Source organism: Cimex lectularius, unplaced genomic scaffold (genome assembly GCF_000648675.2).
Source record: "Cimex lectularius strain Harlan isolate CLEC.00 unplaced genomic scaffold, Clec_2.1 scaffold17, whole genome shotgun sequence".
NCBI classification, from domain to species: domain Eukaryota; kingdom Metazoa; phylum Arthropoda; class Insecta; order Hemiptera; family Cimicidae; genus Cimex; species Cimex lectularius.
The window spans coordinates 440,836-512,924 of NW_019392640.1; the positions used below are offsets into that span (position 1 = coordinate 440,836).

Below are 72,089 nucleotides of genomic sequence, written 5' to 3' on the forward strand. Positions count from 1 at the left end.
CACGATCTTCGGCTAGATACGCCGCTGCTCTACCACTTGAGCTATCGGGACCTCGATCCACTCGGACATCAACTTCCCATCTCAACCCCACCTTTTGAATTTTCCTTCCCTTGAATTTTTGCCATTTTTCACTCTAAATAACACTGATCCATCTTCCTCCCGAAAGTTCGCCGACCAAACAATTTGATGTCCGCTAACATTCCCATGAAACATTTGTTTTCAACTGTCCGGAGGGGGACTATCCCATCAATTATAAATTTTATTAATGAGCCATTAAACTTTTCACATTTTTTTTGGTAGTTGAAGTGGTCATTTTTAACTCTTTATGCAGAATTAGAAGTAGCTTTTATGTTCCCCTACAATTCTACTCTTCTTATTGTTGGCATATTCTTGTATGCAATCACGATTTCCATATCAGGTTCTGTAAATGGGACATGTTCCATAGCCCTTGATTTCTACATTTTCAGGGAGGCAAAGCATACAAGTGCCGATAGATAGCAGCATATTTCAATTTAAAGAACTTACCATGTAAAATGGTAATCTTCACGTTCAATTTGTACAGCTTTCCCCTTCTTCTTTGGATAAGATCATCACTGCTTACACGGTATGGACACTGAGATAGACATAGTGACTTATTTCTTCAACTGAATGGGATAAACACTGCAGGTTCCAACAAACCAAAGCATTGTGTAATTGTAAACAAAAAGGAAAGGGACTCCTGACGAAAACGAGTCCTGAGTAATCACTCATTTTTGAGAGTGATGAGTGATAATTGAAAATATGATTTGTGACTAATGAGTGATGAGTAATGATTAAATGTTCACTCATGGTTAATACACGAATAAGTCTTACTCTAGTAAGTGCCAACACTCTTAAGTTTAATTCCAAATCATCTTCAAGTGGAACCAACCTCAAGTAGCATAGGCGCTCCGATCAGCTGGTAAGGTAGCGTCAGTATTCTTAGATATAAACTCTTGAAGCACATTGGCTTGTTACAAAGTTTGCATTTATTGGCAAATAAAAACAAACGTGAGTTAATTTTTTTAAAATCAGATAATACATTTTTCTGCATTTGATTCCGAGCTGTTTTTGATATCAGCGTACCATTATTTCAAATGAAATTCGTTTATTATTTAACATTGGTATATATTAGGTGTATTCATTTTGTAAAGTTTACGTGTTAGAATCGAAAAACGCCAAACAGCAAAGGAAGGGTCCAATGGTTGGTACATCGACGTGCAGAAACTGCATATTTGCTTTTGTCGAATTTTCTACATTATCCTGTTTATCAAAGGCGAAATTCCATTGACGGCAATTATTTTCCTTTTTCCTCAAATAAGCCGGAAAGGGCGACCATTGCTTCTCATGCGTGGCACGGGGTCCGAGGGTGGCGTTTCAGAGCATCTGTCGTCGCCAGGATTGGTGGAGGGTGGCACCCGACCAATGGAAGACCCCTTCTGCTAAATTGGCCGCATGCACGCGCCATCGGGCTTGCCTAATACGAGGATGTATCCATTGTCATCGTCCTTCGGAAAGCTATGAGAAGGTCGGGCTCGGAATTGCGGTTTCCCGGAAATATCCACCCCTTTGTCATTGTGCAAACGGCGCAAATGGCGTTTGAGGTCGAACTAGATTAACCAATCTATGTGCTATCCAGGGTGACGGGTGAAAAATTATTCTCACTTAGTCGAAATTGAGTTATTAAACATTCAGATGCTTTATAAGAGATAGATAATAATATTTGAAAGTTAGTTATTCTACAGAAATAACAGAGAGGACCAAAGAAACTGATGGCACATGGAATACGGCAAAGTAACTAAACTAAACAAATTCTTGCTTTTATACAAACCTCCAAGCGTTTATGGTAGTTAATGATTTTGAGACTCTTTGGCCACCTAATCAACCAAGGAGCGGGAAAATATCTTTACAACTATTATAGATCTATTTTATCAAAATCCCCGTTTTTATAATTTACATTTTTACATTATTATAATTTGTTAGTGGTTGGTTGTCCAGTCACCAAGCTGATTTTTCAAACAAACCAAGTATCATTATATATATATATATATTGATATTTTGGTTATGTCAGTCCTTTTTAACTATTAAAGTACAGTTCTTCATGTCCCGAAAACCGTACCAACAGATTCAACTACCCCCAAATACATAAAATGACAGCACTAAAGTAAATGACGGACAGATTATAAATATTAATACTATCCACGGAGAAATACAAAACGGATTGTAGAGAGATTTCCACCTGTGGTCTCCGGGGTGATGTACCAGCAATTTGATAATGATACTTTACAGATCATATTGATCTGCATATCCCCGTAGGGTTGATGAAAACTGATGAAAGAAGAGAGAGAGAGAGAGAGAGAGAGAGAGAGAGAGAGAGAGAGANACGCGTGAACAACCACGCGAGAAAAGGAAGACCAAAATGATTGCTCATTACAAAATTTCATGTTAACCATCAACAAACAACTTTGCGAAATCTCAGAATATGATTTTCTAAAATGAGCATAAGTTTGCCTTAAACTACTAGACAAACCGACGAATGCGACGCGACATTCGTAATAAAAAGTCACGGATAGAAAGGAGCTACTAAAAGCTAGATACGTTTACACCTATAATAAAAATCATAATAGAAAAGTTTTAATGCACAAGGTGGTGGTGTTATTTATCAGAAGACATGAATACTCTGGCAAGATAGGAAGATAAATGTAAAAATGGTACCTGGAGATGATATGTCCAGCGAATGATGAGTTGAGAGTAGTCAGAACTTACAAACAGCCGTTATACCAACTCAAAGCATAAAACAAGCATCTGTTAAAAAAGGAAGAAAAATAAAAGACGTGCTTCAAAATTAATTGGTTTATTACTATTACGTGAGTCAAACGCTTTAGACCAGATTCAAATATCCTAGGTACAACCAGCAAAGCAAGCCATTTTTGTGATTCATGTACCTTGGTCAAAACGTTCTTAATTTGACGTAGTGTTTTACCATTTGTTCATGTTAAGTCCAAAATTAGCAAAACAATTCGCAACAATCTTAACTATTTTAAACCCTATCTCAATCTATAACCATTCATTGTTATATTACAATACATATTACCAAAGTTGAGCGCAAAACTACATACTAGTAATAAGATTAACGAAAAAATATTCCAGTATTTATACGATTCAGTCCAAAATAATCGAGAAAAAATTTGAATGTCTTCAAGTTGTTTAAAAATTCAACAAATGGTCGGGTTTAGTCTGAAGAACGATATGCCAGAGGCTTAACTAATGATCCACGGTCTGTTAATGCATGACTGTTTTGGCCAATTATTTCCAAAATAAAAAGGGCTCCTGTTCAATTAGATACAGTCCAAATGGTATTGACGGATAATAAGATGTTCTGTTTTTACATTTATCTTATTGTCTATATATGACAGCTGTATCTCCTTCAAATCAATGGTCTGCTATGTAGTATGAAAATATGAAACAATTAAATTCCGCTAATTGGGTAAATACACAATTTAATTTAAAGACATTTCGCTGTATGCGTTGACCATAAATTTATTATTAAAAAGAATTTTCAATTTTATAATAAGAGCTTGACGTTTCTTCTGCTTTTTTATGTCCACGATAAAGCGAGCAAACTCTCCAATTTCGTTTTCCGTTAGCCCTTTTGTGGCATTTTTCGTTGAGGAAAAAAGCTGTGTTGACTACTATTATAAAAACTGGGACAAAGGATGTCGGTTTTCCGTTGGAGATTGGTACAAAAGGGCTGGCTGCATAGGTGTTGAGGAAGTGGAAGGGCTCGTGCTCCGTCAAACACCGAAGGGTTAACCGAAGGGCCACACGTGGCGGACACACGCCTTTTCTGACCCACTTCCACCATCCTCGGTACACGTATCAATTATAAATATCTAAATCCACGTTTCCAGCCCGGCAAAAGGAACCCTTTTCTACCCTTATTTACGAGAAACCAGAAGCGTGCCCATTCTTACAACACACGCGTCTGCTTGGGTGGTGTTTTCTTCGGTGGTTTCTTAACCACAGAATAATTTATTAAATTATCAATAATCCATTTTTTGTCGAAAGAATATTGTAATATTTCAAGCAATTATTTAACCAAAATAATTCCATTCTGTTTACTAATGGAATACCAACAAACTTTATTTAGTTGTCTTTAAATTGGTCCTTTTCTCCTATTTTCCGCTTCTAAATAAGCCAACTGTAGCTTGAAGATACCTTGACTTTAGCAGAACATTATTTTCTTCTTCTGAAGTTCTTCTATTTCCAGGCAAAACCGAACCCTTGCGATTTGTTCGATCCTCGATATCTTTATTGTTTATGGTTGGACAACGTTACTTATTAAAGGTGGCGGTGTTGGTTGTTCTATGAGTAGATATACCAATTCATGTTGAACTGATCAATTTATTTTTGTCTCCTTTGCATAAATTCAATTGATCACAACTTTCAATCATGTCAACTTCAGCATGAAAGGCTATGGCTCATCTGCAGAATACTGCCCATCTTCTAGTTCCTTCGATATACCTACACATCGTACCTTCTTTGATGAAAGTTATTTTTCCTTATTTCCCACTCTCTTATTTTCTCACTGGTCCTTAGCGGAGTCCGAAATGTTGGAAAATTTTATTCATGTCGTTCCTTGGAACCGTGTGTATTGGCTGTGTTCTCATAATGGAGGTTCTTTCTCCCCTGTTATCTTTTAGTCTTCCCATGCATTATATGCGTATCCTCTGGTCTCGCAGTGGGACTTAAGACTACTAGGCATCGAGTTCATAAGGGATTGTATTTTGTCTTGTGAAAAAGAATTCTATTCTTCAACAAGAGCGATATGAAGCTGTCCAACACTGGAGAAGGCGAACGATAACAAACCTTTCTCCGTAACACGTCCCATAATCGTTCGTTAGGAATCATATCAAGAGAACAGTGCTGGCCAATTTACTGTGGTAATCCCTACATCCTCCATAGACGACAACTCGAGCTATATGCATTCGCGTATTGTATACTAAAATTATACTAAAACTGACTGACTTTGGTGGCTGTGACTCACGCATGGCACATGAAGGAAAGCCTTCTCCACGTTTTCTCCCGACACGGACACGGTCATCTAACTGTCACAAACCAAACCGGCACTCGTCTGTGAAGAGAACTCCCCCCCCCACAATTGTTAAAGTGTCCAAGAAAGATGCTGATTTACGAATAGTCGCCTTTCTACTCGATGTCTCTCCAATAGTAGAAAACCTGATATGAGACGTCTAGAAAATAGACTACATTCTTGGGGTATAAGAAAGAAAAGTGCTAAGAAAAATATTCAGCCCGAAGTGTGTAAACGGTGAATGGAAAGTACGCAAGGATGATGAAAAAAAGTAATATTTGGCGAGCCAGATAAAGTTTCCCAAATAAAGAAGGGAAGATTGAGATGGTCGGGTCACGTGATGAGGATGCCTTAAGATAGGCTTCCGAGGAAACTCCTCTATGGGCTCAAGAATACGAGGACGCCCTCAGCTTAGGGGGTTGGAGGATCTACGGCAGACGGGTGTAAGGAGTTGGCGCTTCAAGGCCGAAGACCGAACGAATGTGGAACCTTATTGAGGAGGTCCAGGTCCTTCTCTAAGGGCGATCGCACCGATTAATAAGTAAATAAGAGACCAGACTATTCTCACGAAACCTTCTGATGTCTGTTTTATAGCTCACCTTTACATTACGGTTTGTAGTTAAATGAGGTTCCCGTAGTGCGGTAAGGGCAATAAAACTATCGTCTCTAGACGTCGTACATCGCGGTTGACCATCTCTTCGATCTCGACTTCCGTTGGCCCCAAACCGCTGCAGACCATCGTGAATGGCTGAGCGCGGCACACCCAGGACTTGGAATACATAACGCTTCGTCCGTCGTGGACCAAAGCATCTGCCCGAGCTAGATCTTCTCGATTTAAAACCATGCTTTTAAGAAAAAAATTAATTATTAATTTTTTACTCAAATTTATTTTTATAAAAAAAAAACATTTAAGAAACCGATTAACTAACTCGACAAGTTCGTTCTGGAAAGGATAAACTGAACTGCGTTTCCTTATTTTTTATATAAAGAGTGTAAAAGCATTAGTATAAAGTTTTAAAAAAAGTTATTAATGTTGTGTTTAAGTTTTTAGCCAATTTTTAATCTTTATACCTACTTATTATAAAAAATTAACTAATAAATACAAGTATTTGGGTTTGTGTCGTTGAAGGTATATAGTAAATGGAGTTTACTCGATGTTAAAAAGTATCTGTATCTGGAGAATCTAGTTTTAGCCTCGAAGACTACGACATTAAGTTAGAAATAAAGAAAGAAATTCATCTATTTATAATGCGTTTTTTCCACTTCCAACAAATCCGTACCATGTTTTAAATATTTTTGCTGGAACTTATTCTTAGAACGTAAACCGCACGATTATAGAAGATATACATCAGTTATAAAATGCAATCACTCATTCAGATTGCCCGGAAGGGTGCGTTTCAGTAAGTTTCTATTTGCTTTAGCTGTCTGCAGAGTGCAAATGAACCAACACTTATCTGATGTTTGGTCTTTGTTCTGTCTGCTCTTGACGTTTGTTTCTGTCCCAGCTATCATTGTAATAGTATTTATAAATTGGCAGATTATCACTACTGGTCAAACAGCTATTAAACCAGTCACGTCCATCTGTCCTGCTCCAAATATAGCAAGAAAATCATAACAATCAGAATAGAATGATAGAGTAGAGTGGAAAGTAATGAAATATCTGAAATTCCTTTATACCCCTTAAATTTTCAGAAAATTCTACATGAAATTAAAAATAATTATAATAAATAACAACTTTATTATAGTTCGTTACCACCATATTTTTTAAATTTAATTTTGAAAATACTCCACTACTGGCGCTTTGACTCTAGAACTACTCACAAGCGATCTATTGAGAAATTGACAAACCAACACCTAAAGAAATAAAAACTGAAAACTATAAGCAATAACATTCAAATTCTCTTCTAACTATTGAATTATTAATTTTTTTAAATTATGCCATATTATTTTTAGTGCAATATGCATATAGTGTACATGGCGGAAATAAAAAACAAGAAAATATTAGGTAAACCAATATAACATTAACAATATTTTCATTTTCAGCTTTTCTGCTATTTTCCTCTGCCTCGCTTGTTAAATCAGTTCTTGAATAACTTTTCAAATAATAGTTCCATAAAATAATTATTTTCAAATATTTTGGAAAAAATAGCAGAAGAGATGTCCTACTGTTGAGCTTAATTAATCACTGACAAGCTGTGTTACCCTGTGGTGTTACGATGGCAATAATTATCAGCTGGTGCGATCTGGTTTATTGGCTTATAGAAGAAATACACATAGTAAGCGATACAGTGTCAAATTACATATCACACCACTTGTATTACATGAAGATCGCTCCAGTGGGCACCCCGCCCTAAATTCCCTCATGACCTAGGACCCACCTGAGTATAAGGTTATTTGCAAGTGTTTTTGAGGTAGTCAGGCAATTCCAGACTGTTTTTAATTGATCTCCTAGTCTTTAAGAGTCTTTAGAGCTGCTTAGTGATCTGATACTATTTGTTGCAACCTTGAGATTTGTTATTTACTCCAAGCGCATATGTTTCTGTAGCTGAAAGATGGTTGTGGTTGAGCCAAGGGCCATGGTGGTCATAGTTAAGCCACTATCTACATCCATTGCAAATTTGTTTACAGTTAAACATTAATTTTTATGAACAATTTAATTGTTTTGGTTTTATTTGTAGTACATTGAATTGGGTTTGTGTTTGATGTGGTGATTCACTGGACAATTACACAAAAAGTGATGCAATGTATTTTAAAATTTGGAACCAAGGACACTGGTGGCTGAAACAACTATGGCGAAGAAACGGAAATCCTAGTTTCAAAACTTACTAGCCCTGATTTTGCACTTAAGCAATTCCAAATGGGCTTTAATCAAAACCACCGGAACACAATAGATTTGGAAATAAAAATGATAATAGTTAATTTTTTACTTTAAAAATTCTAAACATGAATGACTAAATTGATGACAAAAATCATGAGAAACAGAACGGCAGGCTTGAATAAAAACCATACATTCCTCTACAATTGACAAATTTATAATAGAACAGTATTTACAAAATAGACATAAAAAAAAGTGTTATTTTTTAATAACATGTCCAAGGTCATATTTTCCTCTTACACACCGAATTTTAACACCGGGGACATCCTGAAGCCTGCCAACTTTGACAAGGACAATATTGTGTTCCTGAAGGTTGTGCCCGATCCCTGGGATATAGGCGACCATCTCTTTGCCGTTGCTGAGGCGAACAAGGACGCACTTACGATTCGCCGAGTTTGGTTTTTTTGGCTTCTTTATCAATGTCTTGAGGACGACGCCCTTGGCGAACGGTTTCCCATCCAAGGGGTTTTTGTTAGGCCGGTTTTTAAAGTGAGGTCCTGTTTTGTGCATTTGCAGAAGTGTCGCCATCTGTCGGTTAAGAGCTAGAATACCAAAGTTTTTGAAGAAAGTGTGCAAATTTCCAAATATAAAATGAGACATTCTGACTACCTCAAAACACTATTGCAGATGACATTTCAATTAAATTATGAATTTGGATTTACTCGCTGTAATAGTGCGTAATAGCGCAAGTACTGGTAACTGGTCAGGCCCCATGTTCTGACATCAACAGTGGATATAAAGCGAATTCTACCCAAAATTGAGACCCTTCAATCAAACTCTTGTCCATTTTAAATAGTTTTTAACATCAAAGAATTGTTTTTAAATAATTTTATTAAAGGTTAGTTATGTTATAAAACTTTTATTTATAGGTTATAACACAATAAAATGTCATCCCCATTGAAAAATTTTTACAACATAACTGCACCCCAAGGAGCAAAACTGAAAAGGTCCACAAATACAACTTTTTGGGATTGCAATTTTAAAATAACTGTGTAGTTTAGTGACTTTTTCCTTTCTCTTCTCATATCTTATGAGAATGTTTTTTTTTTTTTTCTTGACTTTACCAATTAATTACAACTGAAGACACTGGAATATGAATTTATCTCATTTTTTCATTTTTACAAAATTGTATTTACCAGCTTTGGCCCAACGATACTGACATAATAAGAATACTCAAGATAATAATTTAAGTTGTTGGTTTTGGACCTCATTAGAGGGCCAATGGTGAAATATCAACGCAACTCTGTGCACAGGAGTTGATAAAGATGAACATGAAAGGTGCATGGAAATGGCATACTTTTAAACAGGCACGCAGTTATAAAGGCACTAAGTGTGTTTGCTTTTAGCTCCAAACTAGTTTGGGAATACCTAAATTGCTAATGGCCCTAGAAAAACACCACAAAGTTGTCTTGAGGTGGGTTAAAAAAAGTCTAATTCAAGCGAAGGTTTATCCCCTGCAGACCTTAAGAAGAAATCTCACAATTTAACAAGATAAACCTTAAATGTTGTGTAAACTGATGCACTTACCGCTCGAAATCTGTATCACTGCAAAACCAGTTGGAGAATGAAACTTTTCTTTTCAAGTATTTAACCTTAACACTTCATTTCTATAATGTAATGGGAATTAATTTCTATAAAGTATAAAGTTCCCAATAAATAAATGCTTTTGCTAATAATTTAAATTATCGCATTCACTGATATTTCATTTTACATGACCCACTTACTCAGGTAGAAAGAAAGGGTGGAAGCTTTATCATTTACGATCAATATTGGTTACCTATCGTGGCTGTTTTGGTCTGTCGGATGGCGAATCAAAATGATCGAAAAAAATGAAAGCTTACAATCGCCCACACACCAAAGAAAATAATCTCATAAGTTTTGCTACTCGAGTATTTTGTTAAAGATCTTAAAGAATAGGGTGGAAAGTGTACAAAAAACATCTGAATGATTTTCATCTTGTCTTCTGCAAGAAAGGTGTTTTGAGCTGAGCCCGAATGGTACGATTTTGGCTAAATTTTATGTATTTACCTTGAAAAGGGCTAAAAGATGGGATGAGGGCTGATACCGATGAGAACAACTGCCGGCAAATGAAGTTCATCTCCGTTCTACTGGGGATTTTCAAAAGAAAAATAAGAAAGTGATTTCAAAAAGAACACACCAACAGATTTACTTACAAATAACCCGAGAGAGATAAACCACAAGATTAAAAGCAGAATTAAGCAAGATTCCTACGATTTTATTTTATTATTAATTTATTATTGATAAAAGGTAACAGAAGAGAAGGTTATACCTCGGAATATCACGACGGTACTGGAAATTGACGGAATTTCATAAAAACTTACTAATCGTGAAAATATTTAATACATGCATTACAAAACAAGCAAAAAAAATTAAATGCCGTCTTACCTTTTTATTGTAAGCTTCGAGTAATAAAAGCTCGTGAAATGAGAACGAACCCTCTGGCGATTGGGGCAGACTTTTTTGAACTACCGCCCTCTGTCTTTATGCTCATCATTGGTGATATAGATTATTAAATTTTCAAAACAACATTAATTAAATTAATTAAAAAACCAGATCGAAAGAAAAAATCTTAAATAATAAAATATCCTCTGTTTTTTCGGAGAAGTGACATAACTCAAAAAAAAATTTACGGGAGAGACAGATGGAAATTCACATTTTTTGACTTATGCATTAAGTACACGCCATTAAAAACAAAATAATATATACGCCAATAAAAAATAGTCATGATTCATCAATATTGTCTTTCGTACTAAAGTATAAATGTTTAATGCGATAGCACAAATATATGTGCTATTAAATTCATTAATTTCGTGGTCCGCTTGACCAATTAATATATTATAATTAATTATGGTTTTTATCTCAACTAAAAACCTTCATTAATTATAATATATGTGCTATGCAGCACAGGAGATTTCAATCGCTGGAAAAATTAAATTCATTCTTTCTTAAAAAAATTTACTCCTTGTCAAAAAAATACACCTTACTATTCAATTCAATGCACTCTGGTATGCTAAGAATGAGCTTAATTTCAGGTGTCTAAAAATTCGTGTGCACCTCGGAAATCGAACAATGTCATACAACAGTACTTCAATGCAAATTTTGACATTTTAAACGTAACTCCAATATCGTGAAATTTTCGGTAACATTATTCACTCTTGCCACAGTTTTGAACCGTCCAAAACAAAAATCACATGTTTTAAGTAAATTTAAGATTTAAAAAATCTTGGCAAAATGATTGCTTAGCAAAGACAAGGCGTCCAAGAGCAATAGGGGGCTTTCGTTGCTAAATGCCTTTTCCACGAAGGGTCGGGTGGTGAAGCCGGCAGCAACTCGAACAGAGGGGTCAAGCTAGAGGCAACGAAAATGTGCACAATTAAGAGCTTGAAGCAGCTGAACGAACTCTTGGTCGAAGCCGGTTCTAACTTCGTGCTCATCGACTTCTACGCCAACTGGTGCGGCCCGTGTAAAGTGATCGCTCCCAAGGTGGAACAGTTAATCCAGCAGCTCAGTAACCTGACCCTCGTCAAAGTGAACGTGGACGAGAGTGAGGAGATAGTCGAAGCGTTCGAAGTCGGCGCCCTACCTACCTTCGTGATGATCAGGGCGAAGAAGAGGCTGGAGACTTTCGTCGGCAGCGACTTCGACAAGCTCAAGGAGATGGTTTTGACAGTCGTAAAGAGGAAATCCACGGCTAATGCCGGCCGTGTAGTTCCGGGCCCTCCAATGTCGCCCCAACCGATGTGTGTTGACAACAAACAACAAATCCGGAGAATGGCTCATGGTTCGGAAGCCCTTCCTCCCGGCCAAGTAATCAACCAACCCTCGGCGACGAGGCTCAATCAGCAGCTCTCCGGAACGAGGATCGATCAGCAGCACTCTGGCATGAGGATTCATCAGCAGCCCTCCGGCACGAGGATCAATCAGCAGCCCTCCGGCACGAGGATCAATCAGCAGAATTCCGGCACGAGGATCCATCAGCAGCTCTCTGGCGGGAGGATCCATCAACAGTACTCCGGCACGAGGATCCAACAACAGAACTCCGGCACGAGGATCCATCAACAGCACTCCGGCGGGAGGATCAATCAACAGCACTCCGGCACGAGGATCCAACAACAGCACTCCGGCACGAGGATGGCTAACACTCATCGTGTTAGACCCGTTTCGTCCCAAGTGTTACCCGTGGAACCTCCGAAAGTCCGGACCCCTTTCCCGGGACCAAACACAAACAAAAAGAGAACTTAAAAATCTTCCATTTTGAAAAAGTACATTCTCGTCGGCGCGAATGCTGGACCAAAAAATAGATTGTACGAGAAAATATAAACATAAAACTTCTCATACAATAAAGTTGCTTCCTGTCTTTGAATATAATAGCTTTAGTTATAACGAAATATTATATATTTAAGTAAGACTGGTAAATTTGAGGCATTTTACCCGTGTTTTATATTAAATCCATGTTTTTGACGACAATGAAATGTGATCAGGGATGCCAAACCAAGCAAAGAACCATGAACCCAATAAAGGGATTAGAAATTGGTAGTCGTAATAGTCGTATTATTTATGTACATATTTAAAATGGGAGGTAGATCAAAATCTATTATATTATTAATGCATTTATCTCCATGTTCAATTTTACATTTTTTAATTTCAAATTTCTCAAACCAATTTAGTTATCTCCCTTTATTGAAACTATTAACACGTATTTAAATTTGAATTGAAATTACAGTTTGTTTCTTTTAGATGGTCCTTAAGTTCCAAAAATTTGCTCGATTTAGGCAAGTGTTCTTTTACTCTTGTTTTATTTCTTTACCGCTTTGTCCTATATATTTAATATCACAATCATTACAATTGAGTTGGTAAACCCCGCTTTTTGCCAAGTTGTCTACTTTGTCTTTAGGTTTTAAGAGGATGTTTTTAAGTGAGCCCGTACTTCTAAAAGCTATTCTAAAACCTTCTTGTTTAAAAATTTTACTTTTTCCGATAATTCACCAATGTATGGCAAACAACGGAAACCTAGTGATTCATTTATGGTGGGGTGGCTGAGTCCTATTGTTGATTCTTTTAAAGTTAATTTTTTTATTCTTTTAACTAGCAACCTATCAATAAATATTTCTAGATAACCATTCTTTTTGCTAAGGTTTTAATAGTTTCTAATTCTTTTTTACAGTTAGCAGGTGTTAATAGAAGTTTTAACATACGGTCTATGAGCCAAATGAAACCAGCAGCCTTTTGGGACCATGGGTGGGAAGAATCTGTTGGTATCATAGTGTCTGTAGTTGTGGGTTTTCTATATATGACTATTTCTATTAGATTGTTTATTATGGACAGTTTTAGGTCTAAAAAGTTAACAACCATCTTTGTTTATTTCCTTTATTTATATTACGGGTAGAGAATTAATTAATTGGAGGAATTCTTTGAGATCCTCTAATGTTCCCGACCATATGCATAAAATATTGTCTATATAGCGTTTCAAAAAATGAACAGATTTAATTAATTTGTTCTTTGATATGAAAAGATTTTTTTCAAAATTATCTATGAATATTTCGGCACAAAGTGGGGATAATGGAGATCCCCCTTTCATTTCATAAAATTTATTATTGAATTTACAATAATTAGATAGTAGGCATATATTTAAGACGTCTATTATATCATTTTTTTACAAATTCGTTAATAGAATTCTTGGTAAGTTTTTGCTTTATGAGTTTAGTACATTCTTGCCAAATGCCAAAAAAACCATTTTAAATAATGAATTACATAAATTGTACTCAAAGAGGTACAAAACGTTTTTATCAATACATTGTACACATTAGGCTTGCCTCATTATTGTCTCCAGTAGACTGGGACGAATTCGATTATGATATGCAATCAAAAGTTAAATTTATCATTGACAAAAAACAAAGTATATTAGATTAAAAAAATTAAAAACAAAGTACGGTACACTTAAAAATAAAAATACTCATAAATACCCAAAAACTCCAGTTAAATTTTACCCAAGGGTTATAAACTTAACAAACATTGTACTAAATAATGAAGAAAACAATTTATTAAACAAAGGCATAAAATTTGTACCTAAAACAAGAATTGGATACAAAAAAAAAAAAATACTATCCCTTGGTTCATCGGTAGATTGTTGTAACATAAATACAAATATAAAATATAAATGTGCTGAAATAATTAAACAAAACTTGGTAAATCTAAACGTCAAAAAATTAAATATCCTACGTACAATTGGGTCTATTGATAAAAAGTTAAAAAGTAACAACAACGTTATTTTAAAAGCCAATAAAGGAAATAGTATAGTTCAGGGGTGGCCAAGCTCCTTGATAGTCCGAGCCATTTTTCAAAATTTGAAATTTTTCGCGAACCGCAATTAAATACGTATTTAAGGCATTAAAAATTTTTTTTACAGAAATTATATTTACTGAAAACATAAATAAACGTACAAAATATGTGTATTGAATTTAAAAGTTAAACACATTTATTTTACTTCACTTGATAATTCTTTAAAATTTGGTGAATAATTGGTGACAGCACTTCTCAGTAATTCTTTGAGATGCTGGTTAGTTAATACTGATCGGTGTTTGGATTTCACGAATTTTAAAGTGGAATAAAATGATTCACATAAGTAAGTTGTTCCGAATATTGAAATAATTCGACAAGCAACCTTTCAGGATACTTCGATTCTGGTACAAATTTCCAAAATTCAGTAATCGACGTCGACTTTCCATATTTTAATTGTAGAGCTTGATCTTCTTGCATCTCTATTAATTCTAATTCTCCAGATGCTTTTTGGGTCATAATTATATTGGAAATGGAAAACTCACCTTGAATTATGTTAATTTCAAATGGATTCAGAAAAAAATCAAGAGACGATTTAAAATATTTCAAGTCTTGAAATGTATTTTGGAATTCCGTCAATATTCCTTCTAGCTTTTTTATATACTCGTTGAGTTTTTCTTGTTTAATATTGGAACAAATTTTTTTTAATTCGAAGAAAATTACAAAATGTTTTATTTTTAATGTCCTTTTGAAAAAGTTGTAATTTAGTTTGAAAACTAAATATACACTGTGAGAGGTCAGATATTATTTTATCTTTCCCCTGTAATTGTAAATTCAGTGTTTGCAAATGTTCCATGACATCAGTCAAAATAAAAAAGAAATTCTCCTCCCACTCATTACTAAAACTTCTATTTTCTTGCTCGTATTTTCTTTTTTTATTTTCGTTCTCTGTCGTCATATTTTTAAAAGAACTGGAAATGAATAAAGAAATTTAGAAAATACAAGTTTTGTGTTATTAAAACAATAACAACACGTGTTACATACTACGAAACAAATGTAGTTAACTTACCAAAAATTCCAGATTACAAATTATATCCGTAGCAAGAGTGATACAAATTGTTTCCTCCAGAGCACAATGTCAACTGTCCGTGGCAATGAAAGTTTACAAATTCAAAATCGGTCTGGAGTCGGTCGATTACGGACGATTCCGCCTCTGTTTATGTTCGTTCGCGCAGTTTTCGATGAGTCATATCGTTCTTAACAAGGAACGATAATAATTTTTAAAAATATAATAGCACAAAAATGAAAAGGAACTCGGGTACATTTATCGCGAGCCACAAATAATCCTTCAAAGAGTCGCAGGTTGCCCCCCCCCCTGGTATAGTTATCATTGAACATCAAAATTACGTTTCTAAAGTTGAGGATTTCCTAAATAATAACGAGTGTAAAGAAATACAAAAAGATTCCACCTTAAAATTAAAAAATAGAGTTCAAACAGCCATAAAAAATAGTGATTTTTTATTCTCAGATTACCAATATGCAGTTAAAAAACTAATACCAATGAACCCAAAGCCCCCAATGTTATACGGTACAGTCAAAATTCACAAGGATAACAAACCTGTAAGACCAGTAGTGTCCTTTTATAATTCCCCATGCCATAAACTTGCAAGTACAATTGACAAAATAATTAAAAATCACACCAATTTCTTGTAGTGTGATTTTTGTACATTTGGTATTAACAATTCTTTAGAACTAATAAAAGAATTAAATAACATCAATATTCCCAACAACTGTGTTTTAGTGTCATTTGACGTTACTAATTTATTCACAAATATACCCGTTCAAAAATGCACTAAACTCATAAAGCAAAAACTTACCGAGAATTCCATTAACGAAAATAATAAATTTTACGAAATGAAAGAGTTACCAATGGGGGTCTCCATTATTGCCACTTTGTGCCAAACTATCTTATTTAAAAAAGGATTGAACACCGCACTCACTCCGTCATTCATCATTTGTAGAAGCAAGGGTTCCACATTGACCTTCTGGCTTGAACTGTTCCTATTTCCTTCATACAATTGACACATTACTTCTCTTAAGAAATATTAGGTCATTGGTGCAATGCTTTTCCTTCGGCCTTTTCATAGGCTATTTCTTTATTGAATGGTTGCTTCACATTCAAAATTAATATGGGTGGCAGTCCTCTTTGTATAACCTATAATAAATACATCAAATATACCCATGTTGTGTAGGTTTTCTCAGATACCAGTGACTAGATATAGTCCTATCACTCCACTGAGTTTTACCCTCTCCAACTGTTGCCAGTGTTAGTCAGGATCTTTTGTCACAAGTTTTCTACCCGACATTCCTTTGAGTCATGGTGCCCAAAATATCATCAGGTTGTTTCATTTCTTGTTTCTCCAGGCTATGGACCTTTTGGATGCATTCATTGTCTATTTTGAGAAGTTACCTTTTCACATGCTAATGGTTTATCAGATCTTATGGACTTTTTTGTCAGTGTAACCTCTCTCCCCCATTGAGTGTGCCAATTTTAGCCAGGATTCATGTCCTTTTCTCATTTTGTTTTGTGTGAATCTACCTGAAGTGTTCTAGGCATATATACGGACAGATTCTCCTCTGTCCTGTTTGTCTGCTTTTTCTAGAACTCATGTGACTTGGCACCCAAGATATTGTCAGGTCTTTTCAAATTTTCTATGACACAAGTATTGATGGCTTGTATTTCAGCTTGAAGATGGGTCTTACTACTGATGTGTATAGCCAATATGCCATTTTTGGTTTTATTCCACCAAGATGTACCAAGGATTCTCTTGTGGCCATTAATGATAATTTACTTTTGGTTATGATGTGTTGTAGGTGAGGGTTCAAGGTTAATTTCTTGTCAATGATTATTCCTAGGTATTTAACCTCAAGTTTTCTTAATGTGCTAACTTGTCTTTGTTACCTCAGGTTGTCAAAGTATTAAAAGAACAAGAAAAAATATATAAACACATAACACTTCAACGCTTCGACGAACCCCTACACAAAGTTGTGGTGAAAACCTGGCAGACAAGGCCTCATTCAGCTTAATAAATTACTTTCACTTTCTAAATACCATACTCAATACTCTTTGTGGTGGGGTATACTTCATAGTAGAACAGTGATGAGTGCCCACTGCCACACATAGGTCAGCTGGGATGTTTTTTATCTTTGTATAACTGGCCGATGTGGTTTCTTAACCAAAGGCAAGTGACTACACATAAACATAGCATGAATAACCTCTAACTATGTGTTCTCTCTTAAGTAGGGTCACTTTCCTTCTCAATCTAACCTCTTAGATCAATCTTTATGTGCCGTAATTGGCAGAAGCCTTTATTCACTGATTTCGTTATAGGTGTTTGTTCTTCTTTGAAGGTTTAAAACAAATACAGATATACAAAAACAAACTTTATTTGAATAAAAACATTTTCCTTTTTTTTTAATGTTAAGTTAATTTATATTTTACTGTGGCCCCACAGCTTACTATTATAATACATATCATTATTTAGAGTTAATTCAACTACTTCGTGCTGGTTGTTTTCTTCTTTTCCATATTCTGGAACGACAAACAAAGGTGGTGGTGCTCTGATTTTTCTTCCGAACCTCCCGTCTTTTCTCTGCCAAAGGCCAGACCTGGGCCTGTTACCGAGTTCACGATTCTTCTGGGCACTCCCGATCGGTGTTTTTTGATGGTCCACATTAGAAAGCCGACCTTGATGAGAATGTTTTAAGTTTTAGCGTATTATTTTTTAAAACTATTGGTACTTACCAACAGTCGCCATGCATTCTTCTTTTAATGAGACCTCTAACTTGGACGGGAGACGAATTACAACCCTTTTATCTACCTTTCTCAATATCGTTGCAAACGATCCGGCCGAATGAACGTAAAAGCCACCTCTTCCAGGATGCATCTCAATGTTATGCACGATTGTTCCGAGCTGAAGTGCGCCCAAGGGATAGGCATCACCTTCATTTGCAAAAACTGCAAACAAAAAAATCTTTTTCAATGAATTAATTGAAAAGTAAATGTTTCATGAATTACCTGGGATTCTTGGTATGAACTGGGATGTCTTGATCAAATCGCCAGGTTTCATGTTTTCAGTGGCGAGGATGTACCTCGTTTTTTTACCTCCAGCAATCAAAGCAATGCGAGCAGTTCGGCAGTAGTCAATCATTATCTCCACAACTTTCTCTACGAGTGGTGGACCATCATCCTTGGGGCCGACTCGTTTCCAGTCTATCCAGTGGTATTTCCGTTTTATACCACCACCAATACCTTTGACAACTAGTCGCCCTAAGCAGTCACAATGAGAGCATTAAAATTTGAAAGTTTGAATGTCATAAAGACTCATAAAGAATGTACCGGGTCGTATATTAAATCCGTAGCACTTTCTATTGATAAATTCAATGAAAATTGTAGGTACTTGTAAACAAATTTAATCAAGAATATATGAACCACTTTGTTCCACTACCTGTTGCTATCTTCCATGTGATTTTTTAACTCTGTACTCTCAGAACATCTCAGGCTTTTGAGTAATGAACTCTTTGATATGTTTGGTGTAGTCCTCAAGTGAAGTAAAGTTTTTTACATTAATAGAGTTTTGCAGAGCACGGAAAAGTGAAAAAATAAAGGGGCAAATATGCCTTGGGTAGTAAAGAGATATGGGGCAAGCGCTATACTGGTGAAAAACATCCCTTTGAGATTAGCAATTGCCGTTTGTTTTCTAGAGTCTATTTAACCATAGTTTAAATTTACTCAGTAATTATTATTTTTCTGTCAATTTTCAGAGTAACTTATTTTCGTTTTAACTCCTTTGGGTTTTGTTTTATATAAGTTCGTTGTTACTGCGTTGATCACCATGACAAAGTTTATTTTTGTGTGAAAAAGTTAATAATTTTCTCTTTAATTTATGTATTATTTTAAGGGGACACTCCTGCTCCAGAATAAATTATTTGTTCTTCTTCTTTTTTGTTGGCAACTGCCTGTATATCCCAATGTGGCAAATACGAGTCGGACATCATAACCACTTTGCCCCTTTACATAGATCTGTGAAAAAGCAAATAATTTCTGCTTGCATAAAGTTTTCCAGATCAAGTTATTTACAGCAAAGCGAAAAGACTGGACAACCCTGATCTACTCCGCAGATAACGTAGACTTACAAAACACTCCTCCAAACATTAACAAATGTCATATACCCCTAATAAAAATTACATTTAATTATTGTTACCTGAAACTGGATCCCTTCCGCCCAAGTTGGTGACATTTAGGGGCTCTATCGTATATTCATCCGGGTACTGTACATTCCTACGGAACCTGCCGGCTCGAGGACCCACATTGCTCGGCAGGTCGACTTCCTTGGTCTTCTGCCTAAAAGGTGGAGAGATGGTCGCAGCTTGCACCTGCAGAAGGCAACCTCGCAGAAGGCTTCCCCTCGCAAAGGAAAACAACAAAGACATTTTTCCTTGAATCGTATTTACATTCGCTTTAACAGTTCTCGTTAGGGACAATCAGCTAAGCAAATTATTCGGATAAATACAAAATTAAAAATAACGAACGTGTTTAGGGGATGGTTATATTAGTGCTATAACCTTATTAGATTACTGATTAGGATTACATCTAGGAATAGGGATGTAGATAAACGAGGTGGCCACTAGGCCTTCTTTATCTCGACCTGAGTAAATCTATTGAAAATGAATAAATGAAAAGAATAACTTTATTTACAAAAAGAAAATACATTTATATACTTAAGAAAGTATAACCGAAATTAAAATAAAAGCAGTTCTTATACAGCATTGATTATTAAACTGTATGCTGTAGGTGGTGGTCCACTGAGAATCTAGTAGAACATAGTATGCACATACAAAGATAATAACAAAAATTAAATGAACAAAATTGAATTAGATTAAAACTGTTAGGACTTCTCAATATAAAATTAAAAATTAAACTGCTCCACGAGCTCTCTGCGATACTCCAGTTCACTCTTTGCACAGCCGACCAGGTCTGAGCAATCAGGGGAATTAAGTTTTGAGATCAAATGCGGTCTCAAAACTCTAATAGTTCCCAAAAAGAGAAATTGAAACTCCAAGAGAATTGGACACTCAGCTAAAAAATGGAAGAGGTCTTCCCTCATGTAGGAGTTACACAGTGTGCAGTGCTCAACCGAACCAAATCTCAGAGGGGAGAAATTAATATAGATAAGTTTGCACCTAAGTTTGAAGAACCAGAATTGATAGAGAATAGCCTTTGAATGTTGAAAAATGCCTTTGAATGATCACGTTCTTTGTAGAGCAGAAATCTATTAAGTATTAGATCAAAAAGCCAGTCTGGTACAATGTTCAAAATGACTAGAACGAATGGATGATTCAAAAGCCGAGAGAGAATCAGTCTTCATGATTGTTAAAGCAAAACAAATAGTTAATATTAAGAACTTGGCCTAGAGATTTGAGTGCCTTAAACCACAACAAATGAGCGTCAATTATTTCAACTGTCATAATTTTGGGGAGCCTGTAGTCAGGGTGAGAGTGTCATGCTTAGATATGAAAGGTGGAGTTTCAGGTACTCAACAAACAGCAGTTTCAACTTGAAAGACTAAGGTTTCCTTAATGTGTTTGTATCCTCATATTTTGGACAGAAGACAATTGAACCAGTTCTGTTATTTGTTTTGGATCTATCTGTACACCATATCTTTATATCTGATTTCCTCCTCAATTCCCCCCCCCTGTAGCTGTGTGTGTGTGTGTGTGTGGTCCCCATCTAATTTGACTGATTTTGGAGCCTAACCAAGCCTTTCTTCACTCCTTGCATAAATATTTTCAATGGAAGAATGTTGGGCTATGTGTTTTCATTGCACCTTTGATACGTAGGTTTGTCAGTCTTTGAACGTTGCCTAATGTTTGGATAGAATTTTTTTTCTTCTGAGCTCTGATCCCCCAGATTAGGATGCTTTGGGTCTCGTTACTATCATAAATAGCAAATCTTTGATTTTAGTCCCCAAGAAGATATTTGGTGTATTTGGAAATGATGTCAGGTTGGCCTGGAGTTCATATTTATGTACTTGTATAGATTGGATACCAACAAAGGTAGACAAAACCAGTAAAGTGATCAAATGTCGTTCAGTTCAACATATTTTCAGCACATGTTATGACATACTGAACATGCTGCAGTTTTGGTGTGGCTATCCCATGTTACTTTTTGATCTAGCCATAACTTAAGCACCAGTCTATATGTTTTATATATCTATTTGAATAAATTATTTGTTTTTCTGATCAATCTTCTGTAGCGTGAAGTTATACTGGAAATCCTTTGAAAACGTGTTTGAAGATATTCCTGTGTTAATTATCTGAAGTGTTTCTCTAAAATGTGACTCTAAGTAACGTTCCACTCAGTATTGTTTATATAATTTAATTATTGTTAATTATTAATTGAATGTCTGTTTATTCGCGGTTAGAATAACATCGATTTTAGTACTTCAATCGATCAATTTCGCAGTTGACAGCGTCAAGCACGCTTCGTGTAACCTACTAGCACGTGGTTAGTCTGTTCCTGACTCCTGCGGTCAGAACTAAGTTTTTCCCGACGATTCCTAGGTCGCCAAAATGGGGAAAAAGTCCAAAATCGGAAAACAGAGGAAGGACAAGTTCTACCAGTTGGCGAAGGAGACAGGTGAGGAAATTGATGTGATCGTCTTATTAGAGAAGAGGGCCGTCGACTGTTTTTCTTCCCTTTTCCAGGGTTTCGTTCCCGTGCGTCTTTCAAGCTGATCCAGCTCAACAGGAAGTTCGAATTTCTTCAGAAGTCCAGAGTCCTGCTGGACCTCTGCGCCGCTCCTGGAGGATGGATGCAGGTCGCCAAGCAGAACATGCCAGTTTCTAGTATCGTCATAGGTGAGTTTAAAGATTTTTTCGAATTACCTGAATAAATGCAAGACGAAGAAGTGAACATAACCAGACACAATGCAACATGACGTGACCCAACTTCACACGACTCCTCAAGCACACGCCATGCGACAAACACAGCGAATATCACAGTGGGAATAAGGATCAAGTTTTTGAGACACCAATTTGGTACATAAATAAAAGATAATTTTAAAACAATTGAAAGAACTTTCGTTTATGTCACAAAGAATATTAGTCATTACTAGGGCTGTGATTTATATGCAATAAAAACAGACAAATATGCACATATATATGTAAATATATTTGGTAAAAACTGCAATTTAATACAGAAAATATGCGAAAACTGCCATGAGAAAAAAATAAGGAAACATTAAATTAAAGCACATAATTGGAAAGAGAAACAGTGGCAAGAGGAACATCACATTGCTAATATTAAAAAAGAAAAACGCATTAAAAAAAGTTAAATTTAAAAAATCCTTCGTCTCAGCCATCGAGACCCAGATCGGTCCATTTTCGATGAAGTCTCTGATTTTATGGGGTGTTTCATTGTATATAAGATCCAGGTGAGATTTACTGAGGGTACTTTCGTGGGGAACGGTTTTCCCTGTGTATTTCTCAAAAAAACCTTGCATTCAGGGTGGCTTAGTTTATGGACGGGTATGTCAGCTCTAACTAAAGAACGACATAAATCGGTGTCGAAACCGGACTTTTCGGTCAGCTCTTGTGGCTGCTTGTGTCACAAAGGTTTGTTGAAACTTAGACTTCCTACCTTTGTTTTCCTTGTTTTTTGCTGTCTTTATGTGCTGTCCTACCAAACAACGTGTAGCTGTTGATACAGGTTTATCACAACAAACACAGTATAAAACATCTGCATAGTCCTTTAAAAGTTTCACTTGAAAACTCACTCATATTCTTTTGAACAAGATCTTTCGTCTTTGCTGTGATTTTCGGCATTTTAGGAGTCTTCAGTTCACAACCCACAAATGTGGGCCATACTCAGAGGAGTGTAGGACTACTAACCGGTCATTGGCATCTGAGAAAACATCTACACAACATGGTCATATACAACGATGATCCCATCTGCAGATTATGTAATGAGGAGGAGGAAACAGCCACCCATATCATCTTCGAATGTGAAGCAACAGCTCAATGGAGATTTAACCTAACATATGGAAAAAACTTAGGGAGTCAAATTACAGCAGCGACAGTCAATGACCTGATACTTCAAGGAGAAGGATTGAGTCTATCGCACTGAACTAAGGAACTAGGAAGGTACAATAAGCCAAAAGGCTGCAGTCCCTGGGTAGCACAAACCCCGCTTCCTAGTATCCAATTTACCATATCATACAACACACAAATAATGTTTCACGATGGAAAACGCATGAGAGACTTGGTAAAACTGAGAATTATGATGGTAGGGAAAGAAGAGAACTGAGGTTGTAATATTTCTATGAATCCAATTATACTATTCCAAGAGAACTTTTACAGTGGTACAAACACTATTCCTTTCTTTATTTATACCAAGAGAAGCTAAGGCGGCCGAAAGTGGTGGAGCAGCAACTGAACAAACACAAATTCGTTCATTATGTGGAAATGGAAAAATGGGAGACAATAGCTCTTTTTCGGAGAATTTTTCTTTTTGCCTGCTCTGAAACATTAAAATTTGACATGCCAAATACCGATATGCCGGATATGTAAAAAAAATATGCAGTTATAACCCACTTATGCAAAAATATGCATTTATGGCAATATATGCGCAAATATTCAAAATAAATATAGCTTAAATTGATTTCAAATGCTTCAAAACATATACAGTTTGTTAAAACTGGATATTTTAGTTAACCAGGAAAAATATGCAAATGCATATATTTCACAGCCCTAGTCATTACAAAATGGGTGATTTTTGGAACATACTAAAGAAAACACTTATAGCCAAGGGTTAACACAGCTATTTATTTTTTTTTATTAAGCTGTTTCAGCGAATGAAATACGTCCATAAATTGTATTGTCTAACTTGACAACACTGAACACCTCAAGGCATCTTCTTGCAGAGATGATTCAGGATGTTAAGGGAAACCTCCATCCAAAAGACCGAATGCCAATGGATGAGAGACTTCAACTGAAAGACTGAGAGGAGATCCTTGTATTGAATCCCAAGAAGAATACCTCATCTTGTTACGCACAGTTACTCTATTTAAGACATTACTCAAAGAAGAAGAAAAAAAAAAAAAAACGGGAAAACATGCTTTCACTTTTTATAAACTTACAAGCGGACCCGATAAAACAGGAATATCCACCACTGAAGGTGAAGAAGCAGTGCGCCTGATAAATCAAAACAGCGAAGATAGACAGACCAAACAATAAAGCCGGAGATTGTTAATTGTTAATTGTTCAGAAATCGTGAGATGCGGTCTGGTGTGATGTAGGTTTCATAAAAACATTTAGCTTTCCTTTTCCTATTTATCCCTGTCTAAATAATCCTGTAAGTATAATCTGGCCAAACCATTACCAACGTTTTTTCCCTTCGTCGGCTCTTTTCACCTTAAAGAAGCCAACGCCTTATACAAAAATGTCTTTTCTATACCGACATCCTTCCCCACCCCTTCAAAATCCAACATATATAAACATAAAACAGCAACATCTCACTGGCACTTTCAACACGATACGCAAGAATGGCACAATTACACAGAAGACAAACACTTTGAGTGAGTAGAAATACTTTAATTGAATAAAAAAAAAATATATATTTTGCATTGTATAAATTCACTTTTTTCCACATCCTACATGTATTTGTTAAATTAAAACAATGTTTGTAAATCCCAGGCCTTGAAGATGATCTCAATAAAGATCGAAACGTTGGCACGATAAAGAAAATGTTCTTCTGAAACCTACATCACACCAGTCTGCATCTCACGATTTCTGAATAATTATCGATTAACAGTCACTAATCACCATACATTGTTAATTATTGTATTAGTAGTTATTTTTAAACTGTTGGAAATAGTAAATATTTGGTTTTATTTTCATCATTATATGCTTATTCTTCTTGACTGTGACATATATTGACTGCCCAGTAAACTGCATCTTTGATTACATTAATTTTTTCCTTATACTTTTGTAAGCAGACGACGGCGTGGTGGCCAAATTATCTCTCGATATTCGCTTGCTTTTCTCTAAGCGACAAGAGATTAGTTGGCGTAAGCGCATCACTACTTATTCTTGTGTAGGGGAAGGTAAGGTTCCAGAATTCAATAAACCAGAGAGCATATTCAGTAACATTTATTGTACGCAATTCCTTCTCTTAACCGTACCCAAACCTCAGAATCTTAATCAATCTGCAAGTCAGCCACAACTCTAAATCTGGGATGAGTCTATCAACAAAGGGACTTACTCCAAACGACAGCCACGATTAGTGTCCACAGCATCTTTTCTCTTGACCGTTGACTTGGCTCAATGGGTCGCAAAGGCTGGTCCTCGCTGGCTCTGGCTGGCTGAGTCCTCTTGTTGAATCCCAGACGGAGTGTGGCTGCTTCTCTTCCGGACCCACTCCTGGAGTCGACCGTCCTTGGTCTTGACGGCCTGGGAGTATGTCTCTGGTTTAATCTGCCTGGAGTGAGTCTTTGATTTTGACTGACTTTTGATTTCCCAGTCATCCCTTTTATAGCGGGTCTCTCCGGAGTAGGAGTGGAAGAAAGGAAACTCAAAAGTCGGGGGTGGGCCAGCGAAGACGGGTGTCGAGCACAGGGTTGATGTGTCCCCCGTGGCTACGGATTTTTGACCAGGTGACAACCCTTCAGCATTAAATAACTAGACGATAGTTATTTATCGGTTGTCCAGCTATTGCTACTTTATGTTCTCCAGGTTCGTGGGTCCAGCCTGGGTCTGCCACACACTTCGACGTTCTTATCTATCTGTTTACCTGGTTAACCATTTCCAAGCTCTGACAGGTGGTCACCCCTTCAGAGTTGCAACCTTTGTTCCCGTTCATCGTTTACCCTATTATGCTCTTATTTTAACAACTAAAACTTGTCGCTAAGACGGGGACCGGCTTACACTTTATATATATTTATATTTATTCCTTAATTTTCTTTATAACTAATAATGAATGATAATAATAATTACCAGACCTGGAATGAAAAGTTTACTGTTTTTACACAACATGAAATATTTTTTTTTTTTTTAGGAGTTGATCTTTTTCCAATAAAACCCATTCCTGGGTGTGTTTCTTTGATCGGTGACATAACAACTGACAAATGTCGTCATGACATTGCGAAGGAGCTGCAGACATGGAAAGCCGATGTCGTACTAAATGACGGTGCTCCGAATGTCGGTATGTATTAAACAAATAGAAATAAATTTTTCCAATAGTTCAAACATTTTTTTAAATCTTTAAAGGTCAGAATTGGCTTTATGACGCATATCAGCAAGCCTGTTTGACACTTGGTGCTTTGAAATTGGCCACGCATTTTTTGAAAGAGGGCGGCTGGTTTGTTACTAAAGTTTTCCGCTCGAAGGACTACAACCCTCTCCTCTGGGTTTTCAAGCAGCTTTTTAAAAAAGTTCGTACTTATTTTTCTTTTAGTATATTTTTGGTTTTACTGTATGATAATGTTTAATGTTATAGGTGCATGCCACAAAGCCTCAAGCATCTCGTAATGAATCGGCTGAAATTTTCGTCGTCTGCCAACACTACCTGGCGCCTGCGAAGCTTGACGAGCGCTTCCTCAATGCGAAATACGTTTTCAAAGAACTGGAGCTGGAACCGAGAAATAAATTTAATATTTTACATCCGGAGAAGCAGAAGAAAGCGAAAGCAGAAGGCTACTCCGAACTCCGAGGAATTTACCACACAGTTAAAGCGACCGAATTCATTAAGAGTGAAGATCATGTCGAACATCTGCAGTATGCTTCTTGTGTATGTTTTTTTATTTCTTTTAAAGAACTTTGCTTTTCTTAAAGTGGCACACTTAATCTGAAAGCTTGTTATTTTCAGGTTATTTTTGATGACCCTGAGATTCAAAACGATCCAGAAACAACTAATGAGATCAAAGAGTGTTGTAAGGACATCAAAGTGCTTGGAAGGAAAGACCTGAGGTCAATTCTGAACTGGGCAAAATCGATGAAGAAAAAATACTACCCGGAAGAGAAAAAACCGGAGGTGTTAGTGAAGGACGATGAAAATGAGGGCAAGAGTGAAATTGTGCTGTCTGAAGATGAACAAGAATTGAAAGACATTGACGACAAAATTAACGAACTTGAGGTAATTAAGTAAAAATTCTTCACTGCTAATAAGTTCAATTTTATAATATTAAGACAATTAGTAATATGCAAGAAATATTTACTAGAAAATGAAATTAGTTCTTGTGATATTAATGTAAGTTTTTAATATTTTTTTTTTTTTATCAGACCGAAGAGGCTCGGGAGTTGAGGAGGAAGAAAAAACGGGCAAACAAGGAACGCAGCAAACTACAGGAGAAGCTGAACCTAAAGATGATTGTGAAAGGAGATGATGGCCCTGTTGAGGAAGACACTATGGAACCACTTTTCAGCCTGGAACAGATTCAAACCAAAAAAGTCTGTCATTTTCTTAATATTCAATAAAATATAAAAAATGTTAGGAACTAAACAATTGCCTTTTCTAGGCGCTGGATATGGTGTCAGACCAACAGCCGAATGTCAAAGCGAACAGCGATTCTGAATATGATTCGGACGATGGTGTTGGCGCGTACCGCTCTAGCTACATCCCTTACGACAGTGAAAAGTCACATTTGGACAAATCTGGCAAATTTTATACAGAAGAATCTGATAAAAGTGATGAAGAAGACGAGAGTGATTACGACAGTGGCGAAGGCTTAGGTTAGTCCGTTGATTTATTCCATGGTTATGCTCAGTTTATTTTATCCGCTTCCTTGAATTTCAGGATTTGAAGAAGGCGATGAAAATGATAAAAACGCAAAAAAGAAAAAAGTACGATTTTCACTTGATGATAAGGATGAAGAAAGCAGTGATGATGATAAAGAAAGCAATCCTTTACTCACTGATCTAGATCCGAGAGATAGGGAGACCAAGAGGCTTCAAAAAGCACAACTTTGGTTCCAGAAGGTAATTATCCAAAATTGTCCATTTTGAAATTTGCTAATTTAACATTAACAGAAAATTCTCTTCCATTTTTGTGTCTTAAGGATATTTTTAAAGGACTCGAGAAGGGTGAAGATGAGGAATTTGAACTGGAGCAGATGGCAGAGTCTATAATTAAAAAGGGAGGAAATATTATTGGAAAAGACGTTAAACAGGAAAATGGAAAAGAAACAGAAGAGAAAAGCGAGGACGAATACTCCAATTCAGATTCTGAAGACGCGATGAGCGAAGATGATTCTGGTTTGGATCTTGAAAGTAGCCAGCCTCCAAGAAAGAAAACAAAAGTGCTTAAAGATGACGAATTTGAAGTTGTACCAAAAGGTATTCAGTGAATTTTAGTTATATTTATAAATATATACAACAAATAAAAAATTGTAGGTAAAAAAAATAAAAAGAAGGAAAAGCTCTCAGAACGAGAATTGGCTTTGGGATCGATGATGGTGGTGTCGAAGAAGGCCAAGAGGGACTTGATAGATGGAGGGTGGAACAGATACGCTTTCAATGATGAAAATCTCCCTGACTGGTTTGTCGAAGACGAAAAGAAATTCATGAAGAAGGAACTGCCCGTTCCGAAAGAACTGGAGGAAGAGTATCGTAAGAAATTCCAAGAGATCAACTCTCGTCCAATCAAAAAGGTAATCGAGGCCAAGGCAAGGAAGAAAAAGAGGGCTCTCAAGAAGATGGAACGTGCCAAGAAGAAGCTTGAAGGGCTCATGGAAAACCCAGACGTCTCAGAACGAGAAAAAGCCCGCCAGATAAAAAGGTAAATATGATTTATTTTTATTTAACCAATTTATTTTATTTTATTTTTTTTAAAGGTTATACAAAAAAGCAAAGGAGCCGAAGAAGGAAACAACATACGTAGTCGCGAAGAAACATACTTCAGCCAAACGTATGAGGAGGCCACCCGGAGTTAAAGGCAACTACAAAGTAGTCGATCCAAGGTTGAAAAAAGACACCAGGGCGAAACTCGCCTCAGCGAAAAAAGGGATGAAAGGGGCCAAAGGGAAAAAAGGAAAAGGCAGATAATTGTAAATGTAAGTTTCAAAATATCTCTCGCTTCTTAAATGTGATGTTGAGGCCAGTCTTACAATTTTTGTCATCTCAATAGAGATTAACCCATTCAACCCAGGACTGAAATCAATGACCGTCACCCAGCTGGATTTTTTTTTTTTCATGAAACTGTATAGATTGATTGCTTTTATGTTCTAATTAATAGCAAATAATGTTTTTGACTCATTTAGACCGCGACTCCACACTGGGAGTCAAATTGTCCATTCGTGTGATCGGTGAAACATTCAATTTACTGAATTTACCCACATTTATGAGTAGTTGAGTTTTTACTTGTATGGAAGTGACAAGATTTGACAAGTAGAGTGCATTTTTTCATTAGTTAAGAAAACAACAGACTTGGCTGAAATAAATTCTAAAACTCTGAAATACACAAAAGCTCACAAACTAGATATGCCCTCATGGCTTAGACTGAGAACTTATTTACTTCTCCCCCTATGGATAGAAATACTTTTTTTTAAGAACTGATTTTTCATGAAAATTATTTTAAAACATATTAAATTTGTGCTTTTTCAGATCTTCCAGGCTGATCAATTCGATGAAATTTTAACTGTGTACATAATTATTAATTTTACATATTTATGTAAATACATTAATTTTATAACAAAAAAACTCTCATGATTTTTTCTATTTCCCCTTCCCTGATAATTTAATATAAACAAAAATCTAGTCTATAAACCATGGTTGTCTGGGCCAAAGCGAACTCACCTTGACACTTGGAGGGGAAAAAAATACTTATTAACTTGTCAAGTATTTTCTATTACATTGTTTCATCTTAAATAAACAAGATACTATTGCATTATTTCTTTGAAAAAAAAAAGTATATATATAAATTATTGATAATTATTCGAAATCTTCCTTTTTAAAAACGATAACCTCAAAAGACGAATAAGAGTACTTCCATCACTTCCTGATACACTCCACGATCTTGAAAGGACTCTTCGTGATGAATCGGGCAGTGACATTTCCAGACCGGTAGAAAGTAGTCTTTTTTAGACAAAGACTGAATTATTAAACGTTAAAAAACGTGGAACTTTGATTAATGTATAAAAATATATACAAATCAAGTTATATTATAAGTGGGAGGAATTTTTTGCCGTCAGAGTATATATTTTTTTCCTTTTTTAACTGACATCAGCTTCACAAAATTCAATATGACTGTATTTTCTATAACATTCATGGTAAGTGATCACTGATCAGTTTTCGTCCTATCGTTAAAATGTTTTTTTTTTTACGGTGTATATACAACTTCAACGATGCTACGTTTTCTGGGAATTCTATACATCCTAATCTATAATCAAAAGTTAATACAATTGAAGCTTTTAATCTTGTAATGAAATTTTAAGTAGGAAAAAATACTTTAATACCAACTATGTTTTTAATAATGTGCATTTACCCACTAATTTACTCACTCAACACAATTACTAGGCAGTTGTAAATTCTAATTTACTTGGCCACTGACTAATTCACTCATTCAATAGCTAAACTACTAATTTTCTTACTCATACACTAGCCAATCAACTCACTCATTCACTTTGACACTGACTAACTCCCTCATTCAATAACTAAACTACAAACGTTCTTACTTATACACTAGCCAATCAACTAACTCACTTGGACACTGACTAACTCAATCACTCACTGGCCAACTAAAATTCACTCAGTCCTTGACTAACTCATTTATTCACTGGACAATTTATTCATTTAATCATTTGATATTTATTATTATGTTAAACTTTATATTTTGTGTTGCTTTTTTAAAAATACAAATAGTCCCAGATTTTTAAGATAAAAATTGTAATGTTTCAGGCAATAAATTGGGATATACTATAAAATTTTAATTTCTTTGTGTCCATATTTTTCTTGAAAAGTGATTATTTTTCTTATGTTTGAAATATAAAAATTAAAGAAATGGAAGACTTTATAATCTTAGCAAATCTTACAGTCAAATAAATAATAGGAAATGCTTTATGTGAGTGACTGTCAGGTCTAAATAAATAGTAATTTTTGGTACTGCAGTTTGCAGTTTATATATATATTATGCGCACGGTAGGAAGGGCTTGATAATTGGTTTAAAACAGTTGAAAGAAAATTACAGCCTTTGATCCCGTTAGAAAATTGTCAGGTTTCTGTTTGATCATCTTAAATGGAAACCATTGTGTTTCAACTGAAGGGCTAAATTAGAGTGCTGAACGTTAACAGCCTTGGAGTAACTCGATCCGATTATCAGTTGGACTATTTTTGCAGATGCCCTTGGATGAAACATAAACTGCCTTTGTCAGTACAACTACAATCAAGTTAAAATATACAGTCGCATAACCAATTTTGTCGTTGGACAGTTAATGCAATAGTTACAGTAGTTAAGTATCTGGAAATATTTTATGTTAATTTTTAAATTTGAATTTGTCTTAAAGGTTAAAAAAAATTATAGTTACTGTTTTAACTATGGAAAGCAATGACAATACATATTTAAAAAAAGCTAAAAAAAATTAGGTAAGATTATAAAATCTTCCATTTCTTAAATTTTTATATTTTAAACATACAAAAAATAATCACTTTTCAAGAAAGTCTTAAAGAAATTAACTGCTTATTTTTTAACAAGATAAAATAAAATTTATTTCGCTATATAAACTATTTTCATTGTTAAAAACAATATTTTTGTTATTATAACACTACAAAGTTAATTATAAAACCTCCATCTTGTCCGGCCTTTTGAATTGGAACAAACTGTTCATTAAGATGTAATTTTTATCTTAAAAATCTGGGACTATTTTTAGTTTTAAAAAAAGCAACACAAAATATGAAGTTTAACATAGTAGTATTGATCAAATGATTAAATGAATAAGTTGCTCAGTGAATAAATGAGTTAGTCAGTGACTGAGTGAATTTTAGTTGGCTAGTGATTGAGTTAGTCAGTGACCAAGTGAGTTAGTTGATTGGCTAGTGTATTAGTAAGAAAGTTTGTGGTTTAGTTATTGAATGAGGGAGTTAGTCAGTGTCAAAGTGAATAAGTGACTTGATTGGCTAGTGTATGAGTAAGAAAGTTAGTAGTTTAGTTATTGAATGAGTGAATTAGTCAGTGACCAAGTAAATTGGTTGGTATTAACGTATTTTTTCTTACTTAAAAACACATTTCAAGATTAAAAGCGTCAATTGTATTAAGTTTTAATTATAGATTGGATGTATATAATTCCCAGAAAACGTAGTATCGTTAAAGTTGTATATACACCGTAAAAAAAATATTTTAACGGTTGGACGAAAACTGATCAGTGATCACTAACCATGAATGTTATAGAAAATACAGTCATATTGAATTTTGTGAAGCTGTCAGTTAAAAAAGGAAAAATATATACTCTGACGGCAAAAAATTTCTCCCACTTATAATATAACTTGATTTGTATATATTTTTATATATTAATCAAAGTTCCACGTTTTTTAACGTTTGATAATTCAGTCTTGGTCTAAAAAAGACTAGTTTCTACCGGTCTGGAAATGTCTTTGCCCGATTCATCATGAAGAGTCGTTTCAAGATCGTGGAGCGTACGAGGAAGTGATGGAAGTACTCTTATTCGTCTTTTGAGGTTATCCCATAAATGTTCGATGGAGTTCAAGTCTGGAGAACGGCGGCTAGGCTAAGACCATCTTATGCTGTTGAAGGTTTGTTTTGACTATACGAGCGACATGTGGATAAGCATTATCGTGCATTAGATTGTCGCTGATTTCATCGAGGATAGGCAACGCATGATGTTCCAAAATTTCATCCACATAGCGAGTGGCCGTCGAAGATCGTGCTGGAGATCGTAGAGCCAATCTACACTCATCTGTAAAACGGAGAGCAGAGCAATCGTCCAAAGACCAATGGCTGTGTTTTCGAGCAATTGAGAGCTGTGCACCAATTGCGGTGTGTTCTAGTCAATTCTGGTCGTCTTACGCCCCGACGGAAAAGCCATCCGTCCATACTGCTTTAATCTTTTTCGAGCAGTGCGTTTAGAAGTTTGGACACTTCAAACTTCCTGGAGCTGATTAATCGCTTAAACAACAGTTGGTAGTTCTGCTTCTATGGTAACAACCAGTTGCTAGAAAACGTCTAACGGCGTCTCCCAGTGTTTTGCAGGGAACTCCGATGACAATAGCCACACACCCGATGGAACGCCCATCATCACGCGCAACATCCTCAGCACTAAGTGGCATTTTTAAGTATAAAAATTACAATTAAGAAAACAAAGATAAAATCTAAACTGTTTATTGCTTCACAATTCCAATGAGATTGTCAAGCATTTTAAATTCCGTAAAAAGTAAACATTGAAAAATCCTTTATCCTTGTTTTGGATTATGGATTAAGTGTGCTTGTCTCTAATTAATTAAAATATGGCATAAACAAATATTTATTGGTAAAAATAATGAGACAAATTAAGGGCAAATTTTCTGTTATCGAGAAAATGAAAAAAAAAAAAAAAAAATCAATTGGGTGGAATTTTTTGCCTGTCAGTGTATATATTTATATGTATTTATAATGCTGAGTGTTGCTTATCATATCGTCTGGGAAGGTCAAGGGAAACGTTCGAAGGCCTTGTAGCTGTGCTGGGAGTCACGTCGGCAAAATAATCCGAAGCTGTTATCGATAAAAAGTGGCCCTCGACTGTTTCCCAGAAGGGGTCAATTTGACACTGAAACCCTAAACTAAACCGCTTTGGATACAAGGTCAAAAATGACCACGGCGGAAGACGAGACCGGCGACACGTGGGAACGGCCGTTTACGTCTATGTTCTCTCTTAAGGCGGGCCTTTACAAAAATAACAAAATTACACTCCTAGATAATTAATTAAAATAATGGAGATGTTGCAGGAGTGAGGATTGACAGGAGTTGATTAAATGTCAAAGCAAGTATCCTTTAGCCGGGACATCTTGGCAAGAGAAAAATAAATAAAACGAAAATAAATTTCTGCTTCAAATCCTAAATTTATATGAAAACAAATACACATCGATCTAAACTTTTTATGTTGGAGAGCTTATAGCTAAATTGTGTTGTTGGTGAAACATTAATTGAGTTAGATAGTGAGAGAATCAGTTATTAAGTGAGTATGTGCATGAGTGATTGAGTGACTGAGTGAATGAATTAGTTGTACGTGAGTGAAAACATAGGTTGAGTTAGTTAGTAAGTTGGTCAGTGATTTGGTAAGTTAGCTAATTACTTGCTTCTGTAAGTGAGTTAATGGGTGAGTGTTCGTGCAGGAGTGCGTGTGTATGGTTGTGGGTTGGCAGTAGACGATTGAATGTATGAGTACGTTGGTTAGTCAGTGACCAAGTGAATGAGTGAATTAATTAGTTGGTTACTTATTAAATGTGAGTTAGTGAGTGAACAAATGAGTGAGTTAATCAGCGACCCAGGGAGTGCGTGATTTGATTAGTTGATTGGATGGGGTTTGAGTGAGTTAGAGGGTGAGGGTTTGTGTGAGTGTTAGTTAGTCGGTTTGTCAGTGAGTTAGTTAGGTAGTTGATTGGTTGGTGCATGAGCGAGTTAGTTATTTAGTGGTTGAATAAGTGAGTTAGAAGGTGAAGGTGTTTTCCGTCATACAAGTAACCATGACAAGAGGTAGTTTATTTTTATTATATTTACACGTGAGGGTGTGTGTGAGGGTAAGATAGTTAGTCGATGACCAAGTGAGTGAGTTAGTTAGTTGTTGTTAGTAGTTAGTTGATAGGTTGGTGCGTGAGCGAGGTAGTTAGTCATTGAATGAGTGAGTTTGTCAAGGATAGGTGATTTAGTTAATTTATTAGTGCGTGATTGTTGGTAGTCACTGAACAAGTGAGTAAGTCAGTGATCAAGGGAGTGCGTAAGTTGGTAGAATTGGATTTGAATGAGTTAGTTAAAGGGTGAGGGTATGCTGAGGGTTAATTAATTTGTTTGTCATAAACCAAATGAGTGAGTTAGGTAGTTGATTAGTTGGTGCATGAGCGAGTTAGTTATTTCGGCATTGAGTGAGTTAGTAAGTTACTAAATGAGTTTTTAATTCATTGGCGAGTGAGTGTGTAAGTGACCGAGTGATTGACTAAGTAATGATGGACTTCTTTTGACTTGTCATCTTACAATTTATCGGCTTTAAACTTTTTTCTATCAAAACATCTTAATGCATATTTGATTACCTTAATTTTATTTCTATTTTTACCAAATGATGAACTTCTTCTAATAAGTGTTGATCTTTTGTTGATTTTCCACTTACTGCTAACCCTAAGATAAAAGTTTCTTGTACATTCCTCCTAAATAATGTGGATGTTAGATAATTTTTTTTGAAAAATAGTGAATTACTTAATATAATTTTTCTTGGACAAATGGATGTGACAAACCAACATTCTTGTCATCATGAGGATTACTCCACCGGCCTGATCCAAATCTAGCCTTAATTTTTATTTTTATTTGTTGAAACAAGCTACATAGAAATAAAATGGACAACAAAACAATCTCGTCATCCGTTGATTGAATTGCAGTTTATAATAAACGTAGATGGACTCAAGTATCATATTCTGCGACGCAACTATTTTCAAGGGCGCTGAAATGCGCAGCGCCACCTCGTCCGATCAACAAATTTCGGGCGAGGCTGGTGGGAATTTATTTTACAGTTTTCCTGCTAAAGCTTTTCGAAGATGGTTTCCGCAGGGGAAAGAAAAAAGGTTCCAGGGTCGATTCTCTTTGACTACAGTGTGAAATACAATTTGACTTTTATGCCTTTAAAATTAATTAAAGAATATCCGAAAAACTGGAACTTCTGTATATAAAAGAGCCTTTTACAGCAGGATATTTCGAGTCTAAGCTAAATACTTTAATTCCCATCAGAGAAAATTTTTTCTTGAAAAGCAAACCAAAGGAATCCGATCAAATATTCGGAATGTTAATGTCGAATGATAGATTAATTTCCATTTCACGCAAACAAAAAGCGACCCTGTGTGAACGAAATAATTAACTAATTCATATACAATCAATAATGATAAATTTACATTAAATTAGAGTGAAATGAATTATTATAATAATTTATTTAACTATCAAATACAGTTCAGAGAAAAAGAGAGAGAGTGAGAGAGAGAGTGAGTGAGTGAGTGAGTGAGTGAGTGNTTGGGAGAGAGAGGGGGAGAGAGAGGGTGAGAGGGAGGAGAGGGTGGGAGAGAAGGAGTGAGAGGGGGTGAGAGAGAGAGAGAGGGGGTGAGAGAGAGGGAGGAGAGAGAGAGAGGGAGAGAGAGAGAAAGAGAGAAAGAGAGGAGAGAGAGAGGGAGGAGAGGGTGTGAGAGAGTGGGAGAGAGGGAGCGGGAAAGAGGGAGCGGGAGAGAGAGAGAGAGAGAGAGAGAGAGAGAGAGAGAGAGAAAATAATACAGTTTACATTGTAGAAAGAAGAATTGTATTTATAATTTTTACAAATCGAACTGAACTTTTCCCGTACTAAATTAGTCTTTTACCAAATCACATTCTAGAATGTACAAACCTAATTCAAGATTTTGTCTACCTATTTGTCTATTTTGTCTATTTTTTGCACTCTCTTAATTTCAAATCGAGTGTTTTCAGCTCAGAGTAATCTTTAAAAAATTGAATTTTAGAAAATTTCAATTTAATCTAAAAAAAATCAATATGTATGGAAAAGTACAGTTTGATGAAAAAAAGCTCACTTGGGTCTGGAAATAGTTCTATTTGATTACAAAAGTGTTCAAACAGATCTGGGGGGGGGGAAACAATTTGGCCTTATAAAAATTCAATTTGATATGGAAAAATTTCAATTCTTAGTGGAAAATGTTTGAGTTCGAGAAGTTAGATTTTATAATAAAATTTAATTTGACTTGAAAAAATTTGGTTTGAACAAACTCTATTTGGTCTTGAAAAAATTAAATTTGATGTGAACAAATTTCAATTTAACCTAAAAAAAATCAATTTTATCTCGAAAAGAAACGTTTGATGGAAAAACTCAGTGTGATCTAGAAACAGTTCATTTGATTAGAAAAGTGTGCAATTTGACCTGAAAAATTCAATTTGGTCTCAAAAATGCAATTTGATGTGGAAAAGCTTAAAAAAGTGTTGTTTGATATGCAGAATTTCGATTTGATCATTAAAACGTAACTTGTAAACAGTTCGATTAGACTTTGAAAAAACTCAATTTTATATGCAAAAAGGTCAATTTAATTTGAAAGTTCAATTTAATCTTACAAAGTATTTTTTATTTGGGAAAAAATGCAATTTTAATTAGAAAAAGTTCAATTGGATTTGTAAAATATTCCAGTTGACTTGGAAAAAGCTCAACTTAAAATGTAAAAATTTCTAATTTCTATTAAATTTTGATCTTTAAAAATATTTTTTTATTTTGAAAAACAAAAATTTGATTTGAAAAAGTTCAATTTCGTTTGGAAAAACTGAATTTAATTTGGAAAACGTTCAATTTGATCTTTAAAGATATGTTTTTATTGGTAAAAAAGTTGGCCTAGAAAAAGTTCCATTAACTCTCGATAGTGTTAAATTTGAATAAAAAATGTATTTTAACTAAGAAAAATTTCAATTTGTTATAGAAAACGTTCAGTATTGATAGAGTTCAATATGATCTAAACAAATTTATTTTTTATTTTTGGAAAAAGGAACGTAGATTTCATCGGTATTGATTAGATTGGTGCAGAAAAATTTATTTGCTCTAAAAGAAAAATTCGTTTTGATTTGGAAAAATACATGCAAGTATAATGGAGAAAATTTAATTTGGCTGAGAAAAAAATTCAATTTGTTTTTGAAAACTAAATAGATCTTGAAATATTCGGTTGTTTGGAGAAAGTTCGATTTGAAATTGAAAACAAACAAGAAAAAATTCAATTTAATTGGAAATAATACAATTTGATTAGAAAAACGTACAATTCAATTTAACTATAAAAATTCAATTTTACTTGGAACAGTTAAATTAAGTCCATCAAGAGTACAATGGACGTGGAAAAATTAAATTTTATTCAGCTTGTTATTACAATAGATTTTTATGTTACAAAAATGTAAAGAAAATTTCAATAATAAAAATATAAAAAATTATTTATACTATAAATACTATACTTTATTACAAATCTATTGCCTCTATCAGTACGCTCTGAACAGAAAAGCTAAGGTCAAGTTGACGTCTGATTATTTGTTTGTTTTATAAATCTATGAGAAAATAAAGAATCCTTTTTCGTTGATATAAAATAATAAATTTTAGATTGTTTAGTTTTTTCTCAATTTCTCTCAAGTGCTCTTTATCACTGGTCTTTAGAGAACCATGTTTCTTAATTTTGATAAATGCCATTATATGAGCTTTTACCGGACTAAAACTAAATACATCTTTACTTACCTTATACTAAGTGCTCTTCTTTTTGAAACTACTTTTCAAGACCTCGGCGTTATTTCTGACTACAAATTAAATTTTATAGTCCACAAAGATCATATAAAATACTCTAGTTTAAAAATGCTGGGTTTCTTATCCCGTTACTCTTCTGATGTCAACTCATACGCCAAAATAGGAGTAACTGTTACTGACTATAAACAATTTGAACAGTACTTTAATTTACTTCCCCTAGAGACACTTAGTCGCTCTGATTTAAATACTCTTTTCAAAATAATTAACTACCAAATTAACTTTTCTGTACCGAGCTACTTGACCAGGCATAATAGACTTTTCCATATTTCCTCCCATTGTACTAACTATAGTAAACGTACTCATATTGACAGAATGATGCGTTCAGCCAATAACATTCCAAATCTTGCAGTTTTTATTTCTTTTTCTTCATTCAACAGACAAGTGTGCAGACTTGTTAAATCTTGAATTATTATGTATATTTTAAGTTAAATTATGTTTCATTATTTCTATACCAAGCAGGTTTCATCAGAATAAGATCATATAATAAGATCGTATAAATTATTTAACTTGCATTTCTGTACGTTTATGTGGTATATGCATACAAACTGACAGACAAAAAATCCCACCCGATTGATTTTTTTAATTTTCTCAAAAAAGAAAATTCCGCCCTTAATTAGTCTCATTGTTTTTAGCAATAAATATTTGTTTAAATGAGGTTTTAAATTGGGAATATTAATTAGAGGAAAACACACTTAATCCTTAATCTAAAAGAAAGATAAAGGATTTTCCAATATTTACATTTTACGGAATTTAAAATTTTTATAGTCTCATTTCAATACTGAAGGGATTAAATTGTTTAGTTTTCTTCTTTGCTTTCTTAATTTCAATATGTAAACTTAAAAATGTCACTTAGTGCTGAGGAAGTTGCGCGTGGTGTGGCACTTATTGATAATGGACGTTCCATCAGGTGTGCGGCTATTGCCATCGGAGCCTACCAATAGAAGGCCCGGTTCTGTGCGCGCACTATGGTAACAGAACCGCAGAATGACCGTTTTTTGACTTTGAGAATTTTGCGAAACCGGCAACTTACCGTTGTTCAAGCGGTTCATCAGCTCCAGGAAGTTCGAGGTGTCGAACTTTCTGAATGCACTGCTTGAAGAAGATTAAATCAGTACTGACTGATGTCTTTTCGCCCCATGAGAGGACCAAAATTGACCAGAATACACAGGGTTGCACGGCTCGTGAACACAGCCATTGGTCTTTGACGATTGGTCGGCTGCAAGTTTTACAGATGAGTGTAGATTTGTCCTACGATCTTCAGATGGGCGTGAAAGAATGTGGAAAAGACGAAATGAAAGGTCCGAAGTCTGTAATTTTTCCCAGAGCCAACCTTTTTAACGTAGCTCAATATGGTGTGGGCGGGGATTTCAATGAAGAGTCGCACAGAGTTGGTTGTTGTTCGGGCAGGGTCTTTGACGGCCACTCGCTATGTGGATGAAATTCTAATGCACGATGATGCTTGTCCACATGAAGCTCGTATAGTCTAAACGTACCTTCAACAGTATAACAACAGGGTCTTAGCCTAGCCAGCCCGTTTTCCAGACTTGAACCCCATCGAACATTTATGGGATTCAAAAGACGAATATCAGTACTTCCATCACTTCCTCGTCGGCTCCACGACTCTTTGAAAGGACTCTTCGTGAAGAATGGGCTAACCTCCAGCAAAGAAACATTTCCAGACTGGTAGAAAGTATGCCGAATGCTCTTCGAATCTTAGTTAAGGCCAGAGAAGGAAATATACGATATTGAAATATTAATTAAAAATGTAATAAACAAATTTTATCTGTACGTCTGTTTTTATTTTTTATTTGTTTTTTATTTTCCTTAGTAATTTACATTTTTTAATTACTTTTTTTGACAAAGGCGCAATTATTGAACGTTAAAAACGTGAAACGTTTATTAACATTCACTAGTTTTCATGGCCCACTGGAGTAATTAATATATTTCAATTAATTGAGGTTTTTAGTTGAGATAAAAAGTCAGTGTCACGAGCGGGATTCGAACCCACGATCTTCAGCGAGGAGCAGAGCGACTAATGGGAAGTTAGTGTCCGAGTGGATCGAGGACACGATAGCTCAAGTGGTAGAGCAGTGGTGCATCTAGCCGAAGATCGTGGGTTCGAATCCCGCTCGTGAGGTCCCGCTCGTGAGGGGCGTCGGTGGCCGCAACGGTTTAGGCGTTGACACGGCGCTCATCACTGTAAGGTAAAGGTCCTGGGGGACATACTTACAAATGGGCTTTTTTCAAAAACACCGGCACCCCGAGGGTTGATATAACCTCTGCTATTGCGAAACCTCGCAAAATAAAAATAATTAAAAAAAATCCCGCTCGTGACACTGATTTTTTTATCTCAACTAAAAACCTTAATTAGTTGATTAACATACAGAAATATATACAAATCAAGTTTTATTTCAAGTGGGTGGAATTTTTTGTCTGTCAGTGTATTTCCATGTTTAACTTATATTATTTCTAACTATTTATTTATATAATATTATAATATATATATAACGTTATTTTTACTTACTCAACATATCTTTATGTAATGTTTTCTAGTATTATTTATATAATATTTTAAAATATGTTATATTATTTTACAGTGACAATTTAAACATTTAATATAACGTAATCTTTTTGATGTATATTTTATGAAACATTCTTTTAAGCTATTTTGTTATTTACGTATATTTAATACTTAAGTAGTTTTTCGTTTGTTTTCTTATTTTTGCGTTTATATTTTGTATATTTCTATATTTTAACATTTTTTGTAAGTTCACTAGTTTTCGTGGTCCGCTTGACCAATCTTTCAATTAATTTAGGTTTTTAGTTGAGATAAAAAAGTTAATGGCACTAGCCATTGAAAAATGGCAAAAAGGAGGGAAAATTCAAAAGGTGCGGTTGAGATGGGAAGTTAGTGTCCGATTGGATCGAAATCACGATAGCTCAAGTGGTAGAGTAGCGGCGTATCTAGTCGAAGATCGTGGGTTCGAATCCCACTAGTGACATTGACGTAATATATATTTTATTATTACTATTTTTCAATCAAGTTTTGGCAGGATCAAAGCTTATTTGATTTCTTTTGTACAGTTCGACAGAATTTTTTTAAACTAAAAACAACAGATTTTTGTGTAAATTTGTCCCTTTTGTCAACGGGTCTAATAATTTGATCCACTTCAATGAAAGTCACAGACGCATTTCAAATTGTACTAAACCTGCCAAAAGGCTGTGATTTCTTGAATCGAGCCGACCCATTCGTTCCGGCATCGACAAAATGCATCTGCCTACGTGACAATGACAAGCGGAATACTTGAAGCTAAATTGTTCAAAGATGACAATTTCAATGCGGCAACCCGGGGGGGGGGCAAACCTTGAGCCGGGCAGAGCTTGTTTACCGAATTAGGTATGAATTAGAGGCGAGGTCATGCACTTGACATTGACAGATATCGCACATGGTGCAATTTGCCCTTCAATCAAAGTCAGGGACACATTTTTAAACGTCAGGTCTATTCGATCCTCGCCTCGTCGACAAATTTCCTCCTCCAATATTGGAGGAAGAGCACGTGCTGCCCATAAAACCGTGTTATGACGAAATCAAAGACATGGCGGACTTATAAAAATATCCCATTGCCATTTTAATATTTAATTTCATTTGTGAAATTTACTTTTGAGGTGTGCTAGGTACGTGTAATTTGGTTAAAAAAAGTTAAAATGTAATGATGTAGAAATTTGTTTATATATTTTGTTACAGTAAGGACTACGAAACAGAAAAAAATTTGGTTGCAGTCAACCTGGTATTCCTATCCTCTATCTCCTTTGGCCTTTGAGAATTTTAACAATTTTCTCTCCACTCTCGTGACTTCATCACTCACGAAGTCACTCTCATACCGGGGAAGGGATATCACTTTCACTCTATAAAAATCTGCAGGATAGTTGACCGATTATGTGGGGGAGGTAGGTTCAGCCATGTCAGTCGACTATATCCAATTCTTATTCTTGTTAGCGCAGTTTCCTCCATTAGGCAATTGCGAATCGATAATTTCCACGTTCGAATACTACCGTTTATTTTTTTCTCCCTATCCCTCGTCCATCTTTCCAAGGAAGCGAAATTTTGAAAATGATTTCTGTCTTAAAATCTCTATAAGAGATCCAAATAAATTCATTCCTTTCAACGCGTCCACATCCATCTTCCCTGTATTTCATCCACATTTAAAGCTGGATTCAATTTAATTCAATGGTCTTAAAAAATTCAATCTGACATGGAAAAACATCAGTTGTTGTGAAAAATGTTCGGTTTGATTTGGAGAAGTCGATTTGATTGCAATACAATTTAATTTGACATGGAAAACATGTAATTTCATTTGAAAAATATAAATTTGATCGGAAGAGTGTGTTCAGTTTGTTTTGAAAGGAAAAAATCCGATTTGATCCTTAAAATATTAAATTTGATTTGAAAAGCATCAATTTGATCAGGAGAGTGTGATCAATTTGATTTGAAAAATATAAATTTGATCAGAAGAGTGTGTTCAATTTGATTTGAAAGGAAAAAATCCGATTTAATCCTTAAAATATTAAATTTGATTTGAAAAGCATCAATTTGCTCAGGAGAGTGTATTCAATTTGATTTGAAAAATATAAATTTGATCAGAAGGGTATGTTCAGTTTGATTTGAAAGGAAAAAATCCGATGTGATCCTTAAAATATTAAATTTGATTTGAAAAGCATCAATTTGATCAGGGGAGTGTGTACAATTTGATTTGAAAGGAAAAAATCCGATTTGATCCTTAAAATATTAAATATGATTTGAAAAGTATCAATTTGATCAGGAGAGTGTGTTCAATTTGATTTGAAAAATATAAATTTGATCAGAAGTGTGTGTTCAGAAAAAATCTCAATTTAACCTAAAAATTAATTTGATTTTGAAACGTACAGTTTGGTGGAAAAGAAGCTCAGGTTGGTCTAGAAACAGTTCAATTTGATCACATAAAGTGTTCAATTGGGTCTGAAAAAATTCAATTTTATGTGGACAAACTTGTAAAAATGTAATATCTGGTTTGGTAAAGTTCGATTTGATCATTAAAAAGTTCAATTTGACTTGAAAAAACTTCAATTTGACGTGGAAAAATTTCAATATGATTTGGACAAACTTAAATTCGATTTGCAAAAAGTTAAATTTAAATTGGAAAATGTTCGATTTATTCTTTAAAGATATCTCTTTATTTGAAAAAAAAGTTCAAGTGTTCAGTTGGAATCAGAAAAAGTTTGGCTTGGTCTTTAAAAAATTCAATTTGACTAGCAAGAAGTTCGATTCGACTTGGAAAAAGTTCAGTTTGTTTTTGAAAAAGTCCAATTTAATCTTTATGCGTGTTGTGAATTTTTAAGTGGAACGCCGGATATCGGATAGAAAAATAATTGGTCTAGGCGAATCCGAAATATCTTTTTTTGCTACAAAAAATCGTATTTAAGGGCTTTAAAGGGTGCAATGAATCAATTTTTTGGCCAAATTTTCTCAAAGCGTGTTTTCTTTTTGTAATTTTATACATCCAATCTCATCCAATACAAACTTGCATATTATTTTCTTATCTTACCTAAAAATAATATAATTAATATAATAATCTTGAAATACATAAACATGAAAAATGACAGAAAATTGCATTTTAAAAGAATGTATAAATTACTTGAAACATTTTTATCAGGAGGCCCTTGTTCCAACTCTAGGACATAGGTCTAATAATTATTTTCGATTTAGAAACATCAAGAAATATTTCTTGAAATCAGCGACCCGTATCTTGTTAGGAAAATAACACAAAACCATCACCGAAGATGGAAAAGAGCCCTAAACATGGATGGAATACTGTTATAAATATTCCAAGCCGTAATACACACATTGCTGGAAAGGTGATGCGCTATATTTCACCAACCAGCTCCTCACCTCTAACTTTAATAATTGCACGTAACTCAGACAAAACACAGAACTACAAAACAAAAAGTATTCAATATATATACATAAAATACCACGTCCTCTACAAAGCGGAACAGGGGAACTCCCTACTTTGCCCGAGCACCATTCTTAAATCCGAAGTCATACTTACACGCTCTCTATAAGGAACCAAGGCATGACAAGCTTATACTATCAGGGCCTAAGATTTTTCATTTATTTGGTATCACAAAAAAATCATTATAATCTACTTTAAGATAGAAGTACATCTGTTTCAGATGAGGTTCCTCCCCCATTTACTTTTAATCTCATTGGGCACTCTTAACAAGACACGCAAGAATGGCACAATTACACAGAAGACAAACACTTTGAGCCCTGAAGATGATCTCAATAAAGATCGAAACGTTGGCACGATAAAGAAAATGTTTTTTCTGAAACCTACATCACACTAGACGCATCTCACGATTTCTGAATAATTTAATCTCATTATTTGTTCTCAACATAAACGTTCAAACCCATTAAACTGTTTAACTGTGGTACTCTATATTCAAAGTAAACGACAAAATTATTCGATTTAGTGAATTTCGAATTGCCAATGGTTTGATTTAACATAAATATAACAACAGTTAATACAATTCTTTGACACTTACTTGCTTTTTTCCAGACGAAATTTGTCTTCAAGACATCTTAAATGGTGCAAAGTCCAGGTATGAACAATATAAAAGTTACAATAATTAATAAAAACAGTGTTTCATATTTACTTTAATGAAATGAACGTTAGTTTTTGTAAATAATGTTGAATAAACCCTTTTTCTCTGATTTATGTTTAATTGTTTATGATGTTTTACTTAAATTTGAAAAAAACTTATTGTTTTCTTTATTAAAGGACGATTATTCGTTTATTTTATTTTTTGTCATAAATTTGACGATTTTATTATTAAACATAATTTAAAATGAACTTGGTGTAAAATACATCCATCTAAAGTTGTTGAAAGCTATTAAATTGTCAGTTCGAGGTAAACAAGGCCAGAGGAAAAAGGACGCAATTGCAGAAACGTATGTTACAATTGGAAAGAGAGAGAGATAAATAAAAGGAGAGAGAAAGAGAGAGAGAAGAGAGAGAGAGAGAGCGAGAGAGAAAAGGCGTAATCTTCAAATCGAATGTTTTCCATTTCGCGGATCTTCCCTGCGCAGGCAAGGTCGAGGGTATTTGATAAGAAATTCCACGGTTGAGGCCATTTTAATTGTCAACTTTTACATAATCACAAATTCCCAATTCAAACTGGTGGGAGAAGAAAAACGTCATAGACTGTGTATCATCCTCCTTTCCTACAATCCCATCGCCTCAAGGCGAATGTAACAAAAAATCAACCTGCTATCATACGTTTTATAGCAGATTGATAAAGGTTTTATATTTAAAAATTCCTTTCCCACGTGTCTGATAATTCGTAGTCTATTGATTAAAATCACAAACATTTTTTTTCAAGCATTTATTGGAACATAGTGAGATTTGATCCTGTGACCTGCCTATCAATCAAACCTATTTTTTAATATTTACCTCTCATCTTGGTCCGCCTGTCCTCGCTCATTTTTATTAGTTCAGATGCTTTTTGGCATCTTCGGTGTGATTCTCCACTCCGAAGTGCTGATCGCAACTGGACTAACAAAAATCAACGAGGATAGGCAGACCAGGTGATAGGTAACTGTTGAAGAATAGTTTTATTGGAACAGTTGTGAAGAAGAGATATTATTTTTTTATAAATGGATTGGTTTTATGTTCTAAAGGTCATTCAACAATCTGTTGACTGTTATAATTATCGATCTAGTTCTAAAATAGATTTTCATGCTTCACTTGTTCACCTTACATCTTATAAGTCTCATAACCTATAATTAAAAATATACAATAAAACCTTTATTTAAACAAAATGAATGGGAAAATATAAAAAGCTTAACAAAATAATTTTTAAAACGAATCACCTTGTGGTTGAATATATAAGGTGTCATTTTTGGATGGTCCGGCTGAAATTCTCTGAAAAAATGTCGCTACCAAAAACGTTTTTAATATATTTTAGTCTAGCTTCAAATATTTACTTTTTTTGGAGAAAAATTTTGCAGGATATCTCTGGTCTAGTTCAACTTCAAAATTTGAAATACGACCCTGTACATCCTGACACATCATTTTAAAAGATTTTTTTTCGCTGAAAGCAATCGGATTTTAAATTGGTCAAAAAATGACAAAGTTGTGGTAAAAAAAAATTGGTAGCGTAATTTCGACGAGGAGCTGAATATTTTATATTATGTTATTAATATTATGTTCCTCTCTCCGAATGTTGGAAGGGTTTTAGGTTTTTCAAAAAATAAAATTAGAGATGTAGTCCGGACTTAGAATTTTAAGCCGTATCGCTCTCATCTTGTCCAGGGCCGTCGAGACTGATAATGATAGACGTCTAACGTTTCTGCACAAATGTCGATTTGGGAAGCTGAATTAAACGTTCTTCCATACATCCAATGGACTGTATGGATGAATCCAAGTTCACCTCTAATAGCATTCTAAACCGTTAGTATTTTCGAAATTGGGCAGAGGGAAATCCAAGAATTTCGTACTCTTGTACGGTCAGGTATCAGGTGGTCCACAGTATCAACTTTGGCGTAGTTTTCCCGGAAATAAATTAATTGGGCTTTATTTCTACAAAAATAATTTAAATGGCGCTCAGTTCCTCAAATTTTGAGGGAATTTTACCAACAATTAGATGATGTTCCTCTGCAACAAAGACAATGAACGATTCTCCAGTTTGATGGTTGCACCGCACACAATTCTTTGCAGGCGAGACATTATTTGAATCGTTACTTCCGGGATAGATGGCAGACCTCATGGCCCGATCTGTTGGCCTCCTCGGTCGACCAATTTAACTCCACTTGACTATTTTCTGTGGGGCCATTTAAAAAACGGTGTACGACAATCATAACCCAGCAACCTCAGTTGAACAACTGCGGCAAAGGATAGAAAATGCTTGACAATCCATCTCCCCTGACTCTATCGCTCATTTATTGACCAAATTAAAATCCGATAGCACCATTGTTTACAGCGTAAAAATTCATCCAAAATGATGTGTCAGTATGTGCAGGATCGTATTTAAAATTTTGAATGTGAACTCGGCCTAATGTACCCTGTATAATTTTTCTTAAAAAAAGGTAAAAATTTGAAACTTGACTAAATTTCATCTTGTTTTTATTCCTATTCAATGTGGAACAAACATTAACACGTATTTTAGAAAAGGGGTAAGATTCAATTCAAAAGAGGCTTAACAGAAATTCTAAATCATCCTCCTTACTAATTCACAAATGACTTTATGAAATAATGTAATGTATTTCAACATAAGCCATTTGATTTGGCACTTATCTATTACTCTATCGCTCATTTTTTTGACCAAATTAAAATCCGATTGCACCATTATTTTCAGCAAAAAATCCTTTAGAATGATGTACACGGTCGTATTTAAAATTTTGAAATTGAACTCGGCCTGATGTACCCTGTATAATTTTTCTTAAAACAAGGAAAAATTTGAAACTAGACTAAAAAATCTTAAACACGTATTTTTGTATAGCCTCATTGGTTCAAGAGAAATTTAGCCGGTCTGAATAGGACACCCTGGATAATCTTGCAACGGGGGACCGCTGTGGACGAATGGTTAGAGCGTCCGACTCGTCATGCTAGAGGTTGCCGGTTCGAATCTTGGCATAGCCCATGGAATTTTAATTGAGATTAATATGAAAAAAATTGTAAAGTTGTTCTGATACCTCGTACGCGACACCCAATGGGTCGTTCGACGCTTAGCCCTCCTATTATTTCTTCTGCTCCAAGTCCATACATATGCCCACGAAGATATTGTGAAAAATGTAATTTGACTGTTATATTGCCAAATCGGAGCCTGTCATTTTTAAAAACCGTGGCAGACTTGCCTTTACTGATATTATCTATTGAAATTAGATCTATTAAGCAATCACTACAAATATCTAGCGCTCTGTGATTTATAGCTCTAGTCTTCCCTGTCGAAGATCTGTAGAAATGGTTGATTCAGGAATTTCAGGCCGCAGTGGTGGTCGCTCTCATTGCTCATGTAGTGCTCAGGCCTGCTAGTCTCTGAAGCGATACTGAGGATTTCGACCCTCTCATCTGATCCATACGGTATCGTGGGTCAATAACCGCTATACATAAGGTACATCCTTGGATTTAGGCTATCTATCTATCTGAGACCTTCGTGAAGCTTGCGTATGGCCAGCGTAAAACCCCCCGGCCTCACGGGAGACGTTGCGACCGGACGGCAGTGTGTAAGCGTTGAGGACGCGTTGATCATGCTACAGTCCCTCGAATGCGTAAGTAAGCGGATGGAAGCGGGTAGTGAGGCGGTGTCTCTGACTCGAGTATGCTTTGCATTGTTGCGCGTAAGACCGGCGTGGTACCCTTGGGGAAGCGAAGGATCGGACCACCTAGGCTGAGCCTATGGCGTCCCTCGAATGCGCGTGACAGGTGTAGGCTGAGCTCGATTAGAGACTTTACCGTAGGCGGTGCTCATCTAGGGTGTGGTTAGCAATTCTACTTTAAACTAAACCGCTGCCGGGGTGTTCCCGGAAGTTTCTAGTGGCCTTCTCTATCTAAGGAGTACGCGGGGGGGGACAGGGCGATGTATTTCGGTCTGTTAGCCCCTCGCGTGCGGCATACGACCCGATGCACAATGCGGGCCCGACCATTCGGAGTGGACAAGCGGAGAGCGAGGTTGTCTCGGCCCTTAGGGGGACACCTCTACACCAATGCTGCGGCGGTAACACCATTCCGTCGTATGCAGAAGTGCGTCAGCTCTCATCTTTGGAGTCAAAACGTCCGATAAGTCCAAAGGCCAGGTGCGGACGCTAAAGATCCTCTTGTCTTGTTGACGATGAGTACTCGGGGACACAATATATTATAGCAGGTGTCCCACAGGGATGCGCCCTCGCTCCCATGCTTTAATCACTTTATACGTCCGCCTCTAATCCGTTCGACCATTATATTGCAATCATTTTCTTTGAAAAAGATCACAAATTCCCATAATCTCCAAAATTACTTGCGTATCCTAAACCTTGTTTCGACGTTTACCTGATAACCTGATAAACGTTGGTGGTGCCGCGACAACCTCGCTACTTCCTAGAGAGTGCATCGATCATGCTTACATGCTACAGTTGATCGGTTTTCAATTTTTGCATTGAATAAATGCATTTGTAGAAAATAAATCGTGTAGACAAAATAGCTTGTCAGAAAAAGAAGTAAGTTTTTAATTAGTAAAAATAAATGCAAAACATATAATGCAGACATTAAAAAACTTAAAACAAATTCCCAAAAAAAGTTCAACTTTGCATATTTTAAATATAAAGCGAGTGTTTTTCTATGTTAAGAAGATGGAATTGGATGCATATGAAGTTGTATTAAACGAGGCAAAATTAATCGTGGCAAGAATTAATTTCTCACTGATTAACCGTGCAGCATAACGAGGACGGTTGTGTCACTGCTGTAAAACCTAGACTATTTGCCAATAATTGTTTATAGGACATTACGAAACAATTAATTTACCGATAAACCGTGATATCGTAATAGGGGAAATTATCGCAAGTTATCGTGTTCGCCTTTTGATATTTCTTCTGAGCACCTCCCATAAGAATGGGCTGTAACGACAGGTCAGACTGATCGGAACGTCCTCAGGGATATCGCGTAATGCGCAATTACGACGAGTGGTGAAGACGTTATCTATGAAGTAAACAATTTTGTTTATAAGTCGATAAACGAGCTGGCTTTTGTAGCCAGCATCGGCCATCTCGTCAAAATAAGGTCGTAAATCCAATTTTATCTCTTATCGGTATAGGTGGCCTTGACATTGAAAGGTGTCGTTGTTGACAAAAATTATATTTAAACACAGATAAACAGAATACCTCTTGTTAAGGGGGCGCGGGAGCTAATATTTGTACAAGAGTTTTTTTTTCATGGCCGATTTCCGACTCACCAGGCCAAATATGCCGAGCTGTTTTCCTAGCTGTTATTTTTAGACATTTTATAACGCAAAGTGATTTATTTTCAACAAGATGCGTTTGAACTAATGTTTTCCAAATGACCACATAATTTTTTAAATAGATGGGTGTTGGACTGAGTTGTTTAGGTTAAGGCAGCTCCATAGTGGTGAAATCATTGTTTTTAAACTTTATTGTGTAATAAGTAATATCCACAAGTAGTATTGTAATATGACAATGAAATATAGTACTGCACTAACCATGATTCACATGACACTTTAGAGGGTGCTATCTTGACAGCCCACTATTTGAACCCAGTAAACTAGAGATAGTGATAAGAATAAAAGAAGTGGCCACAGGGACTTCTGCACCTCATCCTGAGAAGATCTATTATGTTCCTCCAATTTTATAAATCATTGGCTAGGTTCAGGTTGTTAAACAACCCCCATACCTTGCTAAAGGCTCCATAGAGTACGATCTTCTTACGGCTTTTCAACTCCTACTTGCAAGAATCTACATTGACCCTCACGGAAACATAAAACGTGTTGAGCGGTTTCCTCTTCTTCCTGGAAGTATCTGTACAGTGTTTCTTCTGACAGTACCATATTTTGCAGCATTTGCTTTCTTAGACGGCAGTGTCCTGTCCCACAATGACACCTTCCTTGTGTGACCAGGCAAAGTCCGACCATTAACTCTGGTGCCTGGGGGTAACCAATGATGGAGGCAATTTCCCCCCTTACCTTCCTATACCCTTCATTACCCAATTTCCTTTCTCTTCCTTACCTCCCCCTGCTTTGGCAGAGGCTTCCTGGTTACTGAACCCGCACCCCTCAAGCAACGGGTGCATCAGTATGGGGTTCGTACGACCTTTCGGGTGGGCGATCACTCTTTAAAAATAATACTGAACCACGGGAGTTGAGTACACAAGCGGCTCTACTAATTCAGGTTGGACTCGTGGTGGTCGTGGTTTACAAACAAATTGCACTTTAGCTGGAGGGACCGGCCAACCGGAGCCGGAGATAGAGTGCCTTCTCTATCTCTCCGGGGGTGGTGAAAGGCACGGCTTAAAGGCTGTGCTAGAAACCACAAAACAGCCTTTTTCAAGGCACATGTATGGGTGTGTCCTTTTTTGGGCACTTCTGAACTTGGTTAGCATTGCACCACCTCGCTAGCCAAGGAATGTGACATGTCCATGCATGTCAAATCTTCCTGGTATTCTCTTTGAGAACACTGGGTGTCTGAGAAGTCCTCTCGGGGATGAGGCCGGACGTCAAAGATCCTCATGGGTCTCAACACCCGTGAGTAAAGATGGGAACATCTGCCCTGTAAAGAGGCCATCAGAATCGTGTTTCGTTTGAGGCTACCGTCTAGTACTTCCTTTGCAGCGTCTTGCATATGGCCCTTCTAAGAAACTCTTCGCGTTCCACCACGTTTTGGAATCATTAATCAACTTTTGAATGGATACTCTTTGCGGCAAGATTCTAGGCCACAATAGGGTTCGAGGACTAGAAAAAGTATATTTAAGTACTTTTTAAAATATGTTTTTCTGTTTTTTAGGTGCATATATTTCAAAGTTATTTTACAGGGTGGTCCGGCATAAACTCAAAAAAATTGGGTTATAGTACATCCTAAATAATTCAAGGTTCAACTGAAAACCTTAATTAATTGAAATAAACAAATTAATTACCCATTTCTATTATATAAATTTCATTAATTGATATGAACTTTTTTCTTTTATTGTTTTTAATTAGTAAAAACGTTTAGGTAGTTTTAAGACAGATTTTTTGTTTTATTGCCAAGTAAAAAGTCCTGGTTCCTCCTAGAGTGAGGCGATTGGTTTCTTCTTTTCCTTTTGAACACTCTAGAAAATTATTGTGTTTACAGAGGAATCTCATGTGAGTTTCGAATTGGGCAATAAAAAGCCATTTAATGCTTTTTAACACTCAGGTTAAACATTCTTCCCCACTCACAGAAAATCTTTTCACTTTTCTTTTAATTTTTACATTTCCGCTAAGATCTTCGCAGTATTTCATAAAACTGACGCCTCCAGCCCGTGTATTTCCCCGTCCTGGACCATTTAGCACTTCAGAAATAAACGACCTCTTGAGATGTTCTTTCGTAATTATACTTTTTGGCATGATGTCCGAGACCGTTTTGACCATGTCCGCGATTTTAGTCACCTCCGCTATTTTAGCTTGACCTTCCTGGTCATTCTTTGTAATGGCGACATTTTCGTTACAACAGTAAATCTCTCATATTTTGAATCTTAATAAACTTGATACTTATGTCACCTATGCAACCTTCCAAAACCATGTTGGCCTTATTATTAAGGACACTAATATTCCTAAATTTGCTACACAACCATCATCTCATCCCATAACCTTTAACAGACGGATATTGTCCATGCTGCAAATACTTGTGGAAAAACGTTGTAAAAAAAAAATATTCCATGATTTGAAATAAAGTGTTTATTATTATTCTAACCTTCGGTAACCTCTTAATTAATGGTTGCAATTCAATGGCAAAAATTCTTCAACCTGGCTAACTTGATTTTTATGAATTGAAGTAATAGTTTCATCGTATCCTTGTCTTGCAAGTGGATGATCACGGACAAAAAAATAAATAACAAAGTTTTTTTCAACATCAATAATATGATTTTGATATTGATAGCATCATAAAAATGCCCGCTAAGTTAATACGATGGACCAAGTTCAAAGGTGGTTATTACAGGTGGTGGCTACCCGGAACCAAAGAATGATAGTAAAATTATGCTTTTCAACGGGTGCTGTAAAAACGTGCTCATATAAATAATCACGATAGCTCAAGTGGTAGAGCAGCGGCGTATTTAGCCGAAGGTCGTGGGTTCGAATCCCGCTCGTGACACTGACTTTTTATCTCGACCAATACCTTTCATAAATATTAATTAAATGAAAAATGTTAATTGGTCCATCGGACCACGAACTGTAATGGATTTAATAATTAAACTGAAGTATATCTTCCCGCAAGCTCACCGTGGGTATTTCATTTGTCGCCGAGAATCAAATAGATTACACGGCATTTGAAAAATTGCAAAAAGGAAGGAAAATTCGAGGGAAGTTAGTGCCCGAGCGGATCGAAGACACGATAGCCTCAAGTGGTAGAGTAGCGGCGTATCTAGCCGAAGGTCGTGGGTTCGAATCACGCTCGTGACACTGACTTTTTTATCTCGACCAATACCTTTCATAAATATTAATTAATTGAAAAATAGTTTATAACTTTTACAACTTATTCATAGAATCCCATGTTCTTCGTTCTTCTCGTGTAGAAATGTGTGGTGATTAGTGACCGTTAATCGATAATTATTCAGAAATCGTGAGATGCGGTCTGGTGTGATGTAGGTTTCAGAAAAACATTTTCTTTATCGTGCCAACGTTTCGATCTTTATTGAGATCATTTTCAGGGCCTTGTGTTGTATGCATTTCAGCAAAAAAGTTCTCTGATTGATGGCCGATGCGAGTTTCTTCTCATTGTTGGCGATGTCCTTCAGAATACTTTTAGCTGCGTGTCCATATGTAGTTAAAATTTGTTCATAGAATCCCATGTTTTTTGTTCTTCTCGTGTAGAAATGTGTGGTTATTAATGACCGTTAATCGATAATTATTCAGAAATCGTGAGATGCGGTCTGGTTTTTGCTGAAATGCAGACAACACAAGGCCCTGCAGATCATCTCAATAAAGATCGAATCTTAAATTCACTTATTTCGTGGTCCGCTTGACCAATTAAGGGTTCGAATCCCGCTCGTGCCATTGTCTTTTTTTATCTCAACTAAAAACCTTAATTAATTGTAAAGATCGAAACGTTGGCACGATAAAGAAAATGTTTTTCTGAAACCTACATCACACCAGAACGCATCTCACGATTTCTGAATAATTTTAAAACTTACTTTATTGTCATTATCTAGTTGTATAGTTTTTAATTAAATTGTATACATGTACATATTATGTTTTAAAAATGAGTCTAATAGGTTGTTTATGAAATAAACAAAAGGATTATTTTTTACTAATAACAAATAAATTAATGTAAATATTTTTTTACAATGTTAAATAAGAATTTTTACATTTATTACAATTTTTTTGCACGTTTTGTAGGTTTATTGCACGAAAATTGACTCTTTAGTAATAATGTATGTAAAAGCTTGAAATTTTTTTAGAAATTGTAAAATAACAGATTGTTGGTGGTTGCTATCCTTAAGGTGTTAGAATACCCCATCAAAAGCGAGAAAATAATTATCATCAACTTTAGATCACGGTGTTCGATAGCCTCATCATCAGTTTCAGGGTAACTTTTCCAGGTATAGGATAGGGCATACAACTTGCGGATCCTACTTGTACAAAATCAGTGTGAGAGAATCCCCCCAACTGCGAGACATGTGACTCCTCTGAGGACTTCGGGTATATCGTTTGGCTTGCATGACATGGAGAGTAAGCAATTTCTTGATGAAATGTAAACGAAAACAAAAGCAAAACATATCAACTTAGTGAGGTGGGAAGAGTCGTGGTCTTTTGTTTGGTAAAGGGTCTCCGGATTATACACAACGAGAACCCGGACGTTTCCCCAATTATTCTGAAGAATGTCGAGTACTCTCGGTTAGTGCGAACGATGTATGGTGTGTGAATGCAAATTATTAGCGTGAATGGAGGGGCATATCCCCAATTACCCCGATATCGATTAATCTGGGGTAGTATGAATGCTAGCAGACTGTCATGTTTTTGTCTATCTGTGTAATTAGTGTTATTTTATCTATCACGAGGCCCTGAAATACAGAGAAGCAATAGAATAAAGAAAAGAAAGAATTTGTTACCATTATATCATAAAACATCAATAAAATAAATAGGTTTAACACGCGAAAAAGATAAGAAAAGAAAGAAATGCAAATCTATAAAAGAAAAAAGGCCTGGCGTGGACCAATGTAGTTTGCACGCCCTAAAACTAAAAAAAACTTAATTGATGATAATTAATTGACATAAAAATAAACATAAAATACGTGCACGTGAAATTTATGACGGCAAAGGTTGGTACAATTCACGTTAATTTAGTTTTTGTTTTTTTGCTTGTCCCAGGGTGGCCCAATTGAGGGAATACAAAAGTGCTGCAGGGGAAGTGCACAGTGTCGAGTCCTTGGCTCCACGGTAGCAATTGGCCTCTTAAGCCCTCAGGGTGATCTTTTCAATTTCTCAGGTCCTCCCAATCCCCAATTCGGGTGTTAAAAAATTCCGGGACACGATTTACTGACTCATCGAGAGATTTTGTCAACCGACGAAGCGACGAGGGAGAAAATGAGGCGCATTGTGTACTTCGTCAAGTTGGTAAAAGTCCCAATGGAATACACGGCCGACGTCGGCATAGGCAATAAAGCAACAGGACTCAAAAAACGATGCAAACCGTATCAAGGGCGGCCGTATTTTTGCCCTGGGCGTTTTTCCTTCATCGGAAGGGGTTTTGTTTGTATCTGCCGGCGGAGGGAGTTTACTCTCGTGCCCTTGGCCATGGCTGCCCCAGTTGGCACAAACGCCAGACCTAGTTTATTGATCACTTCCTCCTTCACCTCCCAGACTCCCCGACCTACCTTTCAACCACCGATTTAAATTTAAGCCTTTACTTATTACAACTCTCAACAAATAACCTTGTTTTCATCTTTTCAAGGCGCTTGATTAATCTTAAACTTAACATAAGTATATAAAACAATTCCCCGTTGTACGAAAGTGAATCTCAATACGTTTTCTCCTTTCTGCGCCTAAATTGGTCGATTAAAAATCGACTTGCACAATAATTTGATTATTGCCGAAGCAATGGGGAGGAACGTCAATTAAATTAGTTGTTGAAATATCTAATATTTCATCGAACCATCTGATTGGATTGTGAAGTAGGAAATAATATATGAGGGAACTTCCTTGAATATGTCAACAACAGGAACAGGTATTGTAAGGGGCTGAAATTGTGAAGTAGGAAAAAATGTATGGAGGTATGACCGTACATTGGTCAAAAACAGGTAATGGTGGGGCTGAAATTGTAATGTAGGAAAGAATGTATGAATAAATATAAAATATCTCATGATAAATGATAAATGACAAATTAAATGGCTTATGAGGAAGTGCATTACATTATTTCATAAAGTCACTTGTGAATTAGTAAGGAGTCTTTCTCCCAAATGATTCAGAATTTCTTTTAAGCCTCTTTTTAATTGAATCTTACCCTTTTTCTAAAATACGTGTTAATGTTTGTTCCACATTGAATAGGAATAAAAACAAGATAAAATTTAGTGAAGTTTCAAATTTTTACCTTTTTTTAAGAAAAATTATCCAGGGTACATTAAGCCGAGTTCAACTTCAAAATTTTAAATCCTGTACATACTGACACATCATTTTGGAAGAATTTTTACGCTGTAAACAATGGTGCAATCGGATTTTAATTTGGTCAACAAAATGAGCGATAGAGTCAGGGGAGATGAATTGTCAAGCGTTTTCTATGCCGCAGTTGTTCAACTGAGGTTGCTGGTTTGTGATTGGCATAGACTGTTTTCTTTAAATGGCCCTACAGAAAATAGTGAAGTATAGTTATATCGGTTGACCGAGGAGGCCAGCAGATCGGGCCATGAGGTCCTATCCACCTACCAAGGAAGTGACGATTCAAATGTCTTACCTGCAAAGAATTGTGTGCGTTCCATCCTTCAAACTGGAGAATCCTTCGTTGTCTTTTTTGCTGAGGAGCATCAGCAAAGAGTGTTGGTAAAACTTCCCTCAAAAAATTGAGGATCTGAGCACAATTTAAATTGTTTTCACAGAAGTAAGGCCGAATGAATTTATTTCCGACAAGACCACGCCAACTTTGATACTGTGAACCTCCTGATGATGACAAGAGTACGAAATTCTTCGATTTTTCTCTGCCCACGTTCTAAAATTCTAACTGTTTAGAATGCTATTAGAAGTGAACTTGTATTCATCAGTCCATAGGATGTATGGAAGAATTTCTTCAGCCTCCCAAATCGACATTTCTGCAAGGAACGTTAGACGTCAATCATAATCAGAGTCCCGAAGTCCCTAGACAAGATGTCAGCGATACGGCTTAAAATTCTAAGTACGGACTAGATCTCTAATTTTATTTTTTGAAAAACTTAAAACCCTTATGACATTCGAATGGAGGAATTCGGTTTTTTTTCTCGCGAACATACAGTAAAATATTCAGTTCTTCGTAGAAATTACACTGTCGCTTTCTTCGTGATGGAACAGCAACTGATCCGTATCTCCTCATATTAGCGAGCAACACGAATAAACTTTTTCTTTTCTACGAGGGTTCGCAACAGCAGAGGTTATATCAACCCTCGGGTGCCGGTGTTTTTGAAAAAAAGCCCATTTGTAAGTATGTAGAGACCTTAACCTTACAGTGATGAACGCCGTGTCAACGCCTAAACCTTTACGGTTACCGACGCCCCTAACAGGCACTATTGTTTTTTCAAAAAATTTATTTGTTACCTATACAGAATTGTATACTGTATAAATATGTACACGTGAATGATAAATCACACAGCACAACACTAGCACTAATGCCAGCACTGCACCGGTAGAACACATACTTTGAGGAGCCAGCCATTGCTGGCACTCATTGTGTATGACTAGGTATCAAGGAGGTCCCGAGGCCATCTTCGGTTGAGCTGACGTGGTGGGTTGTCAGGATGGGAATGAGTGGATAGGGCTCGAGCAGTATGGTTAGGATGGTTCGAAAGGTTGGTATGGAAGGGTTGGAATCTGGACTGGATTAGTTCGTTGGCAAAAGGAATGTTGAGGTCTTTGTGGATAGCGGGGTTAGTGACATAATAAGGTGCTTTGACAATTTGTCTAAGAACTTTTGATTGGAAGGACTGGATGCGCTGGATATGGAAGGCTTGGCAGTGCCCCACAGTTCTACTCCGTATGTCCATATTGGTCTTAGTAAAGTCTTGTATAGTGTTAGTTTTGTCTTAATTGTCTAAGTCGATTTCGGTTTTAAAAGTATTCGTAGTAGTCCAAGTCTTGTATTAAGTTGCTGTTTTTTAAGTCTTGTGTGGGGATTCCACGTCAGTCTGCTGTCGAGATATAGTCCCGGTATACCGCAAGGTAGTATCCTTGGTCCTATCCTATATATCATTTATACTGCTGACCTACCAACACATCCTGACACTATTATCACCACCTATGCGGACGACACCGCAATCCTATCCTGTAACTCGAATCCTGTCCAAACTACCTCCAACATCCAAGAACACCTTGAGCTTATCGAAGACTGGTGTAAAAAATGGAGGACAAGACTGAACGAAGAAAAATGCACTCGGTGTACTTTTACGCTGAAAAAGCAGTCTTGCCCTCCATTGTACATCCACAACGAAGGGATACCAGTTTCCACTCAAGTCAAATACCTGGGCACTATTGTAAAATTTATTTACTTCCATGTATTACGATTTGCTCTCATAATGCGAGTTTGATAAACAATAACAGAATGTAAACATTAAAGGAAATTAATGTTTACTTTAGATTACTTAGAAGTAAATTATTGGAATGGAAACAAACTAAATGCGTTTTTTTCAAACTTATTGCCATAACTTTGCCATTGTTTAACCATTTTAAAACCCGATGACACAATTGTTTTCAGCGTAAAAAATCCTTTGAAATGATCTGTCAGGACGTATATGGCCGTATTTGAAATTTTGAAGTAGGACTGGGTCTGAGTTACCCTGTATAATTTCCATTTAAAAAAAAAAATTTAAAAAAAATAAAAATTTGAAACTAGACTAAAATATTAAACATGTATTTTTGATTTTTGTTAGCATCACTGGTTCAAAAGAAATTCAGCTGAGTCATCTAAAAAAGACACCCTGCATATGACTAAATAAGGAAAAGAAGAAGAAAATTTAGTTGAAGTCTGTGCCAATATTCAGCGAAACACCGACGCGAGTACAATTTTCCTTCTTTCCTTTCTCTCGAAGAAAAAAAGAGGAAAACTCAAAAACAGTACGATGACAAATTATATTCCCTTGGCGTCACAGTTTTCATCGATTCGGCCATCCCCATGCGTGGATTTTCTAGGAACGGGGCCGGAGTTACGTCAGTGAAAAGGTGAAGGGGTGAGCCCTCGTTTTTCCCGCTTTTCCCTTCTTGATTATTTACCAAAGGGAAAGTTATAAAGGGATGAAAATTCCCCGATTCCAAGAAAAGCCTGTGCCAAACGAGGAAAACCTCTCGACGAGTGGAGAAAGTTAGCGACAAACGTTTTAAAAAAAATACTAATCAAGAGATTTACTATACCCTTGCGAATATAATATTTATATATTTTGCGTATAAATATTATATAATATTTTTTAGACAGCGAGTTACTTTTATGTTAGAAATAAAATATTTATTATTTGAAATATAATGGAAGTATAAGGTGTAAGCATTTTTAGTGTACGGCATGTTTTTATCCAAGTTCGACATATTTTATTGATAATTAGCCAGTTTACAACCCTTACATTTTCAAATATACAAGAGAAATGTCAATTTTCGAAACCATCACAGTCTAAATATACTGACAGAAATGTTCTCTCCAGGAAGTTTACGAACGGCAGGGAAATAAAGGCGGAAACTGCTCCCACTGCCGCCTCCTTTAAGGCCTACATACCCACAAATTTCTCCGAGATGCCTGCAAGGCTGTAAACGCTTAGAATAGATGGGAAAGGGTATAAAATAGTTCAGCCTTGCCGGCCTTTTTAAGTGAGGCACGATCGCGTTCCGTAGGATAGGCAGAACTGACGGATGGAAGTTTCAATTTTTCGAAACCTGGCAAGGCCAAACGGATCAAATCATTTTATGTGACACTGTGACCCAAGATCAATATAGATTTCAGCCAAAGAATGGATTAAAAGTTTCGTTATTGTTTTTCCTCTCCTTTTATTTAGATGAGGTGATAAATGGTATGTTAATTCTCAGTGCCACATGAATTAAACTGTACTAAACATGAATGAATAACTCAATTCCAGATCTATGCTTCCAATGCGCAGGGACATATCAGGTCATACATGGTACCAAACCATGCGGTGTATGCCCAACGCTTCCCATGGCCAATGAGGTTTAGTTTTTAGTTTCGAAGCTATGCTTTCACTTCTTTTTGCTCTTAATGCTATGGTTGGGAAGAAAACCTTTCATTCTTTACCCTTCATCGTTTTTAATCATTCTTGTTCTTCCCACTGCCGTAAGTAGGGTAACGTTGCGACCCTCAATTCCAATTCATTATTAGTTGCATCCTTTTTCACACCTCCAACGAATATTGGACACGAAAAACATGATGCCATGTCTGAGGCTTAAATCCGAAGAAACATGTCAGGTCATATATTCGGCCAAAACGTGCGAAGTATGCTCGATGCTTCCCTTGGCTAGTGAGGTTTAGGTTTGAAGCTATGATTTCACTTCTTTTTTCTTTTAATGCTATGGTTGGGAAGAAAACCTTTCATTCTTTACCCTTTACCGTTTTTATCATTCTTCCTCCCACTACGCAAGTAGGGCAATATTGCGACCCACACCAATTCATTATTTGTTGCAGCCTTTTTGCACATCTGCCTATGTGTTATATCTGTGCCCGCTTGAGCTTTAATTCGTGGCTATCAGCCCTCCTTTCTTAATTTGATATTCCTCTGAGCATAATTTTTACCTTTTCAGCCATCGCATTGATAGCCTTCTTGCTTCTTATCTCTTGTTGTTCTCGTCCCCACCTCTCGTCACGTCAACCATGACTAATCCCCATTTATTTCAGCTTAAAAAACCGAGGTGTACTTCTCAGAGTAAGACTGTCTTTTAGACAATGAATTAGAAAAGAACAGGGCAAAAAATTGTCTTTGTACAGAATATTTCTCTCATTTTATAATTCCAAAATCAGATAAATTGACATGTTAGTACATGCTGCATACTATGTATGCATTCTAAGCACTCTAGGGTGCTTATAAATTGCATGCTGCTTATAACAAAAATGGTTTGTAGTGTGTAACTGGTTCATTAATAAATCAATTGAAAGATATCTAATAAAGAAAACATGTACCAAGAGTAAAAATCGAGTAATTTCTCCGGTCCGCCGGTTCTCGCTGTTCCTGTTGGGTCGATGCCATATTATGTAGGAGTGTTTGAAAAATCTCTTAAAATAGGATTGTTCCATTGAGTCACCCTCCAACGCAACCTGGAAAAAAGAGAAAATGTAAAAGGAAATAAAGAAAGAAAACTTCCATTTTAGATTTTCAATAAATACAACGTTACATAATTAACATTTCATAATTAAGTTATATACACAATTGTGCAACAGTGGGATTATTTGTTATGAGAATTAATTTGAAAACAAATTTGAAACTTTGAGCAAAGGTCTTTCTTAAGGAAATTTTACACAACTTAGTATATTTCAATATGTATTTTCAGTTGACGTAATATTTCTTTTTAACAAGTCCTTTATCGTAACTTTACAATTAACTACACATAAAACATCAAGTTTTAAGCGCGAGATAATTAATAATAAATAAGCTTAAGTGTTTATAGAGGTCGAAATCAGTGAATTCATTTGATTCTATTTCATATTGCGATCGTATAAATTACACGAAGTTTATTCCATCGATGTCCTTGGTCTAAAATAATCTCAAGCTCATTAAAAGTATAAAGACGCTTCGAATTAAAAGTTTACAGGCCGTTTAATATCAGCAGCACACTAAATTATCGTCACTGAGCAGAGAACGCTATAAAATTACTGTTGAATTCCATTGGCACAGAACAGTTACGAGCTTTAAAAAGTGGCTATTTCGCAACCGTAAATAAAATTTATAAACTGTGGAATTAATTCTTGTGTTGGACTGAAGACATTCCAGTACGTTTTCACAGAAGCTAAGGGATTTTTTTTTAAATTACGAAGAACTGTAAAAATAGAACATTTAAAGTTCGCATTTGAATCAAAGGAAAAAACCAAAGAATTTATTGGTACACCTAAAACAGCCGGAGTCCGTCAACGATCGATACTAGGGCCAATTGTATTTAAAATATGCGGGGCGGTAAACTGCCACAGGGCATAAATTCGTATTTTTTTATAAGCGGTCTAAAAAACAATGTTAGGCTTGAGGAATATTTTTGGACAATGACCACAATTTTTGGTCCGATTTCATTAAAGAAATTTTTATTAAGAGTACACAATTTTTTCACTTACATAAATTTTTTACCGTTTTGTTACCAATCCTGAAATTTGTCGCAAGGATGTTGCTTTTTATATTGTACATTAAAGATGAAAAGAATGCGTCATTTTTGGAATGGCGTAATTCGTCTTATTGTTAGTACAGAGAAAATTTATTTCTGTTAGCCTTGGACGAGTAAAATAGAACTGGCACATGTGTCGATCATAGAGGAACTCCGATGTTTCACCCCATGCATGTTTTGTTGTAGGTAGGCAAAGCAAATAGTCCATGATGATGATGATCCCCTATATATTATCGATTAATTGATTCAATCGTAACAGCTCTTCTTAGCTACTAAGATGATGTTTTCGGATCAAGTTAACACTCTTTGTATGTTAAACAGAATTGGACCAAGTGTGTATCCTCGAGAGACTCCCGGCCCTAATAAATATTATAAGCGAGGGCACCCGCCTCTTATTAAGTTATCTTTGCTTCTTTTTAATTCACCGCTCCTTCAGTGCGGCAACGAATAATCAGATACAGACCAATAGGAGTGTCTAACAAGGGTACATTCTTGGTCCCACCCTGTACACTGTTGACGTACCTGTACACCCCAAAACTATAAAATAAAAGGTATGAGAGTGATCATGCTATTCTGTTTTCAAACCGAAATCCTATCCATGAAACCTCGAACATCGAAGAACACCTTGATTTTATCAAGCTCTACTAGTGAGTTGTCTAAACTAGTGCAAACAGTGGAGGACAAGACTAAATGAGGAAAAATGTACACCGTATGCATTTCCATTGAAAAAACAGTCGTGTCCCCTCCCATCTTTGCACACCGACAAGCTACCGACTTTCAACTGAAGTAACATATTTAGAACAGTAGACTGGGGTGAAGTCCACGAATAAGTCTTAAGAGGCCACTTTGGTAAAACGGAATGGTGGGGGTTCCAGCCAACTCCTTCTATTTAAAACTAATCAAATTGTCCAAGCTCGTAACTCCGCCACTAACTTCGCTATGTACAACGACTTCGGCATTCCTTTGGTCATCAAACTGATCTGACCTGCTTCCAAAAGAGTCACACTGAGCTCTATTCATCCTAACCCTTCTGATCAAGTCTTAAATACGCTTTCCCATCCTCAGAACCCACTCCATCGCTTTAAACCTAGCCTCGAAGCCTCCTCATCACTTAATCCGTTATATTATGAGCCAGTGTTGGCTGGCTTTTCTAAACATGTGACCTCTAAACATGATAATCACGTTAACACTGCATGTCGTAAGAATAAAAATATCGATTCTCGAGAGACCTCAGCTTTTTTATGACTGTAGTTAAGGTTGTTTTGTTCAATCTAATATGAACTGTAAATTGGCCGTAAAGGGCTTTATTTAATTTACCTCCGAGACTATTGGTTTAAAGTTAACAACTTGTTCCATAACATCATACATTAATCGAATAATGCATCATTTGGGAAAAGAGTAGCCCATTTTTTTTTAAATTGGCTAATTTGTTAATTCAGACGGTTTTATTTCTGATCAAAAGGGGAATTCGAACTTCGGCGGAGGCTTTGATTGAATTTTTAAGCCGGTTCGAAGGGATCTGGTGTAATAGACAACAGGGCAGAGGCCACAATATAGTTGAGTTTATCGGGGCTTTCGGCCGATCCAATTTCTACGCCGTTCCTATTGATCTCCTTTCGGAGGCATCCCCGTTCTCTGAAAATTAGGCCGAGTCGTAAAAATTAGTTCAACCGTAAAGCACTGTTCTGATGAAAAGTTTTTAAAAACTATTTAAATAGTTTAGCCTATTTTTGAAGTTGAAAAGCCAGGCGATTGCACAATTTGTTTGGAACTTCCAATGAGATTTACCGCCTTCGCGATGGGTTAATTGATCCGATGCCAAACCGTAAATAATGACATTTTCTTCCGGATTCTTAGATCGGATTTGGAAAAAAAGCTGAGTTCCTCACCCTTGACGCGCATTACGACGATTTGCGTCTATTTCCGAGGCTGACGTTGCAAAACACCCACGAGAAACGGCGATAACGTAGAAGTTTCTATTTCACCGATGCATTTTTCTGCATGTTGTGCATGGCAACCGCATAATTAAGGCCATATCTTATGGAGGGATAATTCATTGAGGGCAACAAATTTAATACCTACAAACATTCATCAATCATCAGAAACTTAAGGCATTCTTCATTTTATATCACAAATTGTATAAGATATAGACGGATATTTAAGTTTATGGCCAGTTCAACAAGTAAGTCGGATAGTCACATCAAAACTGCAGTATACGCATTATGTCCAAATGTCATAACACGTGCTGGGACTATGTTGAATTGATCGACAGTTGATCATTTTAATGGATCCATTTACTCTTGCTGGTATCCAATGGAAACAAACGATTGCATAAATATGAACTACGGACCACCCAACCTGACATCGTATGCGACTATACCTAAACCCTTTATCCCAATATTCAATTTAACTGTTGGAATGCCGAGATATCACCTTGCACACCATCCTGACCCTTCTGGCAATGAGATTCCTTCACAAATCACAAAATTGCAGTACAATGCACAAAATAATTACTGGAACACCTGCTGACAACCTATTGTAGCTTTCAAGTAGAACTTACGGACGTGGGAATTGATTTCAATGATATGATGATGACGATTTTATTATGGGTCCTCATCTTATAAGTATTTAATGGTGCGAAATTTAGTCAAATAGTACGTTTTACCAGATTTCAAAATTTTGTTAAAGGCCCCTTTGTGTTTCCTTCAGGCCTTTACCTCTTCATGATATAGGAATGTCAAAATAACTTAAGACATGATCCACTATTTCTTTTTTCCAGGCATACCTGTACATGCTGCTTTCTGCTATAGATACCTCAGGACTTAAGCTTAAAGCTTTTTTCCAGATTTCAAAATTTTGTTAAAAGCTCCCTTGTGTTTCCTTCAGGCCTTTAACTCTTCATGATGTATGAATCTCAGAATAACATGTTTTACATTCACTGTTTCTTTCTGTAGTCAGCAGTCCTACTACATTTCTAGCCCTAACAGCTAAGCTTATAGTTCTGATGTTTCTATGAGAGCTTTTTATGAACCTTTTGGCATGCATCCGTTCGGGAATATATCCCCATTGAACCGGACACTTTGTTCTTAACCACTGACGGATGGATGTGCAGTTTTGGCAATTTCATATACGGCAAAAAAATCCAAGAACGATAGGTGTTCGGATTGAACTTTTCTTGGCCAATTTATCTATATCCTTGTACCCTCTACCCTGGTACCTAAACTTTCTCAATGTCTGACTGGGACGTGATTACAGTCCGAAATGGTCCTAGACATTAGCACCAATGAGGTACGCGTTTAGTGCCACCTGGCTATCCGAATGTACGGCCAATCTTTACTTAATAATACCAAGAATTTTTAGATTATGCTTTGATTTGTAGTAACCCGGTATATTAGGAATTTAAAGCTATAAAATAGCCTGTATAAGAACTTACAAACATATTCGATAACCTATGGATCATTTGAACATGTTAGCATATTTGGGCGATAAAACGACAAAAGTCTGATATTAATATATAGCATAACACGTTTAACATATGAACAATTTTTAGACAAAGAATACATTTTTACAATTTAAAATATAATTAATATTTTTATGTAAGATTTTGGTTGAAATTAAAATGCTAGTGTCACTAGCGGGATTCGAACCCACGACCTTAGGTTCAATACACCGCTGCTCTGACCACTTGAGCTATCGTGACTTCGATCCTCTCGGACACCAACTCCCCGTCTCAACCTACGACATTTCGAATTTTTCCCCTTTTTTGCCATTTTTCAAATGTCGTGTAATCAGGATTCGATTCTCGGCGACACATGAAGTGACCAGGTGGAGCTGTTAGTGAAGCTATACTTCGTTTTACTTATTAAATCCATTATATTTAGTGGTCTTTTGATAATTAATCCCGCTCGTGACACTAGCTTTTCATTTCAACCAAAACCTTACAAAAAAAGATTAATTAATTGAAACAGGTAATTTGGTCAATAGACCACTAAATATAATGTATTTAAAATATATTTTTTCCAAGCTTTTAAATAAAGATTGCATTCATTTTGGAAGTGATATTTCATAATTTCATTTCAAAGGTTAAAATGAGGTAGAATCAACTTCCGATCACCAGAAAAAAACCTGGACTTCTGATTTATCTATTCGAAAGCGGTTTTCCCTCTTTTAGGGATGGACCATCCCTAACCATCCCTCTTTTATAATTAATTGTCTGTTTGATAAATCGCATTCACCCCCCGAGATATTTAGCGCCGGCTACAGGGATTTTAAATTACCGATTAAGTGGGCAGAGATTCGACTTACCTCCCTGCAAATTTTCCGTTTGGATTCATCACGAGCCCTGAATGGTTAAAAAGGGCTCGTCCTCATTGAAATTCACCTTTGGAAAGAAACGGCGACAACGGTGCACAATTCCAGAGCACGGGGAAAATTTATATAACAAAAGTTCAAACTATACGCCAAACCCAATAGCAAGTTTTCAAATCAAAAGTTCGTGTATTTTGAAAAATGTACTCCCTTCAACCTTATTTAAAAAGAATATTTATATGCACACCGAATATACCGCTCATTTTATCTGGTTTTTAAACACTGATAACTTCCTACTTTGAAACTATCAATAAATTCTGTATCTAACAATAAATAATTGACAAGTTCACCTATTAATTAATTCGTACCAATAGTTTTATTTATGATCGATAAAAATGTTCATCCCGAACTCCGCCAAGAAAGGGGTTTTCCTAATTGTCATGCTAGGTCGATGGCGCCATGTGCCCAGTTTTCACCATGAGTCAGTTTTCATGAAATTCTAACCAAATGGATTGCAAGTATTTCACAATTATGTCAATGAAACAACAAAGAAAACCCTAGGGTCAGGGTTTCTGTAATAAAGTATATTGAGTACTTTTGAGGTTTAATTTGAAACATCCATTGAAATGATAGTAGCAGTTTTTCTGTTTTTCTCAATATGTCGATGTTCTGAAACATTGTTCAAAAACAGTGAAAATGTGCGGATTATATGATAAAAACCGTACCAAAGACTTCCGGGGTAGTTTCATTAATTAATTTGTCGAATTGGAAAACAGTTGTTTATCGCAAATATATGAACATAATAAATATTTTATAATTAATTAAAGTTTTAAGTTGAGTTAAAAAAGTCAATGGCACGAGCAGGATTCGAAACCACGACCCTCGGCTAAATACGCCGTTGCTTTACCACTTGAGCTATCGTGACTTCGATCCACTCGGACACTAACTTCCCATCTTAACTACACTTTTGAATTTTCCCTCCTTTTTGCCATTCAAAAAAATTCTTTGAAAATTCAGGGGGAATCAATGGGTTCGAATCCAGTTCGTGACACTGAATTTTTTATCTCAACTAAAAACCTTAATTAATTATAATATATTAATTGGCCAAGCGGATCACGAAATTAGTGAATACAATAAATATGTTTCAATTAATTAAGGTTTTTAGTTGAGATAAAAAATTCAGTGTCACGAGCGGGATTCGGACCCATGATCTTCGGCTAGATACGCCGCTGCTATACCACTTGAGCTATCGTGACCTCGACACTGACTTTTTTTATCTCAACTAAAATCCTTAATTACTTGAAAGATATTAATTGATCAAGCGGACCACAAAAACTAGCGAATTTAATAATAAATATGTTAAATGCGTTTCAGACTTAATATGTCAAACAAACATGGATGTTATGTCATCATAATCTCTAAACCACGTAAACCGTCGCATGAGCTTGTTATTAATTTTCTTAACTAAACTTATTTTTAATTTTCTTGTATAATCACTACTTTTTGATTTTGCACCTAGTTTCTATAACCGTTTATTTTTACGGATTCAAAGATATTTTTATTTCATATAAAACCAAGAAGAAAAGACGAAGGTCTAAAATAGCTCTTTAATTTGATGTTTAAACTTTGACGACGATTTCAACCAAAATTGGTCTCGTAATTGAACATTGTTTGAGAGTACGCCGTTACACAATCGTCACTGTCCAATTGCCAAGATTTTAACCGTATTGAATGAACGTCTGTTAGGTCCTCGTACTTTTGACCAGCTTTTCAAAACAATTATTAACATTAAAAAGTTGTTTTTTTAAAATAAAGGTATAACAAAAGATTGATTTTGAAATGAATATTTCCACCTAGTAGAAAGTTGGTTTCCGCATATAAAAGTCTGTTTAGGCCGATAAAACCTTACTGACAACAATTTTGGCTGTAACATAGCCGTCACTTCTCAAAACTCCTGCCTCGGCTTTTGCTCTGGTTCATCCAGAATCAGGACTTTCGAATATTATCCTTCCGTTTCCAATCCTACTTCTTAGCTTGTTCTGTTGTAGTAGCTTCAAACTTTTAATCTCTTGCTGGGCATATCTCCAAAACCGCAAGTTCCTTTCTTGGTTATTCATAGCTTGTCTTTTAATGCTCTGAGATCAATCAGGCCATAATTTGCTTATACTGTTCCAGGTTCTGAAATTTTTTTCTGTCTCATACCGTCTGTTCTCAGCTTATTAGAGGCTCTGTTTATAGCAGAAGTTGCACAAACCCAATTCATCACAGGGGATCATGTTGAATACAATCTATATATAAATAAAAATCCAGGCCCCTTATGTTTGTACTCGCAAAACGTAAAAAGTATCAGGTCGATTGAATTTATTTAACTTTTGACACAATGTTGCATTTAAATAGGCGCGAAGTTTTCGAAAATCTTTCTTTCGTTTCTTTCTAGTTGATCGTCGTATATGCTCCAACAGCTGACATATTTTCAAGACAATTTCTCGAGGTCGGTAACGACTAAACTAATCCAGAAACAGGAAACCTTCCCATCTAGCTTCTTCAACATCGTGAATTGGAAGGAGGAATTAGTAGAAAAGGTTTTCGAAAGCACCGAAACAAATGTCGAAATCGCACATGGTTGAGCGGAAGAGCCATTCTAGCGGCTACAAATGTCGACGTACACGACATGAACACTATTCTAAACAGAATTGCAAGTGAAACAGTGGCATCTAAATCCGTTAACTCGGTGATGAACCAAAGTGTCGAGGTGAACTTTTCACCGGAATTTCTTCATTCGCTGTATGTTCCCGGATTACCGACTCACATTCTGAATTTGAAAAGTTGAGTGCCAATTTCGAAGTCCGTTTTATTTATATAATTAATAAAATCTTTTGGATGTTTTCCAATGGCCTCCTATGGCTAAAGGTCAGTTGCCACCTTCTTCGAATACTGATATTTATCAGTGGTGCTCTAGCCGCTTCATAGAACGAACACATGTATATTAGGTGCTCCCAATTTGGTATCCCTCCGGTTTGTCAGCTGCATTGATCGCCTTCTTCTAAACCAAAGCGTTTAAGGTACGTTGTTTGCCGTAGTTTGAAAGTGCCATTCTCCCTTATTGCTGTTTTCCAATTCTTGATTCCATTTTTCGATTGTCCTTTTTCTAATTTGTTTCTGTAGAACGGAAATAGGCTTTTTTTCATCTCAAGTGTCAACGTATCATCCGTAGTCGCTTCTTTATCTTTTTGATCAGCTATTTCGTTACCAGGATTTCCTGCGTGTTTACCCAGGATATTCCTGTTTTCTATCTTTTATGTTTTATTAATTTGTTCCTGTTCTTCCTGATCTGTAGGAAATGGTTTTTGCAATTTTTTATTACAGTCAATGGAAATTGGCTGTCATTCTAAATTTGAACTGTTTTATTGTTTTCCTCCTCTTCCTTTATTATCAGCCATTCCAAAGCTTTCAGAATCGCCAGCAGCTCAGCCTGATTATTTGAGCAGTCTTCCGATAGTTTTGTTTTGTTTATGAAGATTGGTTCTTCTATTACTTGTGCCAATACCACTGCAGCACATTCTACACTGTTGTGATCTCTTGTAATAGCATTTTCAAAGATTCAAAGATCTGTTGTGATCGCTTTTCTCTTGGGCTGTTATACGTCGAATGCTCTAGAGACGGTAAATGTCTGATCTTTACGTTTACGCGGAAAACGGACAAACAAAAAACTGCAGTCAATCCACTAGCTTTATAATAACAAACGATATTGTGTGAAAACCATCTTTTGCCCCTTTCTTTCGTTCCACATAGTCATTGAAATGCGAGGTAGGGTATTGAGTTGAATGTGTTTTCTTGGTGAATCTATGTTAGTCGTATCTAGAATACTTTTATTTACTTTCCCATTCATTTTATATAAGTTTGAACAGCGTGGCCGGGGCAGTTATTAACTTAATCCATAAATTCACTAGTTTTCGTGGTCCGTTTGTCCAATTAATATCTTTCAATTAATTAAGGTTTTTTGTTGAGATAAAAAAGCCAGTATCACGAGCCGAGCGGGATTCAAACCCACGACCTTCGGCTGGATACGCCGCTGCTCTACCACTTGAGCTATCGTGATCTCGATCCACTCGGACACTAACTTCCCATCTCAACCCCACTATTTGAATTTTCCCTCCTTTTTGCCATTTTTCAAATGTCGTGAAATCTATTTGATTCTCGGCGACAAATGAAATGGCCACGGAGAGCTTTAGTGAGGTATACTTCATTTAAACTTATTAAATTCACTAGTTTTCGTGGTCCGCTTGACCAATTAATATCTTTCAGATGGGAAGTTGGGGTTGAGATGGGAAGTTAAAGTCCGAGTTGATCGAGGTCACGATAGCTCAAGCGGTAGAGCAGCGGCATATCTAGCCGAAGATCGTGGTTCGAATCCCGTTAATCAATAAAGTTTATATTCCTTACGTTAGGTATTTTTGGTCTTCCGGTTTTTGGAGGCATTTTCCGATAGGCGAATCTTGTTTTTTCAACCGTTTACAAACATCAGTCGAGGGTAAAGAATTCGGGATATTTCATCGTTTTCCTTCTAAGGCGGTTTAGGGGCGAGGAATTTTCCAGGGCTTTATTGGATAGCCCCCTGATTACCCCTCCCCCACACGGCAATTTAAGATTTTCTCGAAATCACCCTATTTCCGTTCCGCAAAAGCGATCTTCTCCCTCTACGCCCAGGGGCAACAAGTTGCCGGCTAGA

The 72,089-nt window shown here is 36.0% G+C and overlaps 4 protein-coding genes and 2 long non-coding RNA genes across 7 annotated transcripts; 3 read left to right on the plus strand and 3 right to left on the minus strand.

The window, feature by feature from the left end:
* Positions 1 to 8,120: 8,120 nt before the first annotated feature.
* LOC106661499 (40S ribosomal protein S12, mitochondrial) lies at positions 8,121 to 10,269 on the minus strand. 2 transcript variants are annotated; one of them, XM_014384946.2, is made up of 3 exons: positions 10,160 to 10,269; positions 10,014 to 10,093; positions 8,121 to 8,527 (listed from the first exon to the last, which is right to left on the minus strand). In XM_014384946.2, exons 2-3 carry the CDS (start codon positions 10,081 to 10,083, stop codon positions 8,184 to 8,186), a joined length of 414 nt encoding a protein of 137 aa, XP_014240432.1. In that variant the 5' UTR covers positions 10,084 to 10,093; positions 10,160 to 10,269; the 3' UTR covers positions 8,121 to 8,183. The 2 variants fall into 2 exon arrangements, with proteins under 2 accessions (XP_014240432.1, XP_014240433.1); XM_014384947.2 differs by having other exon boundaries at positions 10,014 to 10,090; positions 10,160 to 10,268.
* A 905-nt stretch (positions 10,270 to 11,174) lies between these two features.
* Positions 11,175 to 12,374, plus strand: LOC112127458. The gene has a single exon (XM_024228497.1). The coding sequence runs from the start codon at positions 11,370 to 11,372 to the stop codon at positions 12,246 to 12,248; it is 879 nt and encodes a 292-aa protein (XP_024084265.1). The 5' UTR covers positions 11,175 to 11,369; the 3' UTR covers positions 12,249 to 12,374.
* A 5,339-nt stretch (positions 12,375 to 17,713) lies between these two features.
* Positions 17,714 to 19,938, minus strand: LOC106661633 (39S ribosomal protein L2, mitochondrial). The gene is made up of 4 exons (XM_014385163.2): positions 19,547 to 19,938; positions 18,361 to 18,612; positions 18,088 to 18,300; positions 17,714 to 18,030 (listed from the first exon to the last, which is right to left on the minus strand). The coding sequence occupies exons 1-4, from the start codon at positions 19,773 to 19,775 to the stop codon at positions 17,774 to 17,776; spliced, it is 951 nt and encodes a 316-aa protein (XP_014240649.1). The 5' UTR covers positions 19,776 to 19,938; the 3' UTR covers positions 17,714 to 17,773.
* Positions 19,939 to 21,813: 1,875 nt separating this feature from the next.
* On the plus strand, positions 21,814 to 30,029 carry LOC106661579 (pre-rRNA processing protein FTSJ3). The gene is made up of 13 exons (XM_014385091.2): positions 21,814 to 21,981; positions 22,050 to 22,202; positions 26,398 to 26,544; positions 26,610 to 26,773; positions 26,839 to 27,129; positions 27,208 to 27,474; positions 27,621 to 27,788; positions 27,857 to 28,070; positions 28,135 to 28,316; positions 28,397 to 28,673; positions 28,731 to 29,115; positions 29,171 to 29,389; positions 29,940 to 30,029. The coding sequence occupies exons 1-12, from the start codon at positions 21,915 to 21,917 to the stop codon at positions 29,379 to 29,381; spliced, it is 2,526 nt and encodes an 841-aa protein (XP_014240577.1). The 5' UTR covers positions 21,814 to 21,914; the 3' UTR covers positions 29,382 to 29,389; positions 29,940 to 30,029.
* A 12,347-nt stretch (positions 30,030 to 42,376) lies between these two features.
* LOC112127471 lies at positions 42,377 to 45,536 on the plus strand. Its single transcript, XR_002910582.1, has 3 exons — positions 42,377 to 42,499; positions 42,570 to 42,772; positions 45,421 to 45,536. It is a non-coding gene; the product is annotated as an uncharacterized LOC112127471 (long non-coding RNA).
* Positions 45,537 to 61,670: 16,134 nt separating this feature from the next.
* LOC106661342 lies at positions 61,671 to 63,835 on the minus strand. Its single transcript, XR_001339695.2, has 2 exons — positions 63,575 to 63,835; positions 61,671 to 62,000 (listed from the first exon to the last, which is right to left on the minus strand). It is a non-coding gene; the product is annotated as an uncharacterized LOC106661342 (long non-coding RNA).
* Positions 63,836 to 72,089: the final 8,254 nt, after the last annotated feature.

Bases quoted from the DNA above. Each gene is read 5' to 3' on its own strand.
- LOC106661499 (XM_014384946.2), bottom strand. From the start codon at position 10,083: ATGAACTTCATTTGCCGGCAGTTGTTCTCATCGGTATCAGCCCTCATC. The intron at 8,528-10,013 runs GTAAATACATAA...TTGGTATTCTAG, and splicing joins ATCTTTTAGCCCTTTTCAAG to CTCTTAACCGACAGATGGCG.
- LOC106661579 (XM_014385091.2), top strand. From the start codon at position 21,915: ATGGGGAAAAAGTCCAAAATCGGAAAACAGAGGAAGGACAAGTTCTAC. The intron at 28,317-28,396 runs GTAATTATCCAA...TTGTGTCTTAAG, and splicing joins CACAACTTTGGTTCCAGAAG to GATATTTTTAAAGGACTCGA. The intron at 29,116-29,170 runs GTAAATATGATT...TTTTTTTTAAAG, and splicing joins AAAGCCCGCCAGATAAAAAG to GTTATACAAAAAAGCAAAGG.
- LOC106661633 (XM_014385163.2), bottom strand. From the start codon at position 19,775: ATGTCTTTGTTGTTTTCCTTTGCGAGGGGAAGCCTTCTGCGAGGTTGC. The intron at 18,613-19,546 runs GTAACAATAATT...GTGACTGCTTAG, and splicing joins CGGAAGGGATCCAGTTTCAG to GGCGACTAGTTGTCAAAGGT. The intron at 18,031-18,087 runs GTAAGTACCAAT...ATTCTCATCAAG, and splicing joins AGAATGCATGGCGACTGTTG to GTCGGCTTTCTAATGTGGAC.
- LOC112127458 (XM_024228497.1), top strand. From the start codon at position 11,370: ATGTGCACAATTAAGAGCTTGAAGCAGCTGAACGAACTCTTGGTCGAA.